Raw genomic sequence first — 64,738 nt, 5'->3', positions numbered from 1 at the left:
CTCCTTGACCTCTCAATATTCCAATCTTAGGGAATATATATATATATCCCTATACTCAATAAAACAAAAATTAATAAAGTAAATGAGCAAGAGCCACCAACCAAAAGCTGAAAACCTACAAGTTCTAGTACATGACCGAAAATCATAAAAACACATTATGCACAAGGACACGACCTTTTGACATGAACCTTATAATATTTTCACACTAACCATCATCTATCTATGTGTACAGATATGGCTAGTACACTAGAGTCACCCACTTCTACCTTGGGTGAGAGGTACCCTCGTTACATTTCACAAGTGTTTCACATAGTTTATCCGGTGCTTGCTTGTGAATGGGATTTGGTAGATATGTTAGCATGTGAGAATAATTTCGAGGAACTAGGATGGTTGATACTTCTCTTGACCACGATTGATCCCTACTTAGTAGAGAGCGTCTCCCCAATTGCACAAGCTTATCCTTTTGACCAAGATGATTATAGACAATAGTGACATTCTTAGTGAACATATGTGTCTCTAATGATGAGGAAGATTTACATGATTACACAGATGGCATGTATGGTCTCATGAATGATGACTTTGTTTTTCTTGACAATGGCGAGGATAGGGGTTTACACCTAGGGCTACTTGCCCATCTATTCAATATCATATTCCCTTCACTCTCTAGGGGGGTGCAATAATTAGGTTAGGGTTCATTATGTTGTTTCATTGTGTTCAATAAAGGTTGGTCAATCTTCCCACTGATGTGCCTCCTAAAGGTATTCCTTGTGTTTTCTAGTTTGTACAGGAACGTGTTGTAGTTGTTGAGATTTTGAATCTTTGTCTAATTCACTCTTTCAATCAAGCCCGATCATCAACACAAACAGGTGTTTCTTGTGCATTTGCATTGCCTCTTGTCTTTTTTAGCATTCATGCTTTAACTGTGATTAGTAACACAAAATTCAACACATTTATTTAGTATTAAAACATTAGATTCAATATAGTTTTTTGCCATAATCCCTTGTCTAGGTTTAAGAATCAAGCAGTCTCACTAAGCTAGTTTGACCAAGTTAGGCGTTAAAGATCTTCTCTTAATACCATGGGGAATTCCTTCCTAATAATCAATAGTTACTTTAGGTTCTTAATCCGATTTAAGCAACATTGTGTGCAATGTACTAGGGCTTTTTAGTGGGCTTAGTCCCTATTGACCTTTAGCTTAAGTATTATATAGGGAGTCTACTAGTGTGATGAGCCTAGGAAGAGTAACAATGTCATATGACCCCCCAAAGTTCAAAATTGAAATGCAATGAAACACAAAAAAAAAGTGCCACAAATGTAAAATCTTAAGCTAGAAGAAATACTAGCTTGATTTGGTACTTCACTCACATGTATTGCTTATGGTACTAGAGCACAAGAGGTTTCCAGCGTGAGTGCTTTTCCTTGAAAAGCAAAAATCCCAGGGCATACAAAATAAGCACACACGTCAAAAATTGAATCAATGTGAAAACACTTTGAGGGGTCAAACAAAGGGAATAATTCAGTAATGATTTCATAAGCAATTCCTTTTATCGTAGCTTAACTAGAAGGTCTTCTAGATATAGCCTCTAGTCAGCCCTCGAATATGAAATACTTTGCTCTCGCGATTAAACAACTTAATTAACCAAAGATAATTGAGAACCTTTCCCATGGTATTAATAGTTGACTTCTAGTGCCTTTCGCTCGTTAAATTAGTGACCCAAGGCTTGTTTAATTTTTTACATTTACAACTGCTTATGCGTTTGATTATATTACAGTTTAATGTTTTCTGCTAAAAATTGTTTAATATTCTGTTACCAATCAATATGTGTGCCTACAACTGCATATGCTTTATAATTATGAGAATGCAATTACTGTGCCAATTTTGGTTGATTTTGTAATGATTGAAGAAGGCTAAGGACATTCAATCTCATATGCTTTTCCACCTCGATGAACAGGATTTATCTCAATAGCTTCCGAGAACAGAATCTACATCAGGAAGGGGGGAATGTTAACCCTCATGGACACCCTATCATCTTCAACGGACGTCTTATTATTTATTTGATTGGGTTATAGACCAGGCTTGTCAATCCAATAGGTGTGTAGGTGATCGCCAATGAGAGACGCACCACTTATTCTATTTTTATAGCATTTTTTTCTATGAACGGCCACTGTGGGTGTCCATGTGTAAATGGGTCAAACTCTTATAAAATGTCTATTTTGACCTAAAATCCTCATTCTTTGATATGCAAGCTAAGAAGTGCTCTTGCTCTACCTCTGTCTTCTCCTCCTTTGTGTGCTCACACGTGTGTGTGTGTGTGTGTGTGTGTGTGTGTGTGTGTGTGTGTGTGTGTGTGTGCTTGAGACAGAGAGAGAGAGAGAGAGAGAGAGAGATGGCTCTTTATTCTTTGAGGTATAGGATCCTTCACGATAGAAGCATTGAGCGGTGATTGACATACCCCTGCCCCTTGAGCTTGCTAGGATCTTCTAGTTGTGTGCTTGCAGCCATTCATGGCTTGCACATTGGTATTTTGGCAAGTTCCCAGCCTCCGACACGTGAGACAAAGCGCACAATTTCACACCTGGAAAACAAAGTTAAGGGGTTACCTAATGATAAAATGTTTATGGTCTGTTATCAGCACAGCCCTAGAACAACAAGCCGAACCTGATGGAGTACATACTAGGGCATCTACACTCATAACAAGTGCACAAAATTTGGCCAAAGACAAACAAGCGTTAGGAATCATCATTACCTCCTTGCATGACAGCCATGTGCATTTCATAGACGAATATAAGCATGCACATGAAGCCTGGCATGTCCTAGAAAGTAATTTTGGAGCCAGGGCCAAAAGAAGTAAAGTTAGCCTCAAAAGAAAACTTTACATAATCATTATGATTGAAGGGGAGGACATTGCTAGCCTAGTAAATAGGCTTAAGATTGTCACACAACTCACTTACATCCAGGTCGAAGTACCAGAAGGCGACAAAGTGGCCGTACTATTAAGTGCACTTCCATCTTCTTATGACCACTTAGCCACAACCAGCTCCACCTTTCCAAGATGTCATCAACTCAGTTCAAGCAGAAGAAAGCAAACAAAAATATTCATCAACATCATCAAGAGGGGCTTTTGTGACGACATCCTCAAGGGGAAGATAATCGCCATCGACATCATCAACTGTCAGAAAGTGTTATTAATGTGGAAGAATGGGACACGTAGTGAAAGATTGCTACACAAACAAAGCTTGCAACAAATGCGGTAAGAAGAGACACCCTCCTTCTCGATGCTACTCAAATGGAGGTAGTAGCACTCGAGAAAGCAACAATAGTAGAAGCAACAGCAGAAGCTACGAAGGAAAGAGACCTAACAAAGGATTAGCTCACATGGTAGAAGACAAAGGTGAGAACAACCTTGTCTGCTATGACGACATACTTTGAAGATGTAGCCTCTCAAGGGGAGGACTTTTTTTCCTGTGTGGATATTATCATCCTGTGTGGCTTTTGTCATCCTGTGTGGATACCGACCTATCATCCTGTGTGGATATTACATCTTCAGTATTTTGTCATAGTCCAAACCTCAAGGGGAGGATTGTAAAGTGTGAGCTTTGTCCTAAAGTATGAGTCAAGGAGAGAAGAGTGGAATTATCCCACATGCTGTGGTGCAAGACTGTAGAGCTACAGAAAGCTCATTTCATGAATTAATAAACACAATTCTATTTTGCATTACATCTCCCTTGCTTATGGTGAGCTTGTGGTGGCTTAGTAAATACTCAAGACCGTGTTTATGAGTCCAAGTTAATTGAACTTGGAACCTAATTCGCTTGAGTGATAATCTAGCCAATACACACTCACTTGTGTGCATAATGTTTCTCCTTCATCCACCATAGCTAGCACGATCCCATTCCCATCAGTAGGGAGATTGGTAGGAGATCATTATGCTAGTCCACCCCTTGGTCTTAGACCATTAGAAATAAGCACATGAAAGAGAGCTTAAGGTTGTCACAAAGGCAATGTGCATTGGATATGATGTCAAAGTATTGTATGGCTGATTGTAAGCCTGTTTCTATGTCTTTGGATGAGAATTTGAAGATGCAAGCTAATGTGGGTGTTTTTTTGAGAACGCTACCATATATAGAAAGATGGTGGGTAGTCTAATACACTTGACAATTTCGATTGAAGAGCGGTCTTTTTCTTTGTATGATTCCATCTTTGTGCTTAATATAGCCAGAGGTATTAGTCCATTTGCAAGTCTCAATCTCTTTTCAAAACTTTTTAAGTGAATGTCTCCTTCTTTTTATTGTGAAAGTCATAGAGGTTGAGCTATAGGGGATGTGTGTGTGTGTGTGTGTGTGTGTGTGTGTGTGTGTGTGTGTGTGTGAGTGTGTGTGTGTGTGTGTGTGTGAGAGAGAGAGAGAGAGAGAGAGAGAGAGAGAGAGAGAGAGAGAGAGATCTTATGCTAGTTGAATGATCTCATATTCAAGCTCTACTTTGGATACCTTTGGAGACTACCACAAATCTTGCCACTTCAGCTATTTAAGGTTGGATGCAAAGGGAAAGTAGGGTAGGGTGTCAACATGTCATTCGTGCCCATAAAATTTGCAGTTAGTAATCTAAATGTTAAATTATGAAGAAATTTAATATCCAGTGAGAGCTATTGTAAGCCATGATATAGGCATTTACAACAATATACAATATAACTAAAAACCCCCCCCCCCCCCCCCCCCCCCCCCCCCCCCCCCCCCCCCCCCCCCCCCCCCCCACCCCCCCCCAACCCAAAAAAAACAACAACAACAACACTCTACAGCCATGATATCTGGACTCTAAAAACCGGTTGCAAGGTTGAATGTGTCTTTGAGGCTCCATTATGTGTACGCATGTCGATGCACATTTTCACCACACACACACACACACACACGTGTGTGTGTGTGTGTGTGTGTGTGTGTAGAGAGAGAGAGAGAGAGAGAGAGAGAGAGAGAGAGAGAGACCCTTCAGGAAATGGAGGTTTTTTATTATAAGAGTGCTTAGCTCTATAGAATAAAGAACATACGCAATGTTATTTTAAATCACAAGGTCTACATGACAAGCTTTAGAGAAATAAGTTCATCTTTTATCATTGGCTCTCTTGTCCATTTGGTACAAGCTTTGCCATTAAAGATGGTGGCAACTTCTCTCTATGCTTTGGAGGCACAGAAATTTGCTCCAATGAGGGGATTTTTGCAATAGAATTTAATGGTATCTCTTCCAATTCATCACAATGTGCCAAGTATAGAGCCTTTAAAGAGTTCAATTTGCCTAAACTGTCAGGTAAGTGCTTCAATTGTTTACAGTTGGATAAATTCAAAACCTTCAAGGACCTCAGATTCCCAAAAGCAGCTGGCAAATCTTGTAGCTTCTCATTATGTGCCATGTTTAGGTGTTCCAAGGCCATTAAATTTGCCACACGTTGCCACATGCCTTCCATCTTTTTGTTTTGTGAGACATCAAGATTTTGAAGTGATTGTAGGTCGAAAAATGTGTGCGGTAGCCTTTTTAAGGTGTAGCAACGAGATAATTTTAGAGATCTTAAAGATTTGAGATCACCAATAGCATCTGGGAGCTTCTTCAGTTGAGTGCAATTTGACAAAAATAGAGCTTCTAGAGAAGTTAGCCGGGAAATAGTATCAGGAAGCTCTCCTAAGACCGTGCACCCGCTTAGGTCTAGTGTTCTTAACAGGCTCAAGTGGCTTATTGAGGAAGGCAATTTAACAAGAGAGTCACAATTTGAAAGATCAAGATAGATGAGGGACTTTAGGATAGGGAACAAAGATGATGGAAGATATTTTAGTTGTGAATTGGAAGAGAAACAGAGGTACCTTAAATTGGGAAGATTCTTCAAGTGCTCTATTATGAGCTTTCTGGTGTTAGCACATTCTTGACTGATGGAAAGAAATGTAAGGTTTTGTGAAATTGCCTTGATTGAATGTTTTCTATAAATGTAAAGTAGTAAAATAAGAAAAATAAGTAAAATAAATATGTTTATAATTGATGGGGAGTGGATAAAAAAGTAAATATTTAGAACTAGAATTGTGGACGGAAGTGTTAGCATGAGGTGTCTATTGGCTTGATTTTTCTCATAATACCGCGAAAATGGTTGTAGAAATGATGAATGGAGGCCGCACTTTTTAAAATCTATAAACCTTAGCTCGTGCATGACAGAGAGTTCTTCGAGGTCGATATTTCTATCATAGCAAGAAATGCCCCTTACTTTGTCTCTGACCTATTTTTCCACAATAAAGTAGATTAGTACTTATTTATTTACATTTTTGTGTATATGTTAAAGAACGTATATTCTATATAGATGCATGAAACTCAAACTAAGAGCCTTTCAAATTTTTTGTCAAATGATGCTAGAACACAAATGCTGGTTGAAATCAAGAATGATGTATGATTATCAGATCTTTTACTTTTTCATCAAATTACTTTTATAATTAATGTTCACAAAAGATAATTAGAAATTATGACAGAGGTATAAATGAAAAATTCAATTAGTATAGTTCTATTGGTTGAATCATTGGCTATCATAACCATGGCAAATATGTGACTATGGCAAAGATGGCTAAACAAAAGGCACTCAGGTATTTGTGTGACTATGCATGAGGCTTAATTATTTAAGAAGAAATTGATCATCATCACTCATGGAATTTGCTTTAAGAATCTAGACATAGTTTGTATACCCCTCCTTCGAAAATAACATCAGAGTATTCTATCTCTCGTCTGTATCTGCCCAAAGAAAATTCATTTTTGTAACCATACACAGTTTCTTTTTATAGGTTTTCTAAGAGGAAATTTCGATAAATTGAGCTAATTTTGCATTGTATTTTTCAACATTTTGGCAGAAATTTCCCTTTTCCTCTTTTCGTCACCCAGATTTATGGACTTCAAAGCGGCACAATTGTAAGCTGAGGCACACTATGCCCAACCTTGTGATCTAACACTTTTTGTTGTGTAGGCAAGTGGGATCTATGCCTTACAAATTCTAGAACAGGCCATTGCCACAAAAGCTTCTAAGGCTTTGATGATATAGAAAACACAATGGTAGTGGCATATTTCTAGTTTTGTACTGTATTATGGGTAGATTATTATAATGAAGGGGGAAAAAAAATAAAATTGGCTTACCCCAGTAGGTGATGCATTTTTCAAGTATACTTGCTGCTTTTGAGAAGCGAGCCTTATTGCAAGAGCTTCCATAAGGGGATGGACCTTCACCGATGGATTTCCTCCATCACAAGTGACCAGTGATTTTTCTCGAAGGCGATCCAATAGGCTTTCCCCAATCTCATACTCCATGGCAATGCTTGCCTTCTTCCATTCCTTGCCATTCCAAAACATTGCAACATCCACAAAGGCTTGCTATTTTGTGTGACACAAGCCCAAATTTGCAAAAAAAGTGTACATAGTGAGAACATTTATACCTGGCATCAATAGCTCATACAAAAATAGCCCACCCCCGCCCCCGCCCCCCAACTTTAGCTCAATTCAGCAAAAGTATAGCAGTTTTAATTTTTTTTGGTCCAGCCCAAAAGTACAAAAGAAAAATACAAAACAAATAGGTTAAGAATTAACATTGTTGTCAAAGCTTTATCTCTCTTCGAATATGCCTGAACGCATTGACCCATCCCTCTGGGAGCTTTGCACCCATTGAACTGAATTTTTTGTATATGCTAGATGCCCCTATGCAAAGGATATACCCGGCTGTGCATGTATTATTTTGAGTTACTTCAAATCAAGCTCAGATGAGCATTTTACAAACAAAAGAAAATGCCTCAATGTATGAGGAGACTGATAGCCAAGTGGCATCCCTCCCCTTTCTCCATTTTGCAAATTGCTCTTGGACAATCAAGGTAACCAGAGGCTAAATTTAGCGAGCTTCATGCAAAAAACAACAAAGAAGGCAAAGGACGAACGTCGAGCATAGTGGAGGCACACCAAGGGCCAAGAGCGAGAAAAGTGGGGTAGGAGGAAGGAGGAGATGAGACGTCACAAAGGTTGCAGGAGCCGTTCTCTCGTGGCGTGCCACACACGATCCCTCTCTCTCAACGTGCTCTTGTCATAAGGAGCTTCCACCAGGGGCTCATGGCAAGCAAGCCATGAGGCAACTCCCTCTCAAACCCCTATCGCCATGTGTTAAGGGCAGTGAAGTGCAGGCTCCCAACATCCGGGGAGAGGAGGAACCAACTGAGGGACGTAGTGTTAGGTGCAGCGGAATGAATGTTTGAACTTTGCTCAAGATGAGTGCTGCGAACTGTGCTCAAGGGTTCCTTTTACTTACGGAAGGGAGAGCCTTCCGTTCCTTTAGTGAGAGAGTGCAATGGACACAAACAAAGTGAGTGGACACAGTGAATGGAAGTGCATGAGACTCAGAGATAGAGAAGAGAATACGACACCAAAGACGTTGTAAAACCCTCCTCCGAAGGCCCCACTCTCTATGGCGAGAGCGGTCTACTTATGATTGCACAAATCTCTACAATGCTTGGGCTTGCCGACGATGTCGACGACGATGAGACGGGCTGACATCTGAAAATGCTAAGGGCTGAAATCTGCAAATCTTTATGTGCTGAATTCTGACACTCTATCGGTGACGATGTCGATGACGACGATGCAACGACGACGCGCTGAAAACGCAGATGCTGAAATCTGCGTTTTCCGGGCTGAAACTGCAAACTTCGATGGATCCCACCGTGCGGCGAGGAACTGCTGCGGGAGGTGAGATATACGAGGTTCGAGACTTGACCTGCGAGTGCTAAAGGCTGAAAACTAAAAACGCTGGTCCTATGGCTGATTCTGTCGCGATGATCTACAAAAACGCTGAGGTTGATCTGCAAACCAAAAACGCTAGGGCTGAGAACTGACCTTGCGGAGAAATCTGCTAACGCTAGGAAATCTGTTGTGTCGCTGTGGAAATCTGCTAACGCTAGGGCTGATCTGCTGTCTACTGTCGCCGGGGATCTGCAATTGCAAAAACGCTTGCTGATCTGGTGCAAAAACACTAGGCATTCTGTTGAGAGAAAACGCAGAGTTGTCGCGGGGGTTGGTCTTACTGAGAAGTTGCCTGTTGAGCAAGGTGCTCCTGCTGCCTCTTCTGCCAAATAGTGCTAGTTTAGATTTGCTTATATACAAACTTACTCAATTTTCCCTACCTACTTTCCAACAAAAGTCACTTAAAAATAATAAGTGAAAAATGTCAAAAATAGGGAAAATAGCCTAAATGCACTAGAAAATTCCCCTAAAGGATTCTGATGGGAATGCTTATGATCATGCTGTGTGCAACCAGAGGATATGCATCTAATCTAAGTGTCTAGACATGCACGGTCTGCGAACAGACTCACAAAAGTGCCAGAGCGCTTCCTATTCTAGACTGACTTGACTGAACTGAACCCTGGTCATACTGTAGCTTGTCCACAGACACATAGGGTTGGATGTGTCACGTGACATCCGCTCCTTTTTCAAAGTGAGGTACTGGTACCGAACTGTATCGCTTGCTTCTTTGGGCCGCGCCAAAAGCGACACAAAGTCTTCCAAGTCTCCTTCAATGCTTCAACTTTGTCAATAGTCATGCGTCTACCTTCTTCAAGAATCTCCATGGCTGAAAATTCTTAAAACCACTTCCAACACAAAACCATGAACATACCTATTCCATGTAAAGTGAGTGGAAAATCTTGTCATCCTAATAGACTGTGCATGCAATGTAGATGAGCAAATAGACCGAATGCCAACCCGTTCACCACACACACGTAAACAATGAGATTGAATCTTTCTCTTCTGATCTAAAGCAATCAACTGTGGCAATTCACAACGGAAATACCCATGCTTGGTGCTCATACTTTCATGTGCTCTTTCTACAAATGTGTCATGCCAAGGAAGAGACATGCAATGTGACTTCTTTGAATGCATACTTTTCAGCTTTTCATGAAAAATCCGCATACATCCATGCTCATTCATGAGTGAAACGTGATCAACGAACAATATGGCATGCCTAGGAAAAGGAATCACATAAAGATGCTGACGAAAATACCGGAAACGATCACGAATGAAACATTCGAACAATGCGTACGTACTAATCATGCGAACACATAATACTTCCTATGAGGGTTCCTTGGACCTAGGCTCGAGAGCCAAGAACGATGCTTCCTGAGGGGGTTCTTTGGACCTAGGCTCGAGAGCCAAGATCGGTTCTTCGTGATTGATCGAATCTGCAACGAGGTTAGCTTCGCTAGAAAAAGCATCAACTAACACATCATCCTTATGAACAATCACATCATCTTCATGCAAATCGTCATGCTTGTGAGAAATCACATCGTGACCATCATGCAAATCATCATGCTTGTGAGTAATCACATCTTGATCATCATGCAAATCATCATGCTTGTCATTGTCATCCAAATCATCATGCAAATCATGTGTGTTATGCTTTGGAGAAGAAGAGACTGAGAGAGTCTCCTTTTCCCGAATCTCTTGCATCTGTGCCTGCACTTGAGAAAAGAGTCGCAACAACTCTTGCTCACGCTCTATGACTGCCTTTCTTTCTGCTTCTCTTTCTGCTTTTCTCTCTGCGTGTCTGTGATCCATTTCTGCTTTTCTTTCTGCGTGTCTGCGATCCATTCCTGTCACTCTTCAAAAACACGATTAGGAATCGACACGCCCAAGTGAACTTGGATTCGTGCGATCGCAACAAGCAAAAAAAATTCTTGTGATTCTTGTGGTTCTTTCCTTGAGTGATACAGAACACTGCCACAGCTCTGATACCAATGTTAGGTGCAGCGGAATGAATGTTTGAACTTTGCTCAAGATGAGTGCTCCGAACTGTGCTCAAGGGTTCCTTTTACTTACGGAAGGGAGAGCCTTCCGTTCCTTTAGTGAGAGAGTGCAATGGACACAAACAAAGTGAGTGGACACAGTGAATGGAAGTGCATGAGACTCAGAGATAGAGAAGAGAAATACGACACCAGAGACGTTGTAAAACCCTCCTCCGAAGGTCCCACTCTCTATGGCGAGAGCGGTCTACTTATGATTGCACAAATCTCTATAATGCTTGGGCTTGCCGACGATGTCGACGACGATGAGACGGGCTGAAATCTGAAAATGCTAAGGGCTGAAATCTGCAAATCTTTATGTGCTGAATTCTGACACTATGTCGGTGACGATGTCGATGAAGACGATGCAACGACAACGCGCCGAAAACACAGATGCTGAAATCTGCGTTTTCCGGGCTGAAACTGCAAGCTTTGATGGATCCCACCGTGCGGCGAGGAACTGCTGCGGAAAGGTGAGATATGCGACGTTCAGGACTTGCTCTGCGTGTGCTAAAGGCTGAAAACTGAAAACGCTAGTCCTATGGCTGATTTTGTCGCGATGATCTGCAAAAGCGCTGAGTTTGATCTGCAAACCAAAAACGCTAGGGCTGAAAACTGACCTTACGGGGAAATCTGTTAACGCTAGGAAATCTGCTGTCGCTGTGGAAATCTGCTAACGTTAGGGCTGATCTGTTGTCTACTGTCGTCGGGAATCTGCAATTGCAAAAACGCTGGCTGATCTGGTGCAAAAACACTAGGCCTTCTGTTGAGAGAAAACGCCAGAGTTGTCGCGGGGGTTGATCTTGCTGAGAAGTTGCTTGTTGAGCAAGGTGCTCCTGCTACCTCTTCTGCCAAATAGTGTCAGTCTAGGTTTGCTTATATACAAACTTACTCAATTTGCCCTACCTACTTTCCAACAAAAGTCACTTAAAAATAATAAGTGAAAAATGTCAAAAAATGGGGAAAATAGGCTAAATGCACTGGAAAATTCCCCCGAAGGATTCTAATGGATTCTGATGGGAATGCTTATGATCATGCTGTGTGCAACCAAAGGACATGCATCTAATCTAAGTGTCTGGACATGCACGGTCTGCAAACAGACTCACAAAAGTGCCAGATCACTTCCTATTCTACTTGACTGAACTGAACCCTAGTCATGTTGTAGCTTGTCCATGGACACGTAGGGTTGGATGTGTCACGTGACACGTAGAGGCCACAAGGGCAAGCCAAAGCCACTAGTATGGGTTCACAAACAAGAGCTGCCATACTCAAGGACGGGGCGACACTAGGAGACAACCTGGTGCTCATACACAGAGAGGTTTCCATGGGACTGTACCAAATTTCTTGCAATCGGGATCAAAGGTGGCGTTGCAATGAAAAACTATCACAGCTAGGTTAATGTTCAAAGCCCTCGTAGGTGGCTATGACCTCGTCTATCTCCCTTGTCCGCTCAGCTTGCTACTTTCATGTGGTTGAGTTGGGTGCCCAAAAGGATATTGGGGCCAGCCATTGAGGGGTTTTTCCTACCCAATCAACATAGCATGGCACAAGCAATTAGGAGGTGAAGGTAGCAAGCTCAACAAGAACCATAATCAACCGAGCAATGTTAGACCCTCTCCACTACTCTTTGCAATCAATAGTCTCTAAACCACAAGTGTGTCTGCTTGAGAGCTAATTTTCAAAGTTAAAGAAGAGTATCAACTAAGGAGGGTACCAAAGCACAAAGTAACATATACATAAATTTAGTTAGCATGGATGACAATAATAAAGAGAGTAGAATAATTATGGACAACTTTGATTTTGCACATGAAGGTGCTATTGATGATGCCCCAATGTTTGTGAACTATCTTGTTACTAGGTTAAAACACAGGGAAAGTAACATATACATAAATTTAGTTAGCATGGATGACAATAATAAAGAGAGTAGAATAATTATGGACAACTTTGATTTTGCACATGAAGGTGCTATTGATGATGCCCCAATGTTTGTGAACTATCTTGTTACTAGGTTGCAACAAGCTATGGACAACCCTACCTTGCAAGCCGAAGTTACCCAACAACTTTATGCTTATGGTATTTCCTTACCTCTCCAAGAAGAGAGAGAACTTAGGAAGACTCTTGTTGAGACTTCCAAATCTGTAACCACTCCAACACTGAGTCTAAAGTCCACTCAGTCTAGTCCCTGCCACAAAGGGGAAAAAAGAAGCCAACCGCTGAGTCAAGGCCTCTACTCCCTAGCTGCAAGGAACAAAACATGAACCCTAAAGCAGGCTGCCTCAAGGTCTGATGAGGAGTCGCCAAGAAACTGTGTAAAGTCGTAGGCAAACAAGTCCCATCGACGCCGAATGTCGAAGCTCGTCAGACTATGAGGGACTGCTGCAAAGGTAGACGTCTGTACCAGAAGAGGGGGTCCGCAAGAAAGACTGGCAGGAGGCGGGAGGCGTGAAGAGAGGCACGGGGGAGGCGTGAGGTGAGGAGTGAGGTGGAGGTTGAGGAGCGGGGAACTTGTCCTGCTGAAGAGGGCCGAATATGTTCCCCGTGGGAACCCACTCCTGCTGGGCAGGCGCTTGGGGACCACTCTGAGTGCCAGGCTGTGGCTGTGGCCCCTACCGTCGTCGACCACGAACCTGCTGCCATCCCTCCTTCGCTTGAGCCCCATGCTCGGAGGGTGGCTCTGCGTGTGTGCTCTGTGTCTCTGCTTGCTGCTGTTGGCCAGCCCTTGAAGGCTGGGGTTGGGCCTGTGGAGTAGGTCGGGGCCTCCTCCGTGGACAGGCCTTCGCAAGATGGCCTACTGTCGACAAATAAAGCACTGATTCGGGAGGCCCGAATACTCCACGCTCTGTCCAAACCAAATCCCACTCACCCGAGGAAGTAGAATGGCCTTCGAGAGAGTGTGGGTGTCCCTAACCAGAACACAAACGGAGGGAAGCCGGCCGCCTTGGCAGCTACTGAGGCTACCGTGTGAGGTGTCTCCAGGACAGTCCCAATCACTGAGCCTATCCTGGACAAAAGTGATAGGTACTCCCTCCTCAAACCAGGAAAGCAGACGGAGATGGGAAGGTCTGCCTCCTCTACCAAAACATCTGAAGCTGGGTCAAAACCATGTCTCCACTGTCAGAAGAGGGCTCGAACTGCTCCGATGGTCGGGGACTCATGCAATGACCTTGGACGCCATCTCGAAGGTCTCAAACTCTATCTGATAGTAGCCGCATCCGAGGAACTGAACGTCCAAGATCTTGCCCACCTCTACGAGAAGGCGGGCTTGGAGAAGATCACACAACTCTCCTTTGCTGGGTCTGGTGCCGAGAATCTTGTCGATGACGGAGGTCGCCTGCAAGCGTTCCACCTCTGTGGCTAGGCTCGCTTGCTCTGTCGGTGAAAGAGCAAGTCGAATGGTGGGCTCAGCGGGGTCAGGCAAGGGGACTTCAATGGAGTCTCTCTGTGGCGGAGCTTGAGCCTCCATTTGTGTCTGCTGCTGCGGAGAAGAGGCGAAGAGATGAAAACAAGGAGGGAAGCTCCCGCTGGACCAAACACGCCAAGGTAATTGGTGAGGCTGCACAAGCAAGATAGGCTAGAGAACTAAAGATGCAGGCGGGCCGGGCAAAGGGCAAAAGGCTACGGGCAATTAGGTGGGCGTGCCAAAGGATGGCGGAAGGACAGGGCAACGGCGGGGGTGATTAGGCGGGCAAGCTGAGCGGGCAGCCGGGGGGGGGGGGGGTGGGCAGGCGACGGGCAGCGAGGAGGGGCAGCGGGGAGGGTTGAGCGAAACGGGGGCAGGGGCCTAGGCGAAACGGGGCGGCCAGGGGCCTACGCGCAAGGGGCAGGCAGGGTATGCGAAGTGCTGGGAGGGGGCAGAGGGGGCAAAAAGGGGGAGGCAGTGATGGCGAGGAAGGAGCAACGAAGGCGAGAGGGAGGGTGCGCGCAGCAGCAGCGAGTTCGTTTTTTTGCTCTGTTATTCATTGTCTTCAGTGTTTTCACAAAGAAACTATTACATCGGCTGACTAAGGGAGCCACCCTGAAAGCATATATCACCTGCGCAAACAAACTAAGATGGGCTTAGGGTTGCCACCAAGGAGAGAGCTCTGCCACAACACACCCCTTGCCCACCAAGCCGACTTCGGAGACGTATCCCGTTGAACTAGACCTTGCTAATATCAATTTTTCATGGCCATTCTTCTTAGCAAACTCACAATGGTGGTCGTAGGGCCCAATACCTTAACATTTTGGCTTATAAGGTCCAGTTTTTGGCCCTATAAATCCACTTCCTTAGTGATGAGCTCCGGCTTGTCTTGCACCTCTACCAAAGGACACTCTGTCTCTTTGCTACTCCACCAGGGCTTGTGGCCTCTATGCTAATCGACTATGACTTATCCTTAACCTCATCAACAGGGCGCTTTGTCTCTTTGCTTAGATTGGCATCCTCTGCATGTAGATCGAAATCTGAAGGAGGATTTGTCTCTTTGGCCACCCGTCTCCATGTCGTCTTGATCATCAGGTTGCTTGTAGCTACTGCATCAGGACAGTTCCTAGCATAATGTCCAATTCTTTGACACTTGTAATAGGCATTGGAAAACGAGGCAAAAGACAGCTTTTGACGATAGGCACCATAGTCTCTCATGTTGAGATCCAAGTATTTGGATACGAGCTTTCTCATGTCCCAACATATACATATTTTAAGATCCAAGCCCAGTCAGACCGGGTGCAACTTGAGAAAACTATACTAACTCAATTCTAATGCAAGTAATGAAACACTTTAGAAAAGATTTCCTACATTATAAAATTCATATTGTATAATTAAGATGTGTGATACTATGTTCCTTCCTCTCTGTCAATTCTACCTTTGTCTACTTACTGCTATTCACTTTCATCCCCTCCCTTCACCTCTACTCCTACTTAGTATGTCATTTCTAATGCAGCTAACGAGGCACTCTAGTTTGATACAAAACCATATGAAGGCGACAATAGTGCAGAACCTCAACAAGCCACCGGAGGCCACCAAACCAAAAAAACTAGACCATAGGGAGGCCAAGCCCATCCCCCCCCATGGAGCATTGCCACAAATCCCCCAAGTCCTACCACAAGCCAAAAAAATTGCCGATTTGCAAGCTCGGCATGTGCACATATGCATGTCAATGTGTGTGTGCACGCATGCATGCATATACACAACTTTAGAAATACAATGGGTGCATACATGTACACATACATACACAATCACAACTTCAGAAAGATAATGGGTGTACAAAGTATTCAAGTATGCAAGTTAAGATGGCTTACCAAGATTTCTTCCTCTATGCTGTTTAGTAGTCGCTCAAAGATTTCTTTACAAGGGGTATCTTGAAGTGTTCCACGTAGCTGGGTTTTGATCTTTTCGTTGTTTGGACGATTTTCCTTGATTGAGAAATAAGTACCACACTCGACAAGGGCAAGAGGAAGGCCACCACAGAGATCCACAATTCCATCAACAAAAGTATTTTGAGCCAATAGACTTCCTTTTGCTTCAGCCTTCGCACAAAAGAGATCTTTCGCATGACCCTTTTGTAAAGGTGCAAGCGTATATAACCTAACCCAAAAAACTCTTTTTCAAAAACTTGGAAAATCTATAAATGAGAATTTTTAAAGGTCCCTCACTACAATTTTTTGTAAATATTGTACCTTCAAGTTTAAAATTTAGAAAATCTTAAATTTTGGTTTTTTTTAAGCACTGTGGACCTAGTGTGTTAGATACATAAGGTATGTACTATATTTTCACAAGTTATTTTTTTCTCAAGGCCTAAAATGGAGCTTTGAATTTATGAGCTACTCATTTTGATCTACAGGATAGTTTAAAGCCTTACAAGAATTCCGTTTCAGGGTTGGAGCAAGCCAAGTTAGAAAGATCCTCGATGACGCGTTGATTTTGTGAGGAGACTATAAAGTTGCTAGAAGAACCAAGAAGGCGTTGTAAATCAAGGGGAAACAAGGCACTCCAAAACTCTAGAGTAGGAATTCCATCTAAAATGAAGCACACTTTCTTCTTATTGTTGTTGAGAAATTTGAAAACCGTCGCCAAGTCACGACGGCCTTGCTCAGGATTTTCAGGACGGGAAACCTCAAATCGGGGATACCTAATGCATCAAAGCAAGTAGCATAAACATGAAATTATGATACATTTTCACCCAAAAAGAGAAACTTGGGGTACCTTTGATAGAGTTGGAAAAGTATGCTTTGTTGTAGCTCCTCTATATTTTGGTGTCTCAAATCTAATTGAGCCACCAAATAGAGAGGGTTTTCACGCCTTATTCTTGTATCTAAAGCTAGGAGCAAGGTAGTTTTACCGATTCCTACCATTCCACAAACCCCAACAACACGTTTTCTCTCTAAGTTATCCATGATCTCTTTGACGTGCTTTTCAAATCCCACAACCTCTTTGCTTGCATCATCACAGATCTTCAAAAAGTAATCGACTAATTCTTTTTGTATCTCCTTCAAATTTGGCCTGCATCAAGTAGATTGAACATTGGCAATTCAACGTCTATTCAAAACCTAACCGACCATTAAGTCATGCGTTTTTTTATTTTTATTTTTTTGCAAAGCTCACAATTGTGAGTATTAAGAACATCACAAATATACACCAACCTCGAGCTCAGACCAAGCCTTGAGGGTCAAAGGAACCACAACTACTCCTAGGCTTTACTTATTACAAGATGTCATCATGATATGTATTGTTCTAGACCAGTCCTTTGAGGCTTGTTTAAGTCATGCAATTTTATTTGGAGATTAGGTACCACTTCATATGAGTTGAGAGGTCAAAATGAGTGTAGCAGAAACTTTAGAGAAGGCAATTGGTTTTACACATTTTACACACACTCTTGTATATTTGTATGTATGTATGTATACACATGATTATGTGTATACATACATGATTATGTGACAAGAGCATTGATAACTAATGCTTCAATAATAAGAAATTGACATATACACACATGATTATGTGACAAGAGCATTGATAACTAATGCTTCAATAATAAGAAATTGACAAAAGCTAGGGCTGTTTGTAACCTTCTATGATTAATGCAATTCAAGCTCAACTGATGAGCACTCTCAAAAAAAAAAAAAACTAGATCTTAATGAATTATTGAGTTAATTACCTTTTATTTGAAATTATCCGAGCTTGCTTTAGAAGTACCTTCACACTATTTATTTGTACCGTTGGTTCCCACTTCTCCCATCTATGAACAAGCTTAGCTTCTAGTTTAGCAGTAGTCTCTTTGATTTCATCCAAGACTTCGCCTCCACGCATGCTAATAGCAATTTGACGAATTCTAAGAATGGCTTCAGAGACTAGCTTCTTGAGATCAATTGAAGATTCCATAACATTGGTTTTATCTCCACAGTACTGTAAATGCGGAAAACAACACATGTGTGTGGCAAGCTTCAACACTTTTACTCTGTTACACCAGCATGCTTTTTTTAAATGCCAAAATGAGAGGATGCCAAATGTAGATGCTAGTTTTTTTTCAAGCTTTTTTTGCACTATACATGTTGCTATGGAAGTGGTGTGATGTATGCCTATACTATAGTATGTTGTTGTTCAAGTCGCATCGTAGCAAAATTGTAATATTCACCTTTTTCACAATCAATGTATAAGAAATGCTGTTGAGGTTGAATTCTTCGGGCCATCAAAATGTAGCTCTCTAAGTAGCTCTCATATCTCTGGAACTGTGTAACCATGTTGTGTATTTGGTCCCTCAAGGCACCAAGCGTGCTTGAGGGTGACTGTACATTCCTTTTCAGGTTAATATAACTCCTCTACTCACAATTTTGAGTATGGTCAAAGCAACAAAAAAAAAATGCTGAAGAGCACAATCTACCACCAAATGTGCGTATATCACCTTTTCCTTCAACATCATCATCATCGTCTTGATCCTAATGAGGAGAAGGGACTAAACTTACTGAAACTGGTACCGCTAAAAGCCTTCATCATCTTTGTTAATAGTGAGAAGTTGGCATCTCCAAACTCATTGCCCTAAAAGCAACTTCAATAGCATACAAAAGGGGCATGGCTATGACGCTAGACTTGCTTTGACAAGGATTGTAACAGTAAAACTTGCATGCTTTCATTGAGAATGCCAACATGATCCTATACACCTAGCTTTCAATGTGTGGATTTCTTCATGTAGTTATGAAGGGATTCCATCTTGTGTATCTATAATCAAAACACTTTATTGATTAATGAGATAAACATTATTGCACAATTTCAAACCAAGCAAGACTTAGCTAGTGCATTGATGCTTGCTTCAATACGTCTAATTAAAATGCTACATGTTCTTGTTGTCAGCATATGGAATGCCTAGGACGGGGGAAAATCTTGGCCATCGGTAAATAAAAGATCTCAAAAGGTCAAGATTATGGCGGGTTGGTAGGGGTGGCTACCCTGATAGCCGATGTAATTATGATCCCCGGATGATGTCATGGCTCAACAAGAGCATGTCAAGACCTTGTAAATTTTTGGGTTGTTCAATGTAATTCACTCACAATATTGTGAGTTTTGCTAATTAAAAAGAATGCTTCATGTTTTTATAAACCTTTGACTCTTCTCATGGTTGATTTATTGCTTCTATTGTTGTGAAACACTATAAGCTCAAGCCTGACTCTTTTTTTTTTTTTTTTTCCAAAACTCACAATTGCTAGTGGCTTTATGTATTAAAATCTTGAAATGTACAAAGAAGCCTCAAGTTCATAACGAGCCCTGAAGTGCCTATTGATCTCTCAAAATATTACAAAGAGTTAGCTCTATGCTAGTCAATGTCCATAAATTATAATCACTTACCCATCGAGGTAGAGAGAATGGCCCGATTTCACTCGTTCGAGTTTCTCTTATTTCCAAGGGCAAAAATGAGTTCCTTGATTATTTCTTGAATGATCTACATAAAGTTAACTATTGAGCAATCATTTTTGAATACCCGATGATTTCCGGCTTTCCAAACATAGTGAAGGTAGAAGAACCCAAGAGTTTGTATTCAAAATAAATGCACTTGACTTTTTATCCCATCCCTCCAACATATAATTCTTTCTTGTAAAACCCTATTTTCCAAGGTCCTTTAAACCCATTTACATAGCTTTCTTGCTAGGCAACTAATCCTCGAGCACTCTTTGAACAAGTGAGAGATCCTCACTTGCCGCATGATAAAAGTGAGAGAGATCCTCACTTGCCGCAACTAATCCTCAAGCACTCTTTGAACAAGTGAGAGAGATCCTCACTTGCCTCAATTACTACTCCATTGGCGTTGTCACTACCTTCTACGTACTCACACACACACACACACACACACACACACACACTAAAAGTGTTGCAGTGTGATTGCTTCAATGTGAGCACCTTGCTTGGCATGGACGGTCACCACATTTATGATAAAGGGCCATGTTTTGCTATCCAAGTAAGCTTTTGATGGTGTGTATCATGTCAATGCCAAGGGGCTAATGCATGCTATTTCCCTATGCTCTCACCTTTACACCGTTGGAATAAGTTCAATGCAATGGGTAATGCAAAAAAAGGAAAACATCTCTCTGTATTTTTATAAGAACCACTATGAAACTTGTCAACTATGTTGTTCAATAGTAAAGAAAGAAAATGTGCAAGAGAAAATGGTATTTTTAGAGGGTTGCATGCTCTTAATATACTGTCAATATCTATGAATAGCATATTGTTTTATACGATTCATATCTCAATGGTAGAGTTTAGCGTTCTATTCTTTTTTAGGCTTGCAATAAGTGACAACCTATGATCCTTAGTGAAACATCCATATCCCAGAATCCCACCAGCTTATCTGATTCACGCATGTTAACATTGCCAAGAATATTATAAACCTTCCTCACACTATGTACATCTTGACCTCAATGTAGTCTTTGTATCTATTTTCTTGGAAAGATAACATAACTGGTTTCATTTTTGCTTGCGAACTAAATAGTTCCCACAATAAACCTTGAGCTTACACATTCCAATGGAAGATATGTTGTGAGTGTGTAGGAAGGACCTCCTCCGCTTCTAACATCTATCGCATAGCTAAGCAAGGCGCAAGAAGAGCAGCCACCGATGACACCACTTGTGTGGCAGGAAGCTAAGAAATGAAAGGCCAAAAAGCATAGTCGCAAGGCCAATCTTGTCGCATGCAAAGGAGAAGCATTGAAAGGGAACTAACACAGCTGCCATGGGGACTGGACGCAAGTGCTCTCTCTCTCTCTCTCCTCTCTCTCTCTCTCTCTCTCTCTCTCTCTCACACACACACACACACACACACACGAGAGTTGTGGCCACCAAGTTGGGACCAGGAGCCCTAGACTTGTGGCGCTGTAGTTCTAACTTCTCTTGCAAGCCAATTTGTCAACCTCCCTAGTGTAAGACAAGGGAAAACTAGGGTTAGAGAGTCCACCACCCAACCACCCATTATATAGGCAAGCCCCTGGCTCTTTGCCCTAGTTGGACTCCTCGTTCCACACCGCCTAGCCCGGCCCTTCCCTTGTCTAGTCCGGCCTTGCCGGTGTCCTGACATTACTCCCCCCTTAAGAAGAGTTTTCGTCCTCGAAAACAAAAGTGGAGAACTTCTTCTTAAGAACACTAATGTTTTCCCAAGTGGCATCCCTCATGGATCTAGCTGTTTGGTTGCTCGGAACACGGTTCCGCAGGAGGTTCAATAAAACCAAGAGTAGCATCTTGATTTTCCCATTGTTGTTCATTTGCAACCATCTAGTGTGTAGACTCCATTTAGAACGCACATGAGCATGCTAAACGAGTTCTCACGACAAAGATGTACCTGAAACAGTACCGCTTTTCACTTTCTATGAAAGTAACTTGTTGACCCAATTCATCAGCCAAGTGTAAGTCCTTGACTTGTTCTCAAATTTCATCAGTAAACAATCCCACCCTAACGAGTGTTAAGGTTGAGAACGTGACTTATACATGAAGGGACTACCTAGTCGCAACATGCGTTAACTGATAGTAAGTAAACTCCAAGAAGAGCCATAAATGCTTATTAATTGGATTGCTTGGTGCTAATGTACGCACTTTGCATATCCTTTAGCCCAAGATTACTCTTTGTAATCTGCCTATCCCCTTGGATAACTGACAGTATTGAGATGTGTTTTTCCCTACGGTTTACAGACGGTCTTCCCAGACGACTGGTAAACGGGAATCACAATAGCGTATAACATTGTTGAGGAATCAACAATGCCTGGAATAACCATCGTGGTTAACTTGAAAAAATCCACAAATACCCAAACTGAGCCATGACCTCTATTGGGGATTAGTAGACCCAAAAGTAATCTCATAGAGATAGTGCACATAGAGTGCAAAATGTTTCATAAGAAACAACCTGAGGAATATGCATGCCGTTCGAAATCAGCCTTTGCTAAACACTAGGGCCCATAACACCTAGTGTGCATGCATTTAGCAAAAAACAGATCCGAACCTGTATGTCCATGGTGATCCTTGCCAATACTTATGGAAAATGTGATGCGCCTAGCACACATTAAAAAGGAATGTAAATAGTTCTGAAAAGAAACTAAATACTTTCAGTTGCAATCTTTTGCAAGCCTTACTGAAACGTCTGAATCACAATAGAAGGTGAAACATTGATCCCTTCTAGGTACAGAAAATGAAACTTTTTCATTAACAACTTATAACCTTGCTATATGTATAAACAACCATCTGTAATGTTGTTTAGCAATCCTTGTAGCTGAACAAGTCATTCTAAGTATCCGACAATTTTTTGTCGTGAAATTGCTCCTGATACGTCGTGCTAAAAATGGCCTAGAAAACAGATTTGACCAACACCTAGGGACTTTGTCGTGACACATATTTGAAATAGTGGGTGCCCGTGTCAGTCCTAGAGACTCATATTCGCCACATGTGGAATATGTCTCAACTAAGGATGTCTAAAAAAAGAACACTCTCAAGTACAAGATGTACTTGTGTGTGGAGATAACTCTAAACACTCTGCGCGACAAGAGTGAGAGGGACCCTCTTTCATTGCTCCACACTGGCTAAACCGAACTCCTTGAATCCCTAGACCATGTTGTATCCCATGTGACAACATGTGCCAAAGTGAATCCCACAAGTGGATTCATAACAGCATAATGTACATTGGACACTACGGCCCAAAATATTTGTTTTGACATGCCCTTGGCATGGTCCTGAAATATTCAAGCATATTTAAACGACTTGAAAAAACCAAGAAATGCATACTAAAAATTGAATAATCACCAAATCAATAGATGCCTACCCGGAGATTGAACTGAATGTTCACTTACCCGTATTCAAATACAGAGGAACACGTCATCCACGTGTGAGAAAAAAACAAGCAACATTGCACCGAAAACCCTAGGTGTTTCCTTGGCAATCCAAACCCTTTGATTAAGTTCTACGTAGTCAAACCCTTTGGTAAGACCCTTTGTAGAAACTGCTCGATTAGTAGGTAACCAACATAGTCAACCGTGTACAGAATGATTTGGAATCAACTTGAGAAGGTGAATTCTTCTGCTACCGAGTGGTATAGTGCAGACTTCTTTCCTTGAAAGTATAACGAGAATAGATGAGCTGTGATCCTCCATGATGATGGGGTGATTTAGTAAGCACCCGCGGGGTCATACCCCAAAATAATGCGTCCATAGACACTCATAGGCCTAGAGAGAGAGAGAGAGAGAGAGAGAGAGAGAGAGAGAGAGAGAGAGAGAGAGAGAGAGAGAGAGAACAAGAGCATGAGGATACACATGCATGTAAATCCTAGCTTGTATGGAGCCATGTTGTCACAATTTATTGCTGTATCAATACTTCCTTGTAGAGATAAGCTAGTGTGAGTTGAGGATTATCAAAAACTCAACTTGAATGTCGCACTGAAAACATGTAGTGCAAACATGACACCCTAGACATTCGTAATGACAAGACTCTTGCTTGTCCAGTGACGTCGATGTGTACTTCCCGGGGTGGATCTTTTTCGATCTTGAGAACCATCACCCAGAGAATGCCAATAGTTAGGTCTTACCTTTGCCCTAACAATGGCTCTTAGCCAATGTGGCTCATAGCCATTATGAAAATTAGTGTTCAATGGACGAACCGATGAAAACTAGTTTGAGTAGCATCTTAGCCACGTGTTAGCTGAGAGTTAGAGCACCTTGGCTCAGGCTTAGTTACGAGCAAAACATGTATCAAATGCTTCTTAGAAGATTTGCATTATTCCCTTGAAGAGAGAGAGAACATGCTGGGCTGAGGAGCTTTCCTTAAGTGACGAGTTTGTATATGTTGTGCCCAATCTGTGTTCTCTGACGCATCTTATGCCAGACTTGCAACTTATCCTATAAGCATGCAACAATCTGCCTGTATACCACTCTCATCGAGAGAGGGAACAGAAACATAAGCCAAAACTTGACCCTCTTACCATGTATGGGGTCGTGACTCTAGAAAAATGACTTAAAATGGCACTTTGCCTATGAAATAAGTTGAAATATTAGGTTCTTTTTAGTGTTGTTGTGTGTTGATAGCAACCAACAATCATAGTAATAATCCATCCTTAGTCTGTCCTTGACAGATTTGTGAGTGTGATAGCGGAAGCATAATGCATAAAGCGGTAGAAGTGAATCCACCTCACTAGCATGACTTGCATGCAGAATTGTAAGCCCTTGCGGAGAGTGATGGCCTCAACCGTGAGAACCAAAACCATAAGTGCCTTTCACAGTTTAGACTGGTAGGGATCTGTGTAGCCATACCTGTTGCACGAGTGGTGTCTGTAGTATGTACAGATACGTCTCTTGTATTAGATACGCCTGTCTGTATCTCATGAAATAACCCACTGGAATATTGTCAAGTCCGTCCCAAGTTTGTATGCTCATAGCAGAGGCCAAACATGGAAGTCTTGTCTTCGCATGATACTTTTCAGTAGACCCACTTTAGATGCTACCATGCCTCAGAGCTACAGATACTCTAGCTCATAGACAAATGTCCTACTAAAAGAAAGTCGACTTTGTCGAGCAGTCACAAACAATCGATCTTGTCGAATTGTACAATGTATTGAAAAACAATAAAAAAAATAAAAATTTCTTGCAAAATATGTACCTCATACCTACTTGGCTTGATTACGGAGATGAAGCCTTGCTCTAGTGATGTCTAGAAAACAAGCCCTAACAATTTTCTTGACCACTTCTTGAAATGGTCCTGAATGGTTGGTCCTGTCAAGCACCTGCTGCCTCCTTCATCAAGATTAGCAACAAGCCGTGCAGATCTCCATGAGATTCTCAAGCACGACCATGCCTTGACCTTTTCCATGCATGAGAATAAGCATTGGTTTTAAATGAGAACATTTCTCACTCAAGCCGTGCTTGAGTGTGAGTTGTAGTTGCTCATCGTGTTTTCAAAAAAACAAAAATAGCATGCTTTTGGGAATGCTCATGAACCTTGCCGATGCCGTAAGGGTTGAAATTGTACAAGCATGGAAAAGCAAATTGCAGGCAGCATACATACCTGCTAAAGTACTCGCATCGACTTGCCTAATAATGTTTGCCTTTCATGCCATTTGTCCTTGACAAACACTGTGACATTTGTCCTTGACAGACATCCCTTGAAACAAACTCCCTTTCCGCCATAATTCAGGGTCTTGAAGCTTGCTTGTACTAATCTTGTGTCCCGTTGATGTGAGTAACAATCACAAGCCTTGCTTGTATGACGAGAGCATGTAATTTAAAAAATTGGCAAACACAATCGAAAGTTATTTCGTACCTCATAATATACGTGTATCAACGTGTCATCTGGATTGCTTGGCTCGAATGTTCACAAACCTCGAACCGAGCATCGACATCGTTGTTGCCTTGCAGCCTTGCCCAAAACCGTGTTGAACACAATTGGTAAAATTCATCATCATGGAGCCCATATGGTAACCACAGCTTCAGACCCATTAGCCGAACTAACAGCAGGCCTCGCCGTTGCATTAAAAAGTAACTTTTGGAAACCTATCCGTAAAATGCTGCAAAAAATCTTTACATATGGATTAAGAAAAACCTTTGGAATTCGGAAATGAAAAACCTGATGATCATGGCGTTTGTGCGCGTGTTTCTCAAGAATATCTTCATATTGTTGATACCCTTGAGAAACATCTGGCATGCCTTATAACCGACTCGGAGAAGTTTCCATCATGAGCCGGAGACGAGGTTCTTAGTATGGAGCTCGGTAGATTCAGATTTTTTTTTTATTTTACCGATGTTGCAGAAATTCTGCAAGGGCGTGCCTTGCTGGTCGTGGCGAAGCACGGAAGAAGAGGATGGGGGGCCGATCTTGGGCACCCCGCCTTGTTTATGGGTCTGCACCATGGGAACGGACTTGTGTCCAATAAAAATAAATTAAAAATTAAAAATTAAAAACCCTAAAGTCCTTTGACTGTATGAATCCATGGCGACTTCATGCGCCGCGCAGAGCCGACGAGGAGGGATCCTCGGTCAAAGGGGAGTGGCTAATACCCTCCGGGCCTGTGTCGAGCTTGCATCCTTGGCCCAAAGCGAACACGCAGAACCCAGTTGCGCTCCAATCGGTGAAGGAGGCTTGCGCAAGATGCCGCTTACCAAGCCTTGCTGCACACGATGTTTCGGCTTCTCGGCTTCCTCCTCCTGGCTTATGCAGAAGACCTGCTTCCCACGGACCCCTTCTCTGGTCGACCTTCATCCTTGTCAGCTTGTGTCTTCAGGGGGCCATGCCCACGGCCTGTATCTTCTCCCAGCCTCCACGAGCTCCAAGCCCGCCGAGCGAGAGAGAGAGAGAGAGAGAGAGAGAGAGAGAGAGAGAGAGAGAGAGAGAGAGAGAGAGAGAGAGAGAGAGAGCATGAGCATGCATGCAACCGTTCTCCCCCCTCCTCCATGGCTCCTCCAACCTGAGCTCTGATACCAATGTAAGACAAGGGAAAACTAGGGTTAGAGAGTCCACCACTCAACCACCCATTATATAGGCAAGCCCATGGCCCTTTGCCCTAGTTGGACTCCCCGTTCCACACCGCCTAGCCCGGCCCTGCCCTTGTCTAGTCCGGCCTTGCCGGTGTCCTGACACCTAGCCAGTAGTGGCATGGGAATAGCGGAGACAACCGTCTCGATTGTCAATGCATGTTCTACATTCTTGAAAAAAGTGGTGCTTCACCCACGCGCACGTGCAAGAGAGAGAGAGAGAGAGAGAGAGAGAGAGAGAGAGAGAGAGAGAGAGCTTTTTGATGCGTGGAAGGCTTGAGTGCTCGAGGATTTCTCAAGCTCAATAAAGAAGTAGTATAGATATCAAAGTATTAAATTTGAGGGCTGGAGTTTCCTTATGGCCTTCAAAAGAAAAAGTAGAGTAACCCTTTAAGTGACACATGGATGCCTCTAGGGCTGATCTCTCTCTCTCTCTCTCTCTCTCTCTCTCTCTCTCTCTCTCTCTCTCTCTCTAACACACACGCCAGTGCCACATGCAAGGGTCTAGCAGATTTTCAATAGGTGTGCTCGGGGTGGTGAGAGAGTGATCGTGGATGTAGTCGGCATTCTACTTTTCTATGTCTATTATGCTCTTCTATTTTGGGCTATTTGAGATTCCCAATGTTTGCAATAAGCCAAGTTTAGTGTATTTTTGTCACTAAAATAGTAAATTTTTTGATAGATTTCAAGCTTGCCAATGAAGAAAATTGACAAAATTTTGCAAGTTTTAGTGTCAATACTATCAATTCTTCAAATTTCAACCTAAAATTCAAAAGCCCGTTTTATTGTGAAAATTTTTAGATATTTTTGGCAGGCCCTATTCGAGAACCCTCTCTCTCTCTCTCTCTCTCTCTCTCTCTCTCTCTCTCTCTCTCTCTCTGTGCACGCTCATGTTGTCCCACATAAGGCGTAGGTAGCGCCAATCGACTTTGAGATCATTCGACTCTGACCCTTTGTGCAAAGCTACAATATGTAATCTGCACATTCTCGAGGCTAGAAGGAAAATTATACATGAAGGTGCCAAGTGCGAGATTTTAGCTCAACATTATACAATGCGTGAAATCTTTGAAAGTTCTACATTTTTTGAAGCTCAAGTGTAAATTTCAAGGCTAGAAAGGAAAAGCAAGTTCTTTATTCTCCATACAATCTAGCCCACGCACATCCCAATGTAATCAACATTGGGGGTCATTCGGACCGTCAATTTTGGATTGTCAAGTAAATTCAGGGCGAAAAAGTAAATTCGATCCAACATGTAAATTTGAGCTAGTTAAGATTGTCTCGCATCTTGCACGTCAAAACCACAACCTGCCATATTCAAGGCATGGGCTGTAACCACCACGCTCACATGCTTTCAGTGAAGATCATGGTACTCCTATGCATTAGATTGTAAGTGCAGACTGATTTGTAAATTTGGGTGCCGATGACATGGTCTATAATGCGTGCGTGTCATAATCTATACCTCCACCCTTGATCACATTTAACCACACCTATGCCATATAGTGCTCGGTGTTCTTTATGGCCTTCAAAATGCGAAGTAGAGCCACCCTTTACAAAAACAAAAGTAATCACCCTTTAAAATTGAAGGTTGGAGTGAAACTCTATGGCCTTGCTAAAGAGTTTAAATAATATAGATGTAGATATAGTACTAAGTATTGTGACTTTTTGCCAGAACTAAGAAGTCAAACTAAGTCATGTTCTAGAGCAAAATAGAGCCACCCTTTACAAAAACAAAAGTAATTACCCTTCAAAATTGAAGGTTGGAGTGAGACTCCATGGACTTTCTAAATATTTTAAATAATATAAATATAGATATAGTACTAAGTATTGTGACTTTTTGACAGACCTAAGAAGTCAAACTAAGTCTTTTCATTTTCTATCAGTGAGACATGGATGTCCTCTCCTTCCTTGAAAATTTTAAGCTCAATTATATATAGTATAGATAGATTGTGGATTCCAGATGTGACTACCATTACCCATCTTGCTTCTCACCATTGCAAACCCTACTTTTTGTTAAGGGGGGAGAACTAGCCAGTCTTGAACATTAGAGTGTGATATATACTCCTTGTTTGTGGATTACATAAGTATCTGCGCTTAGCCCATTGCTCACATATAGGGATCACACATTTTTCTAGCCCTTGAATAGTCTTGTTCATCAATGCTCTTTCAGTGCCGTTCGAGTCAAAATGGTTAGCCAGTTGATCTGCTTCTTGCCATCTCTTATTGTTGTCGTCTTTAAAATGGGCCAACCGTCAGAGACCTTTGTTATTCACTTTTTTTGCTATTTCTCTCTAACACGACAAGAGTAATTCTCCTACTTTGAAGAGCCAAGGGGCCCGGTGTCTTATGTTGTTTTGGAAGAATCATGTTCTCTCCCCCACTCCAAAGCCTCTGTTTCTTTGATACACTTGCGCACGAGCTCACCAGTTGTACCACCTAGTCTCAAGCTGGACCATCTAGGGATTGGTAATTTGTTATGAATTTCTATCTCTTTCCACTGCCTCCTTTGGGAGAACATCTTAGCCTTGGTCATCATATCCTTTGTCATATTGCCCATGCTTGGTCTTGCATTGCGATTGAAACCACAAATTTGGCACATTGGGCTTCTACATGAACAATAGGCTCAAGTATCGAGAGACCTCCTTGCTCCATAGGTTTAGCAATCGAATGGTCCACAATTGCACCAAAAATCCAATGCTTAACTAAGGACTCCTTATGTAGTCCAATAACAATTTCAATATCTATAACGAAGGAACGTTCTTAAAAGACCACATAGTTCTATCGAATATGTCTTGTAAATTAAGACATGACTAGTATTGTCGGTGGCCTTTGATCGCCTTTCCCTCTTTTTGCATGCAGTGGCTTTCTCTCTCGTTGAGCGTGCAAGGCTGTAGTGCACACCACCGAAAGTTGGCCATTGAAAGAGCTACTGTCACATGTCCCGAGGAGGGGACCAAAATCCCTTCCGCCATTATAATAGTATAGATACACTAGAGGGAGACGAGATAACCCTATCTATTACAAAGGTTATCCCTCCCCCCAAAAAAACACACAGACAAATTTCAATGCAGTTAGAGCATTCCCAAGAATATGTATGATGTATCCATGTAAGGGTTAGGAAGCATTCCCAAGTGTACGTATCAATGTAGATGATGAAGTTAGTATTTGAAAACACAAAAAACTTTACATAAAAATATATGAGATATATCAATGAGGTTCTGTCCAAGGCTAGAAAAATACTTTCCAAACCGAAAAAAATAAGGGCAAATTTGAAATTCTATTGGTTTTTAGGTCAAAATTTGAAGCTTTTGCCGGTGTTTACACTAAAACTTGTGTAAATTTGCCGGTTTTCTTCAAGGCAAGCTCAAAATCTAGCCGGGATTTTATGATTTTAGCCGGTTAAAATACACTGTACCTCGGTTTTTTTCTAACACTGGTTCTATCTAGCTCTGAATTGATTGATGTGATCCCTCAAGGCACCTAATGTGCTTTACATAATTATACATTTCTTTCTGTTTTAAAGCACCTAATGTGCTTTACATAATTATGTAAAGCACCTAATGTGCTTTACATAATTATACATTTCTTTCTGTTTTAATGAAACACATCCACTCACAAGTTGGTTGAGACTTTTGTATTTACCATAAGAGTATGGTGAATTGTCTCACAGAGAAGAGTGAAAGTGATCAACTCATTCATGCTCCTTTATATAGCTTTCAATGGTCCATTGTTGAAGCTGGCCAAATGCATTGGAAAGAGTTCTTGAGACCGATAAAAAGATTCCTATGAAAGAGCAACACCAAAGACTCGACGCCTTGGCAGTGGGCTAGCTAAGAAACAATTGCAAGACCGGTCGAGCAAGGCGATCTCGGGATTCTTAACCCTAGTATCCACGCGGAGGCCCAGTTTGCTAAGTTTGTGGTCGTATTCACAAAGCAAGACCAATCTTGCGCTACTATGGCCAATGCCATGATGGACAATGCCAAGCTCTACTCGCAAGGTGGTCAGTGGAAAGGGCTCGAGGTACACGACAAATTGCTTGCCCCGCAATGGGCTACCCTGAAGCTCATGGACGAGTTTGTTAGGAAATGCGAAAGAGCGGCGGAGTCTTTGGGGTGGGGGGAACTCACAAGGTACTTTCACAGCTTTGCATCTCATTGGTCCTCGTGGTTGGCTAAGGTGGGAAGCCTCTCTCAACCCATTTTAGAAAGAAGCTGCTAGAAAGGCCAATAACAAAGGCATTCAATGTCTGGACCAACTGTGGGATTATAGCAGTAACCGGTGGAAGAGAATAGACCAAATGGTTCTTCAGTACAACCTGGATGAGACTGAAAGGCTTATGATCAACAGAGCCTTGGAACGGATGAACAGTTGGTGCCTACCTAGTTGTGAGTCCGAGTTTGAATGGAAATCATGGCGATGGCCTAAGGAAAGACACTTCTTTAAGCCTCAAACCAAAGAAGTATACCACACACTTATGGCTTCGATGGATTGGTTCTCTCCATGGAACAAACACTGGGGCATGAAGTGACCAGAGTCAAGATAAAAGGAAGTCACCAAGAACATTCGGTGCCCACAGTGGTCACTCAATATGAAAGTTTTTCTCTGGAAGGTACTCTCAGGAGCCTTGTGCTGACTGGGGTGAAGGCTCTTGCTAGGGGAATTGGCCCAAATAGATGCTCTCAAAATAGAATAGCTAGCAAAGACCTTTCCCACCCCTACCGTGGCAAGCGCTTTGTACTGCTTGACTCCCCCCCATGGTGAATGTATCCCCTAGAAAAGTTTTGTACATGCTCCAATGTGTAACCTTGATTTATAATCTCACTCAACCACTAATGCAACATATTTTGATTCTTGCAATATAATTCCCCAATGTTTTGATGGAAAAAAAATCCTCAAGCACAAGCAGAAGACATCTTCATTGAAGATGGCAAAAAGCAACGATGAACACAAGGTGGTGTGAGTTAAAGCAAGAAGTACCGTTTTGAGAAGCCTTCTGAACATGGTTCTGTTGTGCATTGCCTCTTCGAAAAGTTGAGTCATTTGCGCCTCCATTTCAGAGGAAGTTAAGACACAATGGTAGGTAGCTTAGCTGCGAGCGAATACGTGGATTTCTATTAATAGGGTGTTTCTGTATCATACCTTGAAGGTCACTTTTACAAACAAATTCCTTTCTTAGAACCACATCAAGCATCTTCTTACCTCTCACAAAACATTACGAAAGCTTGTTTTTCAAAACCCATCAATTTTCACAAATTCTCACAATAATTCCCACATTGTGACTTACCTCAACATCATGAGTTTTTGTGAGGGAGGCACTGCACACCTAGCTAGGTACGATTGGGGGCAGGGGACCACCGGCCCCGATGGCGGGGCCAATGGGCAGGGCAATAATTCCCACATTGTGACTTACCTCAACATCATGAGTTTTTGTGAGGGAGGCACTGCACACCTAGCTAGGTACGATTGGGGGCAGAGGACCACCGGCCCCGATGGCGGGGCCGGTGGTCCCCTGCCCCCAATCGTACCTAGCTAGGTATGCGGTGCCTCTCGAGCAGAAGCTCATGATGTTATGCATTGTATGAAAAACACAGACAAAGACTCCGTTTTCCTACATGAGAAAATTTCTAAATCTTCTTGTGTTTCTTAATCGAAAATTGCAATTCATCAAGTACATTCCCAAATCTGGACTTTATATAAAATGATCAATTGAAATTATGACCGACATTTTCCATTTTAGACCGAGCAATCTACACAACATGGTGCGAACGCGAATTGCGAGCATTGTTGCTGATTTTGTACATCTTAGAGGCCTTGGGGGTATATTTTTCTTATTGAGTCCATGTATATTGGTTGGTTGTGGTTTCTTGAAAATTCATTAAAATGTTTTCCATCCAACTTTTGAGGAGTGAAAAACATAAATCCTTTAAAGAATGGAAGCAAGCACTACTAGTCATCCAATACTCATAGAGTGTTCATTACGAGCTCCTTGCAGTCGGTAACATAGCCTAATTGGGCTTTATGTACATTCTTTGTTGCAGTCGTAACATAACCCCTCTATATTTGGTGACTCACTAATTGTGCTTGGGGCTTTATGTACACTACTACAATGGCACCACCTCTGGTGCTGCTATGTGTGTGGCCATACCCTAAGAGATGTTTGTATGAATGTAAGGGGGGCCGGAGAGAGAGAGAGAGAGAGAGAGGCTAGGCTAGGAGTCGCCTCTAGGAGAGAGAGAGAGAGCTAGGCTCTCTCTCTCTCCTAGCCTAGCCTCTCTCTCTCTCTCTCTCTCTCTCTCTCTCTCTCTCTAGCCCCCCCCCCCCTCTCTCTCTCTCTCTCTCTTGCTCTCTTGCCATGTTTTTGCAAAGACGCTAGCTAAGTAGTAGATGGTGGTAGAGTGAAGAATAGAACATTGGAGCTTACATTCATACACATATCTCTTAGGGTATGAATTTTCCTCAAGATAGACGTGAAGGATGTAAGAAATGACACAAATCCAAGCAGAAGAAAATAGCCTACATTGACTATGTGTCAAGATCTTTGTTATGCATTCTACCTCATGCTTTTCTTGAGTCTCTCCCAACATTTCTGTCGGTCTACACATAGCTCGAATTCCTTGATTAGATTTCCTACCATCCAAAACTTGCCACTCTCACTACCATTTGTTTGAGTGTATCTCACAAAAATGACAAAAATCTCCATGTGTGTATGAACCTATGCATTCAAAAACAACAATAGACACATGAAAAATAGTGTGTGTCTCTGTGTGTCACATTCATTTCTAATTTTCCCTTGTATATGTTTGTCACGCTGCATGCAATCTACTACTTGATAGTGGCTCTATGTTGTTTTCATTAAATGTTATCTAGATTCCCTCCGTTCGCAAAGGAAAAAGGAAGCTGGTAACCCCCCCCCCCCCCCCCCCCCCCCCCCCCCCAACCCGAGGCGTCCTCCTCGTGTTCTGTTGCCCTCCGCTTGGGGGGCCGGTGGTCCCTTGCCCCCAATCGTACTAGCTAGGTATGCGGTGCCTCCCCGGCAGAAGCTCATGATGTTATGCATTGTATGAAAAACATTGAAAAAGGTTCCCTTTTCCTACATGAGAAAATTTCTAAATCTTCTTGTACGTCCATCCCCTTGGTCTCCCGCTCTATCTCATCCCTCGACCACTGTTCGTCGGCCCTCCGATGCTTGCAACAGCTTGCCGTGCTATCTAGTGGTCTCTAGAACATAAAGCCCTCTCTGATCCTTTTGTATCATCATACTGCATGCATGTACTGCTACAGAGAAGCGACAAAGAGAGATGCGCTGGCAAATGCCTACGTGTGTTAAAAGACAGCCCTAAGCTTTAACTCTCAAAAAGAGCGAAAGAGACACTTGGACGTCTCGACCTTTCCCTTTGAGCAAAAACAAAGCATCTTCCATGATTCTTCCCAAAGAAATGGGTCCAAAATCGTAATGACATATTTTTAGCACCCTCTCGAGTGTGCTTTTTTACCCCTAGAACTCACAATGGTGAGTGGATTATATTAAGATGACCAAACAAATCACATATTTAAGTTATGCTCATGTCTAGCCATGACAGACATCGGCCATGACATTGAGAAGGTCCATTGAGAGAGACTTGGTTGAACATGGATGAACATGGATCAAACCTCAATCTGAGCAAAGACCCATATTCTAACCAGACATTACTACACCAACCACCTTGTTCTATTCATCAGAATTCATCCATTTTCCCATGGTGACAATCTCTTCCGTGCTTTCTTGTATATTCTCTGTGAACCTAGCTGTTTCGAGGGTATTCTCAAAGATTCAATAGTTCTTGGCCTTCCATACATATTTGAAGTAGCTTAACATAAAAATATGTGTGCCGGTCAATAGTGATTAACTATTGAACACCTTCGAAGCCACCCAAGAATCGATTATTCTTAAAGAAACCTATCAGCCATGTCTTTTGAGCCCATTTACAAATCTTCCATGTTAGGCCATAGATTGATAGGCATTGGGCACTCCTTACATAAGTGGGGGAGGACCTCACTAGCCATTCTACATTGCGAGCATCTATTTGGACCAATACCTTGGCTAAAACCTTCACACCGGTAGGTAAGGCTCCCCAAAGGACCCTCCATACCTTTATCCTAAGCGGTCATTTTGGGCCCCAGATGTTCTTCGCGATTATTAGTAGCCTTGAAGAAGGAGGCATAGGGGCTCAACATGGATGACCTTTTGCTCCAATTCTAAGAAGCCGGCATTCATCTTTTTCTTTTGGTTTCGAGGTTTGGGGCATGGCTCGTAGATCGGTTTGCTAATCTGATGCAACCAGAAATGGTTATGCTCATCATTCCATTGTTGGCAAGATAGATCCAATGAGATTTCAAGGGCAAATGCCAGCAATATTGGGCAACATAGGAGCAAGGTTTGAGAAACTGGCTTGTGTGTTACATTGGCTGGTATCTCTTTAACGTAGCTCTTTGTGCTGTCAAGCAGAGGGGAAAATTAAGGTCTTTAGGAGCATGGCTCCCTACCTATATGTATGTATTGGGGACATGGTTACTCCAAAGCAATTACATCTTGCCAGAGTACATGAAAAATACAAACACAAAGTACATTGAAAGCACATTCACGGTGTAGGATGCTCCAACATTTGATGCTAGGGATGGTGGTTACAAAAATCGGTAAGTACCTTAAATATAAGTTTCAAATTTGAACTTATTCCATTTTGCAAGATTGTCTACAATGCCAACTTGACAAGCAAACGTTGCTTCGATCAAGCAAATTTTAATAGTTTGATGAGATTTAATACCTAATCTTCACAAGCTACCTCTTTCAAGATTGGGCAATCTCATGATTCTCAATAAGATGTAAGATTTGACAAGGCCAATTCTCTATGAACACTCGACAATGTTGATTATCTTCTGCTTTGATATGCTACGAGCAATAGTTTGTCTCATCTCCTTGATGAACTTATGCAAAGCAAGGCTTCACTTTAGGGCATATTGCCTAGAAGCTTCCAAAGTTTGAAATATGCTAGTAGCATACAAACTTGGAAAAAGTTTGGTAACATGTCTACCTACTTATTATTAGAGGTCGATATGAACCAAGCCCCGAGGGAATACAAGGTACATTTGACAACTCTAAATTTCTCAGCATACATGGCTACGAGCCACATTCTAGCAAAGGAAACTTGGACAAGATCACACATTTTCAAGTTTTACTTGTATTTTTGTCTTTCAAATTTTCAAAGCAAGGCTTCTATTCCGTACCACAATACTATCCATTGACTTAGGATCAAGGATAATGGCACACATGTTTGGCAATGAGAGGATATAAGGTCACAATTATGGTTTGCAATGACCAAGTGTGTGTATTCATGCTAGTACACATTGTGCAAGGCACATATGGCATCTTCTTACATTGTGAAGATTGTTATTGAAGACAAGGGCTTATCACACTATGTTTTTGATATGAATGCGCAGCATGCCAGTATTGTGGACTCGCTCCACTAAAGCATGGTTTACGCTTCCACTCTAACATCATCTACTCTTTTTAGAAAGAGTTGAGGTTGGTATAATTTCTTGTGATCATTGTATATGATTACTACGATGAGCAATTTCTATGCACAAGGTGATAGCATTACAGACAATGCTTTCTATGAATAACAAATATGCATGGCCTTGCTATCAAGAAGATAATTCATGGGACGACATGAATAGACTACGAGAGCCTCATGGTAGGTGATCTCTTGTTTGAACACCCAAGAAAATTTAGTATGACTACCTCGTTTGAGGTGTTGACAATTTTTCTCTTCTCTTCATGAAGAGAAATTATTCTTTCAAGCTCTAGTTGTGAATATGATTCCAACTTACAAAGATCTATTATTGAAAATATAACACTCATTATGGCTATAGGAGTGGTGGTTCCAGGGGTATGACCCATCCAATACCTAATCATTCGATAGATGTTCAGGGTCATATGTTGATCTCATCATAGTTATACTTTCAAGGAAAGAAGTCCACAATTTACCAAAGGGTAGTGGACAAGTCCAATTTTTATGGTTGATTTCAATCACTATTAGACATGGTGCACTGTGTTGGTCACCGTTGGCTGCTAGTTTGAGCAGTTATCATATAGAGTCTAACCAAGGTGTTTGACATTCGATATCTTAACCAAGGGGTTTGGATTTCAAAGGCACATCCTGGGTTACTAGTGAAATCCTCCTCAATTTTCACTAATCTTTCAATTAGTGTTACTAGGCCTTTTTAGGTAGGAGATTTGGGCATGTGCATTTGACTATGGGTAAGCTAACACTATGTTCGGCCTCCAGGTACGCATATGCTTTGGTTTTATTTTATTTTTGAATCTTATTTGATTGATTTTTTTCCCAAGAAGGATGTATAAGCTTCAATGCTTTCATCCACTTTGCTTTTCAGAGACATGACAAGGTCATGTAGGAGTAGAATTTTAGGGTGTAGTGTCCTAGATACGTTTTTGCATTATACATTTCAGAACCTACATGGTAGCGTTTTATTTGGAACATGTGTCACAAGAGGAGCAACATAGTCTAGGAACTTGTGGAGTTTGGTTTAGCCCGTGTATGGAGTAAGGATAATGAGCTAGGGTCCCTCTCACTCACATTGTAGAGTGTTTACAGTTACCTCCACACACAAGTACATCTTGTACTTAAAGGACGTTCTTCTTTTGGACATCCTTATTAGATACATATTTCACATGTAGAGAATATGAGTCTTTGGCATTGACATTGGCACCCATTATTTCAATTATGTGTCTAAAAGTCACCGGGTGCTGGTCAAATCTGTTTATTAGACAATTTTGATCATATTGTATCAGGAACAATTTTAGTGGCCAAAAATTGTTGGATACTTAGTAAGACTTGCTAAGGTTACAAGTATCGTTAAAAAACTTTAGTGGATGGTTGTTTATACACGTACAAAAGTTATGTTCAGTTAATAAACTAGTTCATTTGGTACCTAGATATGCTAGATTTTCACATTATATTATGGTCCAAATATGTTAGCAATTACATATTTTCTCGTGCGCTATGAGCATAACATTGGCCATAAGCATTGGAAAGTATGGTTGTGGATATGCAGGTTTGGATTTGCTAAATGCATGCACACTAGGTGTTATGGGGCCTAGTGTTTAGCAAAGGTTGATTTGGAGCGACATGCACATTCATGACATTAGTAGCTTTTAAAGAATTTTAAACTCAATGTGCACTATCTCTATGAGATTAATTGTACATCTATCAATCACCAATAGAGGTCATGACTCGGTTTGGGTGTTTACTGCAGTTAACCAAGATAGTTGCTACTAATACAACAAATTTTGATATGTGTTTACCAGTCATTTTGGATGATTGCCTGTAAACAATGGGGAAACACACCTCAATACTGTCAGTTATCCAGAGAGTATGGGCACTTTACAAGTGTTAACCTTGTACTAAAGGATATGCTGAGTGCATGCATTAGCACGAAGCAAATTGGAAAGTTTATTTCTCTAGTTGGAGTTTACTTACAATGAGGCTAAGTTTAGTCTCTTCATGTTTACATCAGGCTCTCAACCTCGATCATCAGTTATGGTGTGGTTAAGTCAAGGACTTATACTTTGTTGATGAGTTATGTCAGCCAATTACTTTCATGGAAAGTGAAAAGAGGTACTCTTTTGGGTACATCTTAGTTGTGATAACTCATTTAGCATGCTCAAGTGAGCTCTAAATGGAGTTTATATGCTATGTTGGTTATGGGTCGGTCACACAAGATGGTGGCAAAGGGACAACAATGTGGACACACCTATGCAGTCAGCCCTTGGCCTGGGTCCTGACCCCCTTGGGTTTCCCTTGGCCTTACATTACTCCCCCCTATAAATATTTTCATCCTTGAAAACAAAAGTGGGAAACTTCTACTTAAAAACACTAATGTTTTCCCAAATGACACCTTCTTTAGGTCAATCTTTGCACTTGACTAAAGCTTGTCAATGTAGATAATGCTGAGTATGTAAATCATGGTAGTCTAAGATGCATTTAGGTTCATGCAGTTGGGCTAGAGGTTCAACGGAATCAACCAAAATCTGTTGGTCAATGACATTGTCGGCCCCATGCAAAAGTTTACATAAATGACTTACATGAATTATCGGATGAATATGAGAGTGCGCAGGTAATGAGAGTTTGTAAGCCCTATCACTAATTTGCTTGAGTATCTTGAAAGGTCCACAATATCTTGGAGACAATTTAGGTGTTGGCCCAATCTTTAGACTCCAAATGATCGGGCACAAGCAAAAAACCCTCTTTCCCTTTTGTGAAGATAACTTGCTGACGTTTCTCACCAGCATACTTCTTGTATCGATAACATTTTGACGAGCCAATCTCAGCATTTTCATATGGTCTTGGAGGAAACCCTTGATGTGTTGGAGTTTTTCATTTGCAAACCCCACCAGAACTCATGACATAGGTTGAAAACCATTCATGAGCATGAGAGGACTAAACCCAGTCGTAACATGCTTAGCACTATTGTAAGCAAACTCAAGAATAGGAAGATAATCTTTCCAATCTAATTTCTTCTTGCTATTATATATTCATAGCATATCCTCTAGCACTTGATTAACCCTTTCATTTTGACCATCCGTTTTAGGATGATCCGATGTACTTAGATTGAGTTGTGTACCCAAGCGTTTAAACACAACCCTCTAGAAGTGACTGTTAAACTTGGGATCATGACCACTCACGATGTTACGTGGAAACCCATAAAAATTGTACACATTGTCCACAAATAACTTAGCTAATTTTGGAGTCCTTATTGTTGATTTGGTTGGAATAAACTTGCAAATTTTAGTCAACTAGTCTATGAGCACCCATACCGAGTCATGACCTCGCATAGTGATTGGTAAACTCACAATGAAATCCATAGAGATACTTTCCCATTTTCCACTGGGAATCTCCAAAGGATGTAAGACTCCTCCTACCTTTAGGCACTCTACTTTATTGACTTGACATTTCTAGCAATGCAAGACATAGTCTTGAACATAACCATATAAATCTTGTCACTAAAATTGTCGTCGTACGAGAGTATACGTTTTCTTTATGTTCGAGTGTCGTGCACTTGGACTATCATGACATTCAAAAAGAATTTGGCACCAAATGTCCATGTCCACGGTACACATACTCTCCTCTTGTGGAGTAGGTACCCATCATCTATGAAAAAATTATTCCATCTCTGTAGCTCATCATCGAAAGAGGAGAAGCAAAAATACATACTACCACTCATCTCGCAGCAGACAGGCAAATGGTAAGTATTAATCTAGTGCTAAAGGATATAGTCAGAGTATATGTTAGCGACGGGAAGCACTGATTTGGAAAGATTACCTTCTAGTTTGGAGTTTTCTTATCATGATGCAAAACATGCTATGAACAGGTTAGTCCCTACATGCTATTGTCAAATTTCAACCTTGATCATTAGTTATGGTGGGGTTGCCTATTGATAGAAATGACATCAAGTCAAGGACTTAGTATAGGCTTACGTGTTATGTCAGTAGGTCAGTTTCATGGGAAATTGAGAAGAGGTATTCTTGCATGTTCTAGTATCTTCAAAAAATATGAAACCTGGTCATTCATTTAGACACCTCTTAGTTGTGGTAACTCATTTAAAGTAAAGTGAGTTATAAATTGAGTCTACACACTATCGGATTCATCCAATTTTGAATACAAGCATCTTGCAAAGGGACAACAATGTGAAAAATCAATATGTTTTCTCTTGGTATCATTGAACCTCCTACTGCAGCATGTATCGATGAAATGGACAGTTGGCCGCGAGAGAGGTTCCACTATGGAAAAAAGTAGTGTTCTTACGAAGATATCTCCAATTTTGTTACCCTTTTCCAAGGAGGGAGTAATGTCAGGATAAGGCTACGGCTAGGAGCCAAGGGCAAGGGCATATGGTTAAGGGGGCCTACTTGAAAGAGCTAAGGGGCTATAAGTAGGGAGGTTGGGAGGAGATCAATATGCCTGTCCACCTCGTGATCTCACATTTCCAAGGAGGGAGTAATGTCAGGATAAGGCTACGGCTAGGAGCCAAGGGCAAGGGCATATGGTTAAGGGGCCCTACTTGAAAGAGCTAAGGGGCTATAAGTAGGGAGGTTGGGAGGAGATCAATATGCCTGTCCACCTCGTGATCTCACATTTAATGTCAGGTCAAGGGCCAAAGGGGTCTAAATGGCTCATTATAGCTAGGAGTCAAGGGAAAGGGCATAAGGTTAAGAGGTCCTACTTGCAAGATCGAAGGGCTATAAGTAGGGAGGTTGGGAGGAGGTCATTATGACTCTCCACCCATAGGTCTCTCATTGGTTTCAAAGCCTCAGGTTTCTAGGAGAAGAGGGCATGGTCCTTTGAGTTCTTGCATGTTTTTGCATATTCATGCAATTGGGAAGACAAAGGCCATGTACAGAGGGCTTGGCAGATGAAAAATCCATTCTTAGTGTGTGCAGGGCCGCTTAACAAGGGGAGAGGCCAACATCGATCATCACCAAATCATGCAAGAAGGATATTCACAGGTTAACCAGCTTGGGGACCAAAGCTTGTCACTGTGGCAACCCGAGTCAATCTCTGTAGCACCCGCCATCTCTCTTGCTCACTTCGATGTTGCTACAAGTCTGCCATAGCCAGGTTTTTTGGAGGTATTTTCATATAGGGGCGCCCAAGGCCTAGAAGGTTTACCAAATTGCAACTAAGGGCGTGCCCACCCCAGACACACACCCTTCAACTATTGTCCCTAGCCACCAAGGCAAGGCACGTCCTTCGAAGCGAGGGGAGTTCACTAAGAAATCATTGGTTGCTAAAATTCTGTGATCTGCAAAAAATTATAGAATATTCTAAAGTTTTCAAAGCAATTGAAGTTGTTGAACTTTGGTATAACAAGAAATAGCATTAAATCCATTGGCAAACAGATAGAGGGAAAGCTCATTGGCACAAAGTCTTACAAGATTTTTCAGTTTAGAATGGTTGGAAGTAAACAAGGTCTTTTTTTAAAACAACCGTATAAAAATTGGTAAAGCTAATAAATTGGATCTCAATTCATAGCAGTTGTACATCGAGTTTTCTTTTTGGTTTGACAAATCAACTAGCACACCTAATTCATTTGTCTTACGGGGGTGCTTAGGCGGTACGAATGCCTCTCAATCAATGACGTTTTTTTTCTTCAAGGTATTTCTTGATTTTGATTTAGCAAATTATCCCTCATGGCCCTCGTGTTTGACTCTTTAGACATGGAACTGCTTGAGAATCATCTTTTTGATTTTGAGCTTTCCTCAAGGGGATCGACTCCTCCTCATGTTCACAGAATACCTGTAAACAGTTACAATGCACCTGCTAAATTTTGGTTTCTACCTGTGAAATAAAAATTTACAATTTGGAAAACTGTAAAAAAATTCTAGTTTAGTTATAATTTTCAAAAAAACCTGCAAAACTTTGGAGAAAAACTTGTAAATTTCAAAAGCCCAATTTTTTCTATTTGTTTGGAAAAATGTTCTTTGGGAACACTGCTCCTCCTCCTTAGAGTGATTTCAAAAATCTGGAGGATACCAACAATTTACCTGAAGCAAAGGAGTATGTCATGCGTCATGAACTCCAACAGTTTGATGACCGATTTTACAAATTGGCCATTTGAGTTCAACTACTCCCTACTTAGGTGGAGCAGCTTACAGAGTTTATCACCTCATACATCAGATAGTACTTTGGCATGAAATAGAAGCCTTGCTTCATGTCAAATCTATCAAAGCACTTTGCTTTGCACAACAGGGAAAATCATGTCCAATTCAAAGATGAAACACAAAAAACAAGAAAGAGTTGAATTTGGCTAACCTTGTCGCCCCTCTGAGAATGGTTGCCGTCGCTTAAAGTTGGCTCGTAGCCATGTATGCAGAGAAAGTTAGAGATGTCAGAGGTACCTTGTATGTCCTCGCGACTTGGTTCATATCGACCTCCAATAAGAAGAAGGTAGACATGTTTCCAAGTTTCCCCAAGTCGTATGCATGCTAATAGCATATTCCAAACTTTGGAAGCTTACATGCAATATGACATGAAGTGAAGCCTTGCTTCACCTAAGTTTAACAAAAAGATGAAACACACCACAGTCTGAGTGCACATAGCTCACATGTGCTCTAGGTGACACACAAATGTCAAAGCAAAAGAGAATCAACCTTGTTGAGCTTTCATCCAGAACCTGCCTTACCTAAACATACATCTTCTTGAGAGCCCTTAGAGTACCCAATCCTGACATAGATAGCTCAGGAAGCTTAGATATCAAAGTTTATCTTAACTATCAAACTTTGCTTGACTAAAGCAAAATTTGCTTGTCAAGTTGGCATGGTGAAAATTTTGCAAGATTGAATAAGTTCAAAATTTGAAACTTAAATTTAATGTACTTACCAATTTTGGAATCACCGCCCGTCTTGTAACATCGAAAGTCGTAGCACCTTGTGGCATGATTGTGTTTTCAATGTAATTTGTGTACTTATTTTGCCTGCACTTGGGCAAGCTGTAATTGCTTTGGAGTGAGTATGCACCCAATGCATATACATAGATATGGAGTCATGTCCCTAAAAGCCTTGCTTTTCTCCTCCGTGTGATTCTATTAGGAGGACATATCAAAAGAGATATTCACCGAAAAATAATAATTCTATGGCCCAATTGACAAGCCAACTTGACAAGAAAACTTTGCTTCAATCAAGCAAATTTTGACTGTTTGATGATATTTGATACCTAAGCTTCATAACTTTATCTCTTTCAATTTTGGGCAATCTCATGATTCTCAACAATAAGATGTAAGATTTGACAAGGCTGATTCTCTATAAAAACTTGACAAGGTCGATTCGCTTCTACTTTGATATGAGCGCCTATTACGCTCACTCTGTATCATCTCCTTGATGAACTTATACGAAGCAAGGCTCCACTTGAGGGCATATTGCCTAGAGCTTCCAAAGTTTGGAATATGCTAGTAGCATTTGAACTTGGAAAAACTTTGACAACCTGTCTACCTACTTATTATTGGAGGTCGGTATGAACCAAGCCCCAAGGGCATACAAGGTACATCCAAAATCTCTAAATTTCTCAGCATACATGGCTATGAGCCACACTCAAGTGAAGGCAGCTGCTCTTAGAGGGGCAACGAGGTTAGACAATTTCACGTTCTACTTGTATTTTTGTCTTATAATTTTTCATAAATGTTAATGATGGTGATATGTTGATAAGTCCACTTTATCTTAACTCCTAAAGCTCTCCTAGAGGGATGATTGAACACCACTTATGGCTCCAGATCTCTGTCCACAACCTAGAGGACACCACTATATCCATTAGCACCTTCTCTATAGAAGACCTGTTTGGTCCCCATAACTTGCTGTCTTTTGCTAGCTGCATCCAGATGATGTTCTTGAATAAGGGAGGATTTGTCTCTAATGCTCAATACCTAGAAAAAGGATTCTTTTTCATGCAATTTAGTGAAGAAGTAGCCATGAACAAAGCCTTATCCAAAAGCCCATTGTTTCTAAACGGGTCACCGGTTTATGTGCTCCCTTGGGATCCATCCGTTGAATCCCTTGATGCATTCCAAGACATGTGTCCACTATGGGTGGAATTTTTTTGCCTCCCGATGTGGCTGAGAATTAATTTGAAAGACCTAGCACTAGCCCTAGGTACCCCTCTATTTGTACCATCTAATAGATCAATGGGCATTGTTAATAAGGTAGGTATATGGTGGGATCTAAGAAAGCCCCATCCAAAGAATCTCATTGTGAACGTAGGGACTGGCCTCAAGGTCATTCTGTTGAGCTTTGACACCTTCTTTGAGGCATGCTTTGAGTGTAATAAATTTGGGCATTTTGCTAGATCATGTCTGACTGCTATAGTAACAACCCCATGCCCATTAGCTAGTGAAAAAGTCATGCTTGCAATGGGATAGATGGAAACTAAAGAGGAGACTCCACAAAAGGGTACTGAGAAGGCATGGGCACATGGGTAGCCCGATTTTGACAAGGGAACCCTACGTAATATGGAGAAACCCACAAGGCTCAACTTAGCAATGGTAAGGCCACCCCTCGTTATCGTTTCACGTCCATTGCCCAGAAAAAACCGGCATCCTCTATGGTTCAAAAAATTGTTTTGTCTCCCATGTTTAGAAAGAAAGAAGAAGGATGGCAACAAGTATCCAACATATCATGCAAGCAATTCAAATCCCAAGTGCGGGCTGTGGGGTAGAAGAAAGAAGCCCCACCAGATATTCCCAAAACCCCCTTCTTGTATGATAATATATTTGAGGTTCTTTGGGGTGCTAGCCCTGAAAACCTCAAGGTTACCAAGGGGAATGGGATTGATCTAATGGAGGAGAGCAGCAGGAAAGAGGGGACAAAAAAAGAGCTTCTTGAGGTAGAGGAGTTTTTACCCTTCTCTCACTAAATGGAAGAGCTCATACTCCATTCATGGAATGTGCAGTGTCTTAAACCCAAAAAAAGAGCTTCCTGTTCTGGGAGGAAGTAGAAAAAGACAAGGGTAGCTGAGGATATATCTTATGCAAACTTAGCTGAAGAGAGGAATTTATGGAGGGCAACCTAGAAGCAACGTGATACTTGAATTGACAATAAATTTTATGATAGGGTAAACCTCAAAGATAGGAAATTTATAGTCCACACCTACCAGAGGATATTATGGAGGGCAGCTCAGAAACAACATGATACTTGAATTGATAAGAAATTTTATGATAGGGTAAACCTCAAACATAGGAAAGTTATAGGCCACCTACCAGAGATGAGATACAATATGTCAAAAAATGACTCAAATAATTTTGAGTGCAACTTAAAACACACTTGAGAGGGTCCTCCAACTTAAAGCACACTTGAGTGCAATGGGGCAAGCAATGGTCGGGATCAACATGGTTAATGGATGTGCCGATCTCCTTGAGAGTTTAAATTATTGCTATCTCGCCTTGCCTTTGCAGCAAACCTTAACATCTGATGAGCATGCTCTATCGAGGTATTCAGGAGAAGCTATGCTTCTGATTGATACTATTTCATACTCAAGTCATGCTTCCCTTTGGTCCTCCAAACAGTCATTAGTCCTTGTTTGCTAACAATATATTCAACCAAGATGTAGTGCTTATGGTAAATGTCACAAGGCGTGCTTGTGCTTATGGTGCACAAACATCTTTTGCATGCCATAACTAATGAGCATAGTCTCAAAAATAAAAATCAAAGTCAACTGCATACCTTGTGAATAACTCGTGCCGACGTGCCTTCCCGTCATATTAATTCGACAAATTTCAATTAAGAAGAAATCAATAATTTTTGCTTGGCTGCTTATCCTTGGCCTTCATCACCTTGTCGATGTAGAAATACCAAGTTCAACGACCTTCCCTTTGTCAATTTTGAGTAATGCCAAGGTGGCCTTGCTAAGGCTCTTTGCCAAAATTTCCTTGGCATAATGGTCCTCTCTCAAGATCATCTTTTCCTTGGCTATTGCTTGACACCTTGGGCCGTGGAGAACCAAGCCCCATGATGGCCATGCCATACATGCTTGGAGCCAAGGCCACCAAGGAGCATGCCTTGCATGCGTGAAATAGATGGCCATGCCACTCCTTGTCAGGTTGTTGTGATTTCTTGCAGGTGGGTGGCAAATCCCCCTTGAAAGGGGACAACCAAAAGCAATGCCCCAAAGGACACCCTAATCTAGAAAAAACTCCCAAAATTGGCCATGGTGTCAAGTAGCAGACAATGCAGATAGAGCAAGAGAGAGAGAACTCACAATCCTTGGCAAAAGGGGCTTTGTTCTTGTGACCAGAAGTGACCAGTAGGCTAGTGCAAGGCCCATAGAGAGAGAAACACACGATTTGGTGCCATCTTCTTCCTCCTCATCCCCGATCCAAGAGGCTTTTATCACGCTGAGAAGCATGGGCTCCATGGGATGAAGTTCTTCTTATGGAAGGTTTTATGGGGAGCCTTGACGACTAGGGTGGAGTTTTTCACTAGGGGTATTGGTCTGGATAGATGCTCAAAATCCAAAATGGATAGCAAAGACCTCCGCCACCCGTTCAAGGATTGCCCATTGATTTGTTGCCTAGCAGGAAAATTTTTCAAATGGATCCAAAAGACTTGGAAAATAGGATCTTCAAGAATGATCTCTTCTTGGGAGGGAAGGTGTTCAAGAGCTAAGCGGTTCTTATAACAACACAAATTGGGAGATTTTGTTACTTGAAACATATTTAGAAGGAGGAACAATCAAATTTTTGAGAACACCATGGGAACAACTAAGTTCACGGAGATAATAAAAGAAAGCAAGGGATGTTCACCGCCATTGGCCCAACATATGAACTCTGATGAGTAGAATAGAGCCTTGTGCATTGCAAGGACTGACTTGCATGGGTAAAGGTGTGGGATCATTCATTGTCATGGGGTGACTCCCTTGTCAGCCAATGTAATTTTGACCTTTGAAGCTATCATGGCTTATGTAATTGTTTGGCCTTGATAATATAATCTACTCACAATTGTGAGTTTTGCAAAAACAAAAAGATCCATCCTGAGGTAGATTTGCATACTATGTTCAAACCATTCTAAGATTATCTTATAGTAACAAAAACCCTTGATGAGTGAAAAACCTTTTGACAATAGTAAATCCATCATTTAGAGTGTGTTGCTCATGCACACATTCGTGCAGTCTTCACCCCAACATAATTCACTCAAATGAACGTCCTTTCTTGAGGCCATGTGAAAATGAGCTCTAGCCTAGTTTCTTGAGAGACAAGTGTAGGAACTCTCTCTCTCTCTCTCTCTCTCTCTCTCTCACACACACACACACACACACACACACACACACACACACACACACACACACACACACACACACATACATAGAGTTAGGTGTTGTGAAAGGTAGGGGTTAATACCTCCAACTAAATCAACAAACTAGAATATAGAGAAATCAACTCACTTGGTAATTCTCTCACATCTATTACATACAACAACACTCACCCAGATGCAAGAAGATGTGAAAGTAACAATGGAAGAGAGTTCTTTATTGAAATAAATTACTCATGGCCAACAAACAAAAAATACATGTAATCTTGGAGAGAGGACATCCAAAAGATGGAAGATACCTAATCTCTTATGGATCTGATCTCATCTTTTGGCAATGATCCACTTGATGCAATAGCTATTGCTTTCAACTTCCTGACTCGTGTCATGTTTAGAACCAACATCCCTTGTTGGATGTGTGTGAATGTGACCCTGCACACCTCCTCTTACTCTATCACTTCTTTTGAGAATCCTAGAAGCATGTTGAAATAGTACATTGCCAACAAGAGGATTTTGTAGCCTAAAACTGTGAAAGAATACAGAACCTCGAGAGGTGGGCTAAACTATTGAAAGAGGAATAAGCTTCAAGATGCAAGCTCAACGACCTAAAAAGGGTGGATAAGATTTAAGACAGGGAGTGTACATCGCCCTGAGACGTGGGTTGTACACCAACCTTGATAGAGGATTCCAAGAGAAGGGAAACCTAAGATGGTGTTTTTAGCCATGCATTAACAACTCTACCGCAATGTAAACATTCATCATTTACCATGATTGAACCACATAGGACATACATTCCATAGGGCATATTGTAGCATACACACATGAGCATAATGTGTAGCAAACACCAGTGACACACACATGTGAAGGATGCAAGTTGGCAATCTAGACATGCGAGAGATTTGAGAACTACTCTTGGAGGCATGGTCATCGAAAATATGATCCAGCAATCCCATTACCCACTCCAAATAAGACTTTATGTGTACATTGCTTTAGCACCTACCTTCTCTCTCTCTCTCTCTCTCTCTCTCTCTCTCTCTCTCTCTCTCTCTCTCTCTATATATATATATATATATATATATATATATATATATATATATATATATATATATATATATATATATATATATATATATATATACACACACACACACATATATATATATATATGTGTGTGTGTGTGTGTGTGTGTGTGTGTGTGTGTGTGTGTGTGTGTGTGTGGCTCTTCAACTCCCCTTGGCTAGCTGCATGTTCACCTCCCCCAAGATGGCCTCCTTGTCACAAAATCTAGTATCATCTCCCCTCCCGAGCCCTACCATGTGGAGAGAGAGAGAGAGAGAGAGAGAGAGAAGGTAGGCACGAGAGAAAATTTTAGGTAAATCAATCAAATCCAAAGCCTCCACTCTCGCCCAAGTGTGAGGCCAAAAAAGGGGGTCTATGTAACCTTGGTAAGAGCTATATTAGGGGTTGATACCCATACGATAACCACTGAGACCATATTCCAAAAATGTTGGTTCACACTAACCCAAGCAAACCAAGATAGCGATGTAAGTAAGGTTAAATCCACAAGGAGTTGCTCCACCGAGTTAGGTTTCTTTTTATATTCATTCAGCCATGCTAATCAAGATAGCCTAGTAGGTGAGCAACAAGGAATCAATTTAGTAATTTCATACTCAAGGAGGAGATCCTTATGCTAAGAGTAGGTTGCTTGTAATCAAGCAGCAAAGGCTTAGTCAAACCGCCAGAAGTGTGTTGGGTAAAGTGTTATCAACATACATAGTTAGGGTAGTAATACCAATAGGTACAATTAGTGTAACTAGAAATAGCTACCCTGGTCCGATGCAGTGACCAAGTGTGTGTGTGTGTGTGTGTGCCCGGCCTATCCCAGGCGCCATACGCAATGGGTTTTGGCAGTAGGCCCATTATGTATGGGCCTACTACCTCATCAAAAACATGAGTTTAACAAAAGTCTTTAGCAGAGAACTACCAAGTTGGAGTGTCTCTGGAGAGGGTGGAATTGTTTGCAAGAATACAATATCAGATATCGTCTTCAAGAAAGACATTACTCTTGTAGGAGTTTTAAGGCTTTGTCAGCCAGTTTGAAAAAAGTATGGTTGTCATTGAGTAGTCTTTAGACGATATACACCAAGCTTTTCCTCCAGTGCCCAGAAAAGACTTCATATGTGTATAGGTAGCATGTTCCTGTAATTATCAGAATACAATTTCCTTAAGCATGGGTGAGTAGAATTGGATTAACCTACTACTTAAAACCGATTGAGCCAAAAGACTACAATAGTCATGCGTAGGAATTCAGTCTATAGTCAAGGAGAGACCACCTAACACATGTCAACCAGTCAAGGAATTATAGACAATGGGTTACTCAAAGCCTAAAGACAAGAAGTATCCACCAAGCCAGCGTCTTGGTCCACCCAATTGCCTAGGAGGTCCTGGCGTTTAGGGGGGTGTGTAGCTGTTTTAATTATAATTAATAAACACCAACGAACAAGAAGTTCAAAAAGACCATTGGCTAAAGATGTCTAGGCAAAGATAAGTACAGGTACAACTCAGTCTTTGATTCATAAGTGTACAACATAATAAGAATGAAGTATCATTACAAATGATTTTATACAAAGGTATCAAAACTATCCCAGTCGGATCATCAAGTGTTTCAAAGTCGGACTGCAGCAGGCAAGCTAAACCTTTTTAACCCAAGTTAGAATTCTCACCTGCATCCATATAGTCAAGACAAGAGATATGTTAGACTTGGCTACGTATGGCAGGCTTCAAAGAACCTATCATATGTTATCCATGTCAAACTTAAATATTATTAGACTAGCTATTGTCCTATACATTAAAGTAGATAATATACAAAGTAATCTTACCAGAATTGCTTCATATGTTATAAAAGTTCCTCTTTATAATAACCATTTATTGTGAGAGGAAGTCGACTACTCCATATCATCCTATGTATTTCTTTAGCGAAACATTGTATGAAAAAACCCAGGTTTTAAGGCAGCCATCAAGAACCGAGTTAAATGAGTAACCTTTTAATTTGCAATAGGCTTGTTCACCTATCAGCACCCCTTCAAGTACCATAAAGAGATTTTCTTTGGTATCATAATAGCCACTGGATTAATTTGCCTAGGAAGTATCAGCCAGAGCCACAAAAGATGGAGCTCATTTATGGTTAAAAATACTCTCAAGTCACCCCTTAAACAGTGTCACAATGATCCATCAATAAGGTATAACAACAAAAGTTTTTTAGATAGTTTTTACTCAAGCACAGTGAGCAGGCCCAAAGTACAATTGATCTAGGTTTAGGCCTTATTTGGCCAGAAAAGTTCTAACCTGTTTTGTGTTTTTTGCAAAATTTCAATGTTTTATTTCTTTTAAACCATAGAGACCAAGTGAGTAGATCTGCCTAGATCATAAAAGAGATTTTCTCAAAAATTTCAAGTAGAACATCAACTCCTTAGTGCACCAAAACCAGGTAGTAAAGTACCACTAGAAAAACCAGATCAGTACATATACGTTTTAAGTATCATAAAACCAGATCAGAATCAGATTGGTAACAAAAGCCAGAATATCTATAAGGTTTTATATATACATATATTTTTTAAGGCAGCAAGAACTAGATGTAGTGGAATGAATATGGTTAATAAAAACCAAATCTAAGCATCCATCCAAGCAAACAGGCAGTAGGTCAGATTTGACCTAAGGTTTGTAAGTTAAGGCCGTCGGGCTCCCCCTTTATAACCTCATCAAGTAATAGTATTCAGCAATAGGCTAAGGTTAATTATTCTGCAGATAAACAGACTTTCCATTTCACAACATTATACCCTGTTCAGGTATCAAAAGTATCAAAACCGGATTAATAACCATATGTTGGTTAGAATCGTAGGATAAGCCAAACCCTAGGTAAAAAAGCATAAAAAACCAAAATAGGGATGGTTTATATATATTTTTTAAGGCAGCACCACCACCAAGAACCAAATATAGTGGAATATATACATGAATATGGTTTTTAAAAAAGGACCAGATCTAAGCCGGACATCCAAGCAACCAGCAGTAGGTTATATTTTTTGTTTAGTCAAAGCAAATAGTTTCCCCCATATTACAATACCCAACCATACTCAGGTAGTAAAAAACCAACTCAGTGCCTATTGTTCAAGTACCAAATTTATCAAAACCAGATTTATACAAAAGCCAGAATGTTTACATATATTTTGTGGCAGCATAACCAATATCGCTATCAGGCTTTCAACATCATACTCACTATAGGTATCAAAACCAAATTGGTAAAAACGCCAGAATGTTTACATATATTCTATGGCAGCATAAACAGCAATGCCACCAGGATTTCAACAACATACTCACCATAAGTATCAAGTTTATGTAAAAACACCAATTTTTCATAAGCTTCCATGATAAGCCACTATTTCACTGATTGCATAGAGTAAATTCTTAAGTAAAGTGAGCAAGACTGAAGCCCCACAAAAAACCAGTTTATTTTCAAGTCAAAAAGACCAACAGCATTTCAAAAGCTTCCTGTATTGTGTCCAAGCTTCAGCTTCACAACTATCCTATAACAAGGCCCTTCTCACAGAATAGTGCCAGAGTTCAGCCAATATTAGGAATCCAATCAGTCTGATTATAGCCAGTAATCGATTTTTTGTAAGTCACAACAGTCTCCTCCATATCACCATAATACAACACGTTTAGATAGTAAAAAAACCCGATCAATATCCATATGTATGTCAGATTTGATGCCATTTTTAGTACAACAGTAAAAAACTAGAGTATGTATGTAATGAGTACTAGGCAAGAATCAAAAACCCTTTATTGATGTGTGAACATCGGTAGCTAGGTTATCATACTATATTCTTTTGTTAAAGAAAATTCCAAATGAATAGTTCTTTCAATGTTTTTAATGTCAAGAAAAAACCTATCATAATCACCCAATAGAGCAAGGGTTTATTTAAGCATTGAATTAAAAATATATATAACCTGCGAGCAGACGTAATCACAATATTTTCTCCAAAGTGCCGGGGCAAACCGAGTCTAAATGAAGGAAAGAGCCTCTCACCTTATATAGTGGAAGAGGCAGGGAAGATCTCCAAAAGTACTCAGTTGTGGAGGTGCCACAGTAGCCTAGGATCTATCTTTCTTAATATGAGTGTAGGAGGTTAAGAATCATTCCAAGAGAGGTGCGCAAAGAATCCGTGCCAAGAAACCCATCATCAAGTGAGGTCATCAGAACAAGATCGTGACGCGCTATGAGAGCCGCGATAGAGTGAAATTTTAGGTAAATCAATCAGATCCAAAGCCTCCACTCTTGCCCAAGTATGAGGCCAAAAAATGGGGTCTTGGTAAACTTGGTAAGAGCTATATTAGGGGGTGATACCCTTACGATAACCATTGAGCCCCTGTTCCAAAAATATTGGTTCACACTAACCCAAGCAAACCAAGATAGCAGTGTAAGTAAGGTTAAATTGACAAGGGGTTGCTCCACCGAGTTAGGTTTTTTGTGATATTCATTCAACCATGCTAATCAAGATAGCCTAGTAGGTCAGCAACAAGGAATCAATTTAGTAATTTCATACTCAAGGAGGATATCCTTATGCTAAGAGTAGGTTGCTTGTAATTAAGCAGCAAAGTCTTAATCAAACTGCCAGAAGTGTGTTGGGTAAAGTGTTATCAACATACATAGTTAGGGTAGTAATACCAATAGGTACAATTAGTGTAACTAGAAATAGCTACCTTGGTCCGATGCAGTGACCAAGAGTGTGTGTGTGTGTGTGTGTGTGTGTGTAGCTATTTAAATCTTACTTAATAAGACATAATTGAACTTTTACATTCAAAAGACAACTGGCCAAGGAACAATGAACTGATTTGTACAAAAATAACTCAGTATCAGAATTATCTAAGTACAATGATTGTAAGAAAGAGGTCCTCTTTCAGTGGGGTTGGTAGTAAAAAAACTTCCCCATTCTTCAGTGGGTATTTCATAACAGTAATGTTGCTTGCCAAAGAAAAGAAACTTACCAAAATATGGTATCAAAAAGACTCCATTTTTACCAAGTGGAACCTTATGTTACGAGTCATAGCACAGTATTTATGCCAAAGCTGAGAGTATCAACCCTATACTTACCTTCAAACTCCCAAGAATTAAGTTATTAGCATCCCATGTAATGTTCGACCCTGTTTGGGTTACGATACCTTCATGATTCCATAGCCATGGGTACTAGATGGGCTAGAAAACCTCAACACTTTCTCCTCATATGAAATCATGAGGGAAAGTGCTTTTACACAAGTTCAAGTGTGGCCATAGTTTACCAAAGAAAGCACTAAAAGTATTCGTGTAAGTGTTTCGACAGAGATCATCACCAAAAAACAAGGTTTCAATACCCATGGTTCCTTTTTATATCAATTGTACTTATAGCTTCATGCCAAAGCCGAATGCATTACCCATATACTTACCTTCAGAATCCCAGGTAATTATCATTACATAAAGAACTGTATTATCCGGCTATTCTAAACCTGCACCGTCGTGTAGCAGCTACAACAGAGTCAAAAAAAGTTACAGGATTGTAATGTCTGGCAACAAAACCAATTTTAAAACAGCGACAGAACCATTCAACACATTGGTTTTCTTCATATCCGACAGCGGCTAGAGTCAGAGCCAAGTGACCAGTAGGTCATCACAACAAATGTTGCTTCCAAACGAACCAGTTTTTCCGCCATGCAAATATCTTGTTGTAGCAGATGTTAAGAACGGCCAATAACCAAGCCACCCATCATGCTTCCATCCACATACCCCTATACACACATACATCCTGCCTCATATAAACACCTTATTAATTTATGCAGAGGTGAAGTACTTCGGCTGCTTTTTACAGAGCCATTTTCAAAAAGCCTGTGGTGGCAAGACCCGGCTATGATGCAGAAAAAACAGTACCGACTGTTGTTTTTTTATGAAAAAAGCCTGTATATGGTATTCTCCTGCACATGGATTAACAAAAAACCCCTTCCTAAGATCATATGCAGTTAATGAGTTCAACTATTCATAGTTTCTTTCCATACAAAGCAGCAGAACAACCATTAGCCACCAATATATGCCATAGTATTACATCTATTCCTTATCATTGCCCAGCCCACGAGAAGCCAGTCAATCCCATTATGTAAAGCCAGTTGGCCCCCGACAGTAAACCATAGAGGCGTCCTAACCCGTCGAGGTTTAGAGGCAACATATATGGTGGATAATCCAAATTTTGTTAGTTTATAACAGGCGGGGTACCTTGCCCAAGGTTACCATATCAAGCACTCTGATAAAAACAGTTTCGTTTGAAAACACACATATTTAGTCTTTTAGAGGAAGCAAACGAAAGCTAAGGTAGACCATAGTACCTGAGAAGTTTGAGCTGCAAGCTCCATAGCTTTAGGAAGTTCAAGCAGTAACGACACAGAGCGGGATAACAACAACCAGAAACTAAATCTCAAGCTAAGTGAGGGCTAAGGAGTCGCCCTCACCTTAGTATTTATAGGTTGGTTTGCACGCATCCTGAGCACCCGAAGTGAAAGAGCGGAGCTGCCCCTTGTTGTGAGAGCTCCTCAGGCGTCAGAAGATATTATTGCCTGGGGAGAGAGAGCTAGTTCATGGTCCGAGGGTGGAAGGGGCCGCCTCCCCTTTGTGATGATGGCTGAGGATTTCCTCTTGCTCTTTTTTTTATAAAATAAAGTCCTTATATATTTTGTCCCATATCAAAAAGTTGGTGGCACAGTGAAATAATGAGGGCCCTATTTTGCCAATAGGGGGGGGGGGGGGGGGGGGGGGATTTTGTTTTCCAGTAGGTATTTTTCAGAATTTTAGTGTGTGTGTGGTGGCTTTTTTTTAATGGGAAAAACCATATAGGAGGAGGACAAAATTAACTCCATAGTATTACCACAGTGTGTGTGTGTGTGTGTGTGTGTGTGTGTGTGTGTGTGTGTGTGTGTGTGTGTGTGTGTGTGTGTGTATGTAGCTATTTTAATTAAATTACATAACACACCAATGAACAAGATGTTCAAAAAGACAATTGGCTAAAGATGTCTAGGCAAAGATAAGTACAAAAACAACTCAGTCTTTGATTCATAACTGTACAACATAATAAGAATGAAGTATCATTCCAAATGAATTTGTACAAAGGTATCATAACTATCCCAATTGAATCATCAAGTGTTTTTAAAGTCAGACTGCAGCAAGCTAAACCTCTTTAAGCCAAGATAGAATTCTCACCTGCATCCATATAGTCAAGACAACAGATATGTTAGACTTGGCTACATATGGCAGGCTTCAAAGACCCTATCAGTTGTTATCCATGTCAAACTTAAAAATTATTTGACTAGCTATTGTACTATACAAAGTAATCCTACCAGAATTGCTTCATATGTTTTAAAAAAAGTTCTTCTTTATAATAACCATTTATTGTGAGAGGGAGCCGACTACTCCATATCATCCTATGTATTTCTTTAGTTTAAACATTGAATGAAAAAACCCACGTTTAGGTCAGTCCAAAAGAACCTGAGTTTAGATGAGTAATCTTTTAATTGTGCAGCAAGCCTGCTCACCTATCAGCACCCTTTTAAGTACCATAAAGAGATTTTCTTTGGTAAAGCAAAAGATCATTGCTAGATCAAAATTTAGAAGGGTAAGAATTCCAAATATCAAGTCAAAAAAGAATGCAGTGGTCAAAGAAGCTAGGCCAATAAAAAAGTGACATGAGCCAGCAAATTATCAGCAAAGTCAGCATACTAGAAGTGAAAGCTTTTGTTAAGCCAGCATGACAATGAATAAAGCCAAAATCACCTAGGTTTAGCCAAATTCAACTCCAAACTAAAAAATACCCAGTATTACAAGTCCAAAACCGAGTGGATACATAATAGGATGGTGTTTGAGCAAGATAAAAAGTAATCTTCCTAACCGGCTATCAAAGCCAGATAGAACCAGGTCATAAGGAAAGAATCAAGTCTTAACAAAAAGACCAGACCAGCAACAGCCAGAGACGAGGATTAGAAGTCCAGCAAATAAGTTCATATGTAGAGAACAGGATTAAAAGACCCAAAAAAAATGAGTTGTAGACCAGATCTCTCATCAATAAATAGCCAGCCGAGGCAACCTACTATTGAAGCACAAATATAGATTAAATCAGTGAGCCAATCCTCTTTAAAACCATATTATGTATAAGGACAAACTAGAAAAAAGCCAAACCATACTCCTAGTAAATGGCAGCAAGCTGCATGTCAGATTTTCTGTATGTTAAGGTCATTGTGACAAAGTCCAGCAAGGTCAGCGAGGAGAAAAAGATCTAAAAAACAGCCTAGAGCAGTATAATTCAGAGCCAATGATGTACCATTCAAAACCAGAGCCAAATCCAGCTAACTCCAACCACACCCCAGTTCATGAGAGTAAGATCTAATCAGAGAAAGATCAGGACTATGCCAGAAATCCAAGATCCAAAAAGCTAGCTAGTAACCAGTAAGCATGTTGTAGGTTTATAAGACCAGTATTTGGTTAATTTGAAGAGATTAAACCTGTAAAGAGTCAAAGGAATATGCCATGGAAACCTTATGAGATACAAAGTTATCTTAGAAGTATCATCAAGTATTAGATCCATTTTTTCAGCCAGATTTTCTGCAAATTGTATGTATCATAACCAGATAAACAACTGCAACTTTCCAAATTTAGATTTTGCCAGCATAACCAGCAATGCCACCATTCTCACCATGAGTATCAAGTTTAATGCAAAAAGCACCAATTTTTCATAAATTTCCATGCATCTCCACATAACCCACCAGAATATGAACCATCACATAACGTTTCAAAATATCAACCAGTAATCAGCGTAGTCAGATCAGTTTCCCCATATTACCATAATATAACACATTTAGGTAACAACCCGATCAGTAACCATACATTTGTTTAGAATTGATGCCACTTTTTTGTCAAGCAACAAAAAACTAAAGTGAGTATGTACGTAATCAGTAAGAGGCAGGAAGCAAAAGAAATCCTCTATTGATGAGCAATTATCAATGCCGAGGTTATCAAACCATATGCTTTAGCTAAAGAAAATCCCAAATGTACAGTTCTGCCAATATTCCTAAGGTAACAAACCTGTTATAATTACCCAACAGAGCAAGGAATTAAGCATTTGAGATTTTGAGAATTATGTAACCTATGAGCAGGGGTAATCCCTAGAATTTCTCCAACGAGCCAAGGGAAACCAAGTCTAAGTGAAGGGAGGGGCCCCTCACCTTATTATAGGGGACAAAGAAGCATGACAGTAGTCGTCTCAGCAAGCCAAGTAAGGCAGCCCTTCATAGCATGCAATCTGCATCGAATCGTGAGCGGGTCCTAAAGAGGAGGATATTTTATCAGAAGACAGAGCTATAAGCCTCGCCGGGCCGCCACTCATCATCAGAAGGGGAAAAGGATCGGTGGCGACATATACTGCATAGGATTGATTCATCACTGTGTTTTAAGCTAGGAAACGCCATACAGTCACCAAATAGGGGAGGGTTATTTTCATAAGGGACTCTTCCCGGTAGGGTTAGGTTTTTAGAGGTACCATGCTACTAGAACAGTATAGTAAATAGCTTCACATAGCCATAGTGTTCTTCATAGCAAAAGAAAGCAGTATTTATTATGTAAAGCATAAGGTAAAACTCCCCGAAGGCAACAACTCAAATCCAGTTTGAGTGTAACAGGTTGGATGTCATATTTTGTAGCCATATATAGTGATTCAGGACACAATCAGAGCCCCCCCATATGCAATCAAGGTCAGATGTTGTGACAGAGAGAGAGAGAGAGAGAGAGAGAGAGAGAGAGAGAGAGAGAGAGAGAGAGAGAGAGAGAGAGAGAGAGAGAGAGAGAGAGAGAGAGAGAGAGAGAGAGAGAGAGAGAGTACCCGCCCTAACCTAGGCGCCATACACAATGGGTTTCGGCAATAGGCCCATTGTGTATGGGCCTACTGCCTCATCTAAGCCTTTAGCATAGAAGTGCCAAGTGGGAGAGTCCCTGAAAAGGGTAGAATTGTTTGTATTAGTACAATATCAAATAGCGTCTTCAAGGAAGACAATACTCCTGTAGGAGTTTTAAGGCTTTGTTAGCCAGTTTGAAAAAGTATGGTTGTCATTGAGTAGTCAATAGATGATATACGCCAAGCTTTTCCACTTGTTCCCAAAAGTCATCATATGTGCAATAGGTAGCAGGTTCCTGTAATTGTCAAAATACAGTTTGCTTAAGCATAGGTGAGTAAAATTGGATTAACCTGCTCATCATATGTGCAATAGGTAGCAGGTTCCTGTAATTGTCAAAATACAGTTTGCTTAAGCATAGGTGCTTAAGCATAGGTGAGTAAAATTGGATTAACCTCCTACTTAAAACCGACTGAGCCAAAAGACTACAATAGTCGTGAGTTGGAATCCAATCTATAGTCAAGGAGAGACCACCTAACACCAGTCAAGGAATTAAAGACAGTGGGTCACTCAAAGCCTACAGACACAAAAAATCCAAAGCCAGCGTCCTGGTCCTCCCAGTTGCCTGGGAGGGCATGGTGTTTAATGGTGTGTGTAGCTGTTTTAATTAAAAATAAAAACTCCCCTTGGCTAGCTACATGTTCACCTCCCCCAAGATGGCCTCCTTGTCACAAAATCTAGTATCGTCTCCCCTCCCGAGCTCTACCATGTGGAGAGAGAGAGAGAGAGAGAGAGATTGATTATTATGGTTTGTAGACACCAATGCAAAGCTATTTGTACATACTAGTGAAAGACATGTACGGGAGTATAAACAAATTAATTACCTTCAACCTACTCTGGAAGGGAAGAAGAACATACTCCCACTTTTTCAACTTGCTCTTTACTTTGTCCAAGACCCACTAGAACCTTTGTTTATGAGTGATGTCTACCCCAAGTGGGAATCCAAGGTGATAGAAGATCTTCCTTTGTTTATGAGTGATGTCTACCCCAAGTGGGAATCCAAGGTGATAGAAGATCTTTCTTGGAATGAGATGGACACTTTTAGACAGTTGTTCCAAGTTGTTAGTTAGAGTTAGTTCGGATCAGTATGAGACTTCACATCAGATAACATTGGAAATTAAATACAAGACTAGAACTAGAAATGACAATGAACACCAAAACTGGAAAAGAGAATGAATACTAGAATTGGGAACTAAAATTGGAATTGTATATTCAAATTAGTAGACAACTACAATAGTGAGTCAAGTATGCTCTGAATGTGATTAGGACTACAAGAGCATAACAGCTCCAAGATACAAGATACAAGATACAAGATACAAGATACAAGATACAAGATACAAGGAAGTAGGATCCCAGGAATTATTAGTCCCCAAAAATGAATAAATGAGACCTATTTATAGCTTTCCAATTGTAGTAATTGTTCTTGGAGTTACTAGTCCAGCCGCATGCTAAGCAAATATTCTCGCCATCTACATTCCTTCCCCCTTTTCTTTGAATACTGGTGTATACCAAAATTTCCCAAGAAGCATTGAAAAGTTAACTATTGTCAATCCAATGGACCCACTTCTCCTTTGGGGGTTGCTTCTCCTTGGGGGTTGATAGAAGACCCAGGGTGACTCTGGCATGCTAGGACCGGCATTCTCTCTGAATGAGCCGATACAACGCTTCTTATTCTAGCTGCTCCTTCTTGATTGTCTTCATTTCAAACTCATGAGGGGTGAGTGCGTTCCAGCTCTTCATATCAAGGTCGTACAAGGTCCTCTTGTATGAGTCTGGTTAGTCGAGCTCTTGCTAGTTTTCTGACAGTAGGAAGCTATGTGTAACCATCCTTATTGCCCTTAATTTTTGGCCTCCAGGAGAATCCTAGCGAACTCTTTTAATTGGCACTCATAGGATGCCTTATTAGCTAGCTTATTTTTAGGTAATTTATAAGCCTCTACTATGAGTTGCATTTGTTGATTAGTTATCTTGATCAATCTGCAAAATATGCACTCGCCACTGACCCATCTTTACCTAGTAATTGTGGAGCTCTAATAAGATCATCAACTTGGTCTTTCTTTAGAGACTCAACCACCACTTGATTCCAAGTTGTCTACTCAATGGTGCTTTTGTTCGGCAAAGTCTATCTTCTGGTAGACTGTAGCTTTGAGATGTAAATCCCAAAACTTTTCCACATACTTGTGGATAGATTCATTGGGCATTAACTTCAAACTTCGCCATTTCATAAGTACTTTGTCTTTGGCATCGCTTCCAAGAAACTACTTCATTATGGAAACTCCTAGAGTTTTCCATGTCCTTGAAGCTTTGCTATTATCCCGTAGATTAGCCCACCATTCTCTGGCAGACTTTTGGGAATGCATAGCTACATGGTGTAGCTTACATGACTCCGTGAAGCCCTCATCTCCAAAGGCCGCATCAAATTCTTGGATGAAGGCCAAAACTTTGTTCATAGCACCAAAGGTGCCATTACAGGTGAGAAAAGAGATTCTCTTTCCTCTCTCCTTGAACTTCTTAAGCTTGTAGGACCTTTTCCAAGCAGCATAGGATTTTCAATGTCCTCTCCTCTTGTACTCTAGGATTTTCAATGTCCTCTCCTCTTGTACTCTAGGAGAAAAACAGTTGCTTTCATCGAAAGAGGAGGAAGATGATGAGGATGGAGAAGAGGGTGACCTCTTTCTTGCCTTTTTCTGCTTTTGATTCCTCTCCTTCCTTCTCAAAATGACAAGGAGAAGGACTATATGATGATCTTTTCCTCTTGGGAGAAGTTGGGGATCGTCTTGATCGCTGCCTTCGCAGAGCCACATCTTTCGAAAAAATTGGAGATTCACATCTTTCTCTTTCATAGGATTCTTCCTCTTCTCTCACCAGAGAGAGTCTTCTTTTGGAAGTCTCTACAAGAGGCTTCCTAGGCTCTCCCTCTTCTTGGGGAGTTTGGAGAATCCCATGGATGTGAAGTTGTTGGGCAACTTCGGCTTGTAAAGCAAGGTTGCCCATGGCTTGTTGCAACCTAGTAGCAAGATAGTTCACAAACACGAGGGCATCATTAGTAGCACCTACATGTGCAAAATCAAAATCGTATGCTACTTTGTGCTTTGGCGACCACAAAACTTTTTGCTCTCAAGCAGCCACACCCATGGTTTAGAGACTGTTGATTGCAAGGAGTAGTGGAGAGGGTCTAACAATGCTTGATTGATTATGGTTCTTGTTGAGCTTGCTAGTGGCTCAATAATGGTTAAGTCAAAGGCAGGCCCCGAAAGACTCCATTATTAAGTCTATAGTTCCCAACGGTGTACCTCAAACTTAGTTCATTCTAATTGAGATAATATATCCATGTCCCACTTACTCTCTTGCAATTAACAGCTCCAATCATTCATGGACAACTCAAGGACCTCTCTTCTTAAGCAAGAAAAGAGAAACCAATAGCTCTGATACCAATGTAACAAAATATGGCCAATAACATGGATTGTAGTGGAATATAGTGAGCATTTCCTTAAGAGGATTCTTAATGAACATAAGGAGAGTACTTGATTGAAGGTAGCAAAATAAACATTATACCTAGTTAGCTTGGCATGAACAATACTTGCAAAAGAGAGAGAGAATTAGGGAAATTGACAACATTTGAGGACCGGATTTACTTGGAGCCGGTCCCCCTCTCCAAAAGGCTTTTGTATTATGAATTCTCCCTTGGAGAGAGACTTGGCATAATACTTGCTTTGTGTTCCTTGAGACCTTGTTGATGCCATGAAGATGGTAAGATTCATGCACCAATATTATGCATGTAACTAACTTGCAAAAACATTAACTTGTCCCCGGCCTCAATCCCAAGACCTCAAAAACCTTCAAAGGTGGAGAGAGCTAGCAGGGAGTGAGGAAGATGAACATAAGAAGATGTATCCCTACAAGAAAGAAGTAGTCTCCTCACATATAATCACTCTTAGAGCATAACTTAGCATAGTGATAATGAAGATGGAGAGATTGATAAGCATTGCTTTGAGCATAACTCTTGGTTGGATTTGCATTCCATCGCCAAGGGGTGTTGGTGTAGGCTCTCCACTTATCAAGCTTGGAGAAGGACATGAATTGTGTGCACAACACACAATGGGGGAGTGTGTGTGTGTGGCTTGTGGAGTATATGAGAGAGAGAGAGAGAGAGAGAGAGAGAGAGAGAGAGAGAGAGAGAGAATTTGATTTTGTTACTTTACTCTTGCTACAAGCCTATTGGCTCAAGCTTTGGGCTAGCCAATGAATGGCTCTAGTCATAACAAGTATTGATAGATGACACACCACATAAGGGTTTGTTGAATCCACCCGGCACAACTTTTTCCCACTCTCATTTCAAGGCCATGAACATGATTTCTACCTAGAGGACATTTTGATCCCAAATTTGCACGAATTGTATTTAAGTGCCTTGAATGCCTCTGAATTTATACTTGCAAGTACACTTCATAATGCTAGCATTAAAATGATTCTTTGTGCCTATCAAGGTTGTGCTAATGTTGTGTCACACACACACACACACACACACACACACACACACACACACACACACACACACACACACAGTCATATCACTCTTATCTCACGGTTAAAATAAAGATTTGAATTTTAAAAAAAGATACATTTTTTTGTGAAATTCATCCAAGATACATCATATTGGCACAATTTGAACTCAGTCACAAAGATCTCTACATAAAATTTGTTTTTTCCTTCGTTGCATTACTTTGCGTCAGTCGAGCAAGAAATAAAATTTTGAGGGCTCATTGTGTGCAGTCTCCCCACCACTATGTCATGTAGGAATTGGAGCAAGTTGCATTGCTCCCTCATTGTTATCATTGTCACAAGGTTGAGGTCTTTATCCACCACTTCCACATCTATAACAACGTTTTTCTCCAAACATGCTAATTCTTGATCAATAGGCACATATCAACTTTAGACAAAGTGAGAATTCTTGAACCAAAACAAGATGATAAGCTACTAAGTGTCAATCATATACTTGCCAACTAGAGTTTCAAGTGCAATCTCGCAACATATGCCATCCACTTCTTTTGCATACCATCCTCGATCGAGAAACTTCTCAAAAGGAAGAATCAAGAGATTTGCAGACTAACATAGTCTTAGCTATTAGGAAATAAGACGTAGCTAAATAGATAATTGAGTAGATTACTTAATGGAGAGAGACAAGTTTACATACACGAGATGATAGAGTAGAGAGAGAGAGAGAGAGAGAGAGAGAGAGTACACACGATATAGGTGGTTCACTCAATGTGGGATACGTCCACGGGAAAGCAGCCACTCAATGGCTTTAGTACTTCAAAACAAGAAGTAATTTACAAAGGGATTATACCCTTAATAGAGCTCCCGCCTTGCTTCACTCTCACCACCTCACACCCACCTTGTTGCATCAACCTCACACTATCAAATGTGTGTAGAAATGGCCTCCTTTTATAGGCCAAAAGGGCTGTCCTCTCTTATGAGAGGTAGCCATGTGTAGCCGCCCTTGTGCGAATAAGTCCAAATCGGACCCTCCAATCCGCCCATGTGTGGCCGCCCTTGAGAAGACAAGTCCGCTTTTGAATTTGGCCACCGGCCATTGAATTCAGCCACCATCCCACCGGCCATTGACTTCCGACCACCGGCCACCGGCCATTGACTACCGGCCACCGGCCAACCGACCGGTTGTTTTCCGACCACTTTTCGACCGCCATCCGGCCATAATATTCCGGCGAAAATGAATATTCTGGCGAGGGAAAAAAAAGTCACCGTTTGCACATTGTCACTGTTTGCAGTCCTTGAGTCTTCACCGTCCTCAAGCTCCATGTACTCATCACCTGTTTCTTTTGTTTGTTTTCTTTCCAAGTAATCTTTGTACATATTTTGTTCGTTAAAAATTACATCCCTACTCCTTAAGATTTTACCATCTTCAGGATTCCATAGGCGATACCCAAAGTCACCTTCTCCATAGCCAATGAAGAAACACTTTTTGGACTTTGTATCTAGCTTTGATCTTAGGCTTCTATCTATGTGCATGAAAGCCTCACACCCAAACACTTTGAGAAATGCATAATTCACCGGTTTACTTGTCCATGTCTCTTCTGGAACTCCCCCATCCAATGC

The 64,738-nt window shown here is 41.0% G+C and overlaps 1 protein-coding gene across 5 annotated transcripts; it reads right to left on the bottom strand.

Moving 5' to 3' along the window:
• Positions 1-4,987: 4,987 nt before the first annotated feature.
• On the bottom strand, positions 4,988-31,853 carry LOC147440866 (disease resistance protein RML1B-like). 5 transcript variants are annotated; one of them, XM_086482669.1, is made up of 7 exons: positions 31,750-31,853; positions 17,949-18,196; positions 17,000-17,296; positions 16,656-16,925; positions 16,096-16,381; positions 7,148-7,381; positions 4,988-6,248 (listed from the first exon to the last, which is right to left on the bottom strand). In XM_086482669.1, exons 1-7 carry the CDS (start codon positions 31,822-31,824, stop codon positions 5,103-5,105), a joined length of 2,556 nt encoding a protein of 851 aa, XP_086338795.1. In that variant the 5' UTR covers positions 31,825-31,853; the 3' UTR covers positions 4,988-5,102. The 5 variants fall into 5 exon arrangements, with proteins under 5 accessions (XP_086338795.1, XP_086338797.1, XP_086338798.1 ...); XM_086482671.1 differs by having other exon boundaries at positions 17,949-18,248; positions 31,750-31,831; XM_086482672.1 differs by having other exon boundaries at positions 17,949-18,101; positions 31,750-31,818.
• Positions 31,854-64,738: the final 32,885 nt, after the last annotated feature.

This window comes from Adiantum capillus-veneris, chromosome 15 (genome assembly GCF_014529385.1).
Source record: "Adiantum capillus-veneris isolate H3 chromosome 15, ASM1452938v2, whole genome shotgun sequence".
NCBI lineage: Eukaryota > Viridiplantae > Streptophyta > Polypodiopsida > Polypodiales > Pteridaceae > Adiantum > Adiantum capillus-veneris.
This window is presented reverse-complemented; position numbering and strand designations above follow the sequence as displayed.

Coding starts and splice junctions, on each gene's coding strand:
- LOC147440866 (XM_086482669.1), bottom strand. CDS start 31,824: ATGGAGGCGCAAATGACTCAACTTTTCGAAGAGGCAATGCACAACAGA. Junction 16,926..16,999: donor CTTTTCCAACTCTATCAAAG/GTACCCCAAGTT, acceptor TTGATGCATTAG/GTATCCCCGATTTGAGGTTT. Junction 7,382..16,095: donor GCATAGAGGAAGAAATCTTG/GTAAGCCATCTT, acceptor CACACAAAATAG/CAAGCCTTTGTGGATGTTGC.